General features: G+C 42.3%; 4 protein-coding genes, 2 long non-coding RNA genes and 1 other non-coding gene across 8 annotated transcripts in view; 3 read left to right on the top strand and 4 right to left on the bottom strand.

Annotated features, from left to right (window-relative positions):
* Positions 1 to 7194: 7194 nt before the first annotated feature.
* On the bottom strand, positions 7195 to 9604 carry LOC139558471 (trophoblast glycoprotein-like). Its single transcript, XM_071373628.1, has 2 exons — positions 8887 to 9604; positions 7195 to 8215 (listed from the first exon to the last, which is right to left on the bottom strand). Exons 1-2 carry the CDS (start codon positions 9147 to 9149, stop codon positions 7336 to 7338), a joined length of 1143 nt encoding a protein of 380 aa, XP_071229729.1. The 5' UTR covers positions 9150 to 9604; the 3' UTR covers positions 7195 to 7335.
* A 7207-nt stretch (positions 9605 to 16811) lies between these two features.
* LOC139558472 (transmembrane protein 222-like) lies at positions 16812 to 36152 on the bottom strand. Its single transcript, XM_071373629.1, has 6 exons — positions 35947 to 36152; positions 34163 to 34247; positions 21164 to 21195; positions 19497 to 19593; positions 19184 to 19314; positions 16812 to 17923 (listed from the first exon to the last, which is right to left on the bottom strand). The coding sequence occupies exons 1-6, from the start codon at positions 36063 to 36065 to the stop codon at positions 17836 to 17838; spliced, it is 552 nt and encodes a 183-aa protein (XP_071229730.1). The 5' UTR covers positions 36066 to 36152; the 3' UTR covers positions 16812 to 17835.
* A 5720-nt stretch (positions 36153 to 41872) lies between these two features.
* Positions 41873 to 41949, top strand: trnaa-ugc (transfer RNA alanine (anticodon UGC)). Its single transcript has one exon. It is a non-coding gene; the product is annotated as a tRNA-Ala (tRNA).
* Positions 41950 to 51389: 9440 nt separating this feature from the next.
* LOC139558473 (membrane progestin receptor alpha-B-like) lies at positions 51390 to 63023 on the top strand. 2 transcript variants are annotated; one of them, XM_071373631.1, is made up of 3 exons: positions 51390 to 51616; positions 56235 to 56485; positions 56605 to 63023. In XM_071373631.1, exons 2-3 carry the CDS (start codon positions 56298 to 56300, stop codon positions 57521 to 57523), a joined length of 1107 nt encoding a protein of 368 aa, XP_071229732.1. In that variant the 5' UTR covers positions 51390 to 51616; positions 56235 to 56297; the 3' UTR covers positions 57524 to 63023. The 2 variants fall into 2 exon arrangements, with proteins under 2 accessions (XP_071229732.1, XP_071229731.1); XM_071373630.1 differs by having other exon boundaries at positions 51393 to 51567.
* On the bottom strand, positions 61539 to 65335 carry LOC139558475 (uncharacterized). The gene is made up of 3 exons (XR_011671589.1): positions 65201 to 65335; positions 63064 to 63206; positions 61539 to 61667 (listed from the first exon to the last, which is right to left on the bottom strand). It is a non-coding gene; the product is annotated as an uncharacterized lncRNA (long non-coding RNA).
* On the top strand, positions 64555 to 68275 carry LOC139558474 (SH3 domain-binding glutamic acid-rich-like protein 3). The gene is made up of 3 exons (XM_071373633.1): positions 64555 to 64776; positions 66208 to 66375; positions 66546 to 68275. Exons 1-3 carry the CDS (start codon positions 64732 to 64734, stop codon positions 66609 to 66611), a joined length of 279 nt encoding a protein of 92 aa, XP_071229734.1. The 5' UTR covers positions 64555 to 64731; the 3' UTR covers positions 66612 to 68275.
* Positions 68276 to 70754: 2479 nt separating this feature from the next.
* Positions 70755 to 71457, bottom strand: part of LOC139559101 (uncharacterized) — a 1786-nt gene continuing 1083 nt past the window's right edge. Inside the window, exon 4 of the long non-coding RNA XR_011671688.1 lies at positions 70755 to 71457. This exon is cut by the window's right edge and continues 131 nt beyond it. This is a non-coding gene — a long non-coding RNA (uncharacterized lncRNA).

The following is a 71457-nucleotide window of genomic DNA, read 5'->3' on the forward strand; positions in this document are numbered from 1 at the left end:
GGCATTGAGATAAAAGCTGTTTTTCAGTCTCTCGGTCACAGTTTTGATGTACCTGTACTGACCTCGCCTTCTGGATGATAGCGGGGTGAACAGGCAGTGGCTCGGGTGGTTGTTGTCCTTGATAATCTTTTTGGCCTTCCTGTGACATCAGGTGCTGTAGGTGTCCTGGAGGGCAGGTAGTTTGCTCCCGGTGATGCGTTGTGCAGACCGCACCACCCTCTGGAGAGCCCTGCAGTTGCGGGCAGTGCAGTTGCCGCACCAGGCGGTGATACAGCCCGACAGGATGCTCTCAATTGTGCATCTGTAAAAGTTTGTGGGGGTTTTAGGTGCCAAGACAAATTTCTTCAGCCTCCTGAGGTTGAAGAGGCGCTGTTGCACCTTCTTCACCACACTGTATGTGTGGGTGGACTATTTCAGTTTGTCAGTAATGTGCACGCTGAGGAACTTGAAGCTTTCCACCTTCTCCACAGTGGCCCCGTCGATGTGGATAGGGGGGTGCTCCCTGTGGATAGGGGGGTGCTCCCTGTGGATAGGGAGGTGCTGTTTCCTGAAGTCCAGGATCCGCTCCTTTGTTTTTTTGAGGTTGAGTGAGAGGTTATTTTCCTGGTACCACACTCCAAGGGCACTCGCCTCCTCCCTGTAGGCTGTCTCATCATTGTTGGTAATCAGACCAACAATGGCAAGTTTTGAAGAAAAAATAAATCATTGTGAGCAAGAAAATCTGAATCTGATCTGAGCATCCAGACAGAGGTCACATATGAAGGATCAGGTTTGTATCAGGATTCATATCCACATATGGAGGTGGAATAAAGCTGAAGTCAAAAGATCAGATTCCATGTGTTTTTTTAATCAGTTAGGTTTCAGATATGCAAATATTTGGCAAAAGATCTGAATTGTTCTAACGGTGTTAACGCAGCCTTTGTGTGTGTCGATACAGCCGGCCCTTCTGAAAGTGATGAATGGGAGGCTGCTCTGCTTTAATGGGTGTATTGCTTCAGCTGTACCAACTTCTCTCCCACCTCTCCCTGCTCTTCCACCCTCTGGCAAACACTATTAGCTACCATTGATCAATTGAGCACCAGAACAATAGATGGGCCAATCCCTCTGTGGTTCTGTAGCTGTCTATTGTCTCAGGACTGTTTTGACATGCTGGACAGGAGACACTAGCCTGGTCCCACATCTGTTTGTGTGTAGAGCTTACTGTCGCTGCACCAAGCTATAGAGATACAGATACGGCTGGGTCAATATGATATGTCTATGGAGGGATGGTTAAATGAGTGAAGGGGAAGAGGAGAGCCTGCGCTTCAATTTCAATCAATTGATGGAACTATGGCCGTGGACATACTGTGATAAATAGGAGAGTCACCAAATGTGAAGGAAAGGAATCTTACAGTAACATATTGTATGTTATGTGTATGCTGATTCTAACTGATTGTGGTTCCAATGAGGTGCTGGTCATGTAAAGGGGGTTGGGATTGACTTCTGTCGCCGTTTGCTACGACGGTGTAAGACTTGGGATAATGAGTGTTGCTTTGAAACCAATTGTGCTCCACTTCAACATGTCATGGGTTCGTTCTGGACAGAGTCAGAGGCTAGAGGGGCTACAGATCTGTCACAGAAAGGAACCACCGTGGACCAAGAGAGAGAGACAGCGAGAGGAAGAGCGAGGAAGAGAGATGCTTCAATAGAGTGGAAGCAGGGGTGAAGAGAGGGGTAGAGAATGAGAAAATGTGAGGGAGGGAGGGAGAAAGAAAGGGAGAGAGGAGGAAGAGAGACAGAGAGAGAGAGGGACAGAAAGAGAGAGCGAAAGACAAAGAAAGTTGCTCCTCCTTCTCCAGAGCTCCGTCTGTCTGTTTGCCATTACATATCCTGCGGCCAAGTGGATGCCACTTTGTCTTTGTCGTCATGCCACTGACTGTTGTGGTCTCTTCTTTTTTTACATGTTCAATTTCTCACAGATGTGGGATTCACTTTTAAGCCATATTCTCTATCATAGCGATTAAACCCAGTTAATGGCGTCAAGATGTTCCCCAACAGAAAGGACTCATATAAATGGCTAATTGCCTGAGAGGAACGTTTTCAAAAGTAACTTAGAAACATAAAAATATTTTTTTCCCTTCTTTCTCTCTCTATTTAATAGCCAAACCGCATAGCAGAGATTAGTGAAAATAATAAAATATCAAAGAATGAAAGTTGCCTCTTCCAAAGCTGCCCAGTGGTCTTGCAAAACTTTTGTATCATTCAAGTCGTTAAAAAAACCCAGCTTGTTGCTTGAAGCGGAAAAGAAGAAATGAAAAGCAAATTATAAACCAGGGATTTTCTCTGTCAAACAGGAACTTCCCATGTGGGAGAAAGAGACATGGAAGTATTTTGATTGCCACATTCTAGAAGAGACAGTGCTATCATTGTGGCAATCATTTCTATGTGGGGGATGTAAACATGATTTTTCATCATCATACAACACAAAACAACAACAACAAAAAACAACAGCTAATTGGTTTAATTTGTCTTATGGTTTTAACTAGCTAGGCTGTATTCCTCTGATGTATAGAAAGCGATGGAGAGAGACATTGCCAGTTTATATTGAATCTATTTCTCTCTCTTTATCTCCCCATCTCTGTCTGTCTGTCTGTCTGTCTGTCTGTCTGTCTGTCTGTCTGTCTGTCTGTCTGTCTGTCTGTCTGTCTGTCTGTCTGTCTGTCTGTCTGTCTGTCTGTCTGTCTGTCTGTCTGTCTGTCTGTCTGTCTCTCTCTCTCTCTCTCTCTCTCTCTCTCTCTCTCTCTCTCTCTCTCTCTCTCTCTCTCTCTCTCTCTCTCTCTCTCTCTCTCTCTCTCTCTCTCTCTCTCTCTCTCTCTCTCTCTCTCTCTCTCTCTCTCTCTCTCTCTCTCTAGCTCTCTAGCTCTCTAGCTCTCTGACAATCTCTCTGCTCTTCCTTCCCTGCCGTGACAACCTTGCAGCCCAGCCTATTGAAAACTGACACCATTGATTTTTCAAGACAACAGTTGTGGCCAAAGCCAGATATCATAAGTCCGTTAATCGAACCCAGTCACAGATCCACCCAATAATAACCTGAGGGGTAAGTAATGACCAACAGTCACCAATCTCTGTCTGTCTGCATCCCAAATTACACCCTATTCTCTTTATAGTGCACTACTACATTCATTCTCATGCTTTGCTCTTGTCATGACACATTGCATAAAGGCAAATGGAAATAGGCCTACTTCTCATGGATTTCCTTCCCAGTGGCAGTTATTAGGAACGATGACACTTCACTGATAATGGCTGCTGTATCAGACTGCCAGACATAGGCTGTACCTGAAATGGCACCCTATTCCCTATATAGTGCACTACTGTCCATCATCAAATGTAGTGCACTATAGGGAATGGGCATCGAAATCAAATCAAATTCTATTTGTCATATGCACCGAATACTTACAAGCTCTTAACCAACAACGCAGTTTTAAGAAAATACCCACAAAAAAAGTAAGAGATAAGAATAACAAATCATTAAAGAGCAGCAGTAAATAACAATAGCGGGGCTATATACAGAGGGTACCGTTACAGAGTCAATGTACTGGCACCGGTGTTGAGGTAAGTGAGGTAATATGTACATGTAGGTAGAGTTATTAATGTGACTATGCATAGACAATAACAGAGAGTAGCAGCAGTGTAGAAGGGGGAGGGGGCAATGCAAATAGCCTAGGTAGCCATTTGATTAGCTGTTCAGGAGTCTTATGGCTTGGGGGTAGAAGCTGTTTAGAAGCCTCTTGGACCTAGACTTGGCGCTCCGGTACCGCTTTCCGTGCGGTAGCAGAGAGACGTCTATGACTAGGGTGGCTGGAGTAGTATACTAAAGGGAACAGGGTGCCATTTCAGACGCACCCTAGTCATGATTGTGGGAGACGGTAGCTGCTATCACATCACAAAGCATCTTAGCATGGGAGGACAATGCACAGTTCACAGAACACGCCATTAGCTAGAGGCTGTCTTTGTTTTGTTGTTGTAGTAGCCTCAATTGCTTTCTCTTCTCAGTGTAAATGGCCACATAGATTGGGTTCTGCAACTTGGGAAATGTATATTTGATACACAATTCACTTGTTTGACCTGAAGACTTGCCCAATTTCACAGTACCATCCATGAACATAAATGAATAGACAGACTTAAAAAAAAATACTGTACCTTTCAATAATACTTTATTTGGTCATTTTTAGCATGCCGCACAATTGGCTGACTCTAAGTGTGTAACCAATGCTGCATACCACCCTGCATACCACTGCTGGCTTGCTTCTGAAGCTAAGCAGGGTTGGTCCTGGTCAGTCCCTGGATGGGAGACCAGATGCTGCTGGAAGTGGTGTTGGAGGGCCAGTAGGAGGCACTCTTTCCTCTGGTCTGAACAAAGATCCCAATGCCCCAGGGCAGTGATTGGGGACACTGCTCTGTGTAGGGTGCCGTCTTTCGGATGGGATGTTAAACGGGTGTCCTGACTCTCTGAGGTCATTAAAGATCCCATGGCACTTGTCGTAAGAGTAGGGGTGTTAACCCCGGTGTCCTGGCTAAATTCCCAATCTGGCCCTCAACCATCACGGTCACCTAATAATCCCCAGTTTACAATTGGCTCATTCATCCCCCTCCTCTCCCCTGTAACTGTCCCCAGGTCGTTGCTGCAAATGAGAACGTGTTCTCAGTCAACTTACCTGGTAAAATAATGGAAAAATAAATAAATATTATTACTACCAAAGAGATTTGAATAACATTTCAATATGATAAAGGAAAGGCACAACCCCCACCCCCCCATCTCTCTCTCTCTCTTCCTCCCTCCCCCTCTCTCACAAGTTATTTTCTCTCTCTCTCGCAGCACTCCCTGCAATTAGCAGTGGAGCTTTGCTCGTAGTTCGGTCTTTCTCTGTGACACGTCCTACATCACCACGGCCACAGAGGGAGTGAGTCAGCTTTTGTGCAGGAGGATAATGAGGAACAACACTGTGATGAGAGCCAGCAGAGTCAGAAAGTAATGTCAAACTTTGTTCAATTCAACCACAGCAAAGCAGAGCACCTTCTTGTTTTATGAAGTTATTGTGTCTGTTTGAAATGGTACCCTAGTCCCAACATAGTGCGCTACTTTTGACCAGGGCTATGGCAAAACCAGGCGGACACTTATAGGCTTTTATCTGAAATATATATAAAAAAGGAAAACCTAATTCAAATATGCCTAGAGAATTTCAAGTTTGGTTAAAAGGATTCGACACAATGTGCAGGCTTTCTTATTCAACTAAAAAACATGCAATCAAAATGAAAACATCAAATGGAGTTAGAAATCAATAAGAAATGTGTTCTTTGTTGTTTAATTCTCCCTCTAGCTTCCCCACACCAGACTGAGCATTAACCTGGGACCAATTATCATGACAGAAACATTGCAGATCATGACAAAGAGCACATCTCAAAGAGACCCGGACCCCCTTCATATCTACGCCCAACCCATTTAAGTCAACTATCACTTCACAAATTAGTCAAAAACACTGTTTACAGTAGAGGAATTAAATACAATTGAAGTGTAAAACAAATAGTATATTTCTGTTGTAGGAAGACAACAGTTCCTCCACGGCACTGGTTAATAAGAGCAGAACAGGCTTTGGCCTCTCAATGAAACTACTGCTGCCTGCTCTGCTGCTGGCATTCCAGACTCATCTGTATCTTATCACTGAAAAATGTCCCTTAAACAGAAAAAGCTGCAGCTCCAGCCAGGCTTTCCTTCCTTTAAAGAGAATGGCTTGTTGTCTTCAAGGAGGAGGGATTGCTTTTGGCTTAGCCACATGCATACCCAGCTTCAGCCTCAGCCCTATAGCCCCAGCCTCAGTTACAGCCCTATAGCCCCAGCCTCGTCCTGGTTCTCATCATCTTGACAATAAAACTAGAGAACTTAAAACAAAGCACATTTTCATGAAAGAGGGTTTTGAGATTTCCGTTGCTGGATGACTTTGTCTGTGCAGTGTGAACTGAATGAACAGTCCTTTTTCTTCTCATCTTATCTTTGATAAACTCACATATCTATTAGGTGAAATACCCGTGTGACGTCACAGCAGCAATATTTGTGACCTGTTTGCCACAAGAAAAGGGCAACCAGTGTAGAGCAAACACCATTGTAAATGCAACCCATATTATTATTATTTTTTCCCTTTTTTACTTGAACTATTTACACATCGTTACAATACTGTACATAGCAATAATATGACATTTGAAATGTCTCTATTCCTTTGAAACGTTTGTGAGTGTAATGTTTACTGCTCATTTCTGATTCGTTTATTTTCACTTTTGTTTATTGTGTATTTCACTTGCTTTGGCAATGTAAACATATGTTTCCCATGTCAATACAGCCCTTTTCAATTGAGAGAGAGAGTTGCTTTTAGGAGAGCTTAGAGGAGAGGTTCTCCTCCCTTTGGAATGCTATGGAGACTAATCTGCTGGGATTCCTTTCAGGCACCCTGGGGCAGATGGATAGAAGACCAAAGAAATGCTCCTCAGTCCTGGGGTGAGCTGGCCCTCAGAGTTCAATGAGAGATTGTCTGCGTCCCAATGGCACCCTATTCCCTTTATAAGTCCACTACTTTTGACCAGGGCCCATACAGGGAATATGGTGCAATTTCAGGCATAGCCATTGTGCATAAGCTTCACAGGGGTTGGTGTCACACAACTTGCAACTCATGAGCTGATTAATTATGCTGTATGTGAGCTTGGTAGCAATAGTATATACATTTACAAGACCTCCTCTCAAAGAACAATACTTAAGTAAAATCATAGCAGGTGAAACGTATAAGAACAGTCTTCAGTTTCATTACTTCAGCTTCATGAATTAAGTATATTCATCCATATCTGTTCTGTTCCAAGAATCATAACATACATAAATGATACTGTCCAAATGTAGTTTCACTCCTTCACGTGACACTTCATTCTAGGACAGACAGAGAAGCCCCACTTTTAAGAGGGGGAAATCAATGTAGAAGAACAGTCAATCAGTCCCCCATCCATACAACAGTTCTCTTTCACTGTCAATGCCCATTTGTTAGCCATGGGTAATCCCCAGTCTCAGACAATGTGTGGACTGAAAGTGAGGACTGGTTGTGAAGGACTACAGATGAGTGGAGTGCATGCTTTAATCATGGACAAAGCTACTAGGAAAACAATAACAATACTCAGTCATATACTTACTGTATGTTTATATTTACACACAATTCACATGTACAGTTTTTACATGATCTTATCAACTTATAAATGCAATAGAAAAAACGTGTTTGATTATGAAAGAAGGATCATGGAAGCCCCTTGAGTGTCCTCCTATCATCAAATGTCTGCTGTGGTGGAGACCTGAGAGAGCCTGGGGTCGGAGTCGTGCTCGTAGCGGTAGTGGTATCCCTCCAACACCTCCGTGCACGCTTCCCGCATGTCATTGATCCTCTTCTTGATGCCCTGCCGGTTGAGGTAGAGGACCAAGAGGAAGACAAGTCCCACGAAGCCCAGGACGATCCCAAGGAACACGTAGGAAGTCTGGAGGGCCAGGTCCGCCCCCTCACCCACCATGTGGCATCCCAGGGCCACCCCGTCCCCGCCCGCCCCAGCCTGTCCAGCCGCCAGCCTCAGCAGAGAAGTGTTCCTCATGTCTGAGGGGAAGGCACACACCAGGCCCTCTGCGTCCCCCACATGCCCCTGGGAGGAGTTGAGCCAGGCAGCGAAGGGCTCCATGCCACAGATACAGGTCCAGGGGTTCTCCCCTAGAAGGAGTCTCACCCCGGGGGGCAGAGAGGCCAGCTCAGCCAGGCCCTCCTCCTGGACGGTCCGCAGAGCATTAAGGGTCAGATCTAGCTGCTCCAGAGAGTCCAGCCCAGAGAAGGTGCCATTGTGGAGGGCCACCAGGGAGTTGTTGGCCAGGATGAGCCTCCGCAGGCCCCCAAGGTAGGAGAAGGTGTGAGAGGGCAGGTAGATTAGCCTGTTCCCTGACAGGTCCAGGGTCCGGAGCTCAACCAGGGTGGACCAGCGAAGAGACATAGCCAGGTTCACGAGAGAGGAGTGGTTGTAGAGAGCTCGGCTGAGGTTGAGCTCCCTGAGAGTGTGGCCCGGAACAGTGAAGGCCTCTGGGTTGATGACAGCCAGCTGGTTGGAGCTCAGGTCCAGAGAGCGGAGGGAACGCAACCCAGAGAACGTCTGAGACTCTACCTCTGTTATCCTGCAGGGAGGGAGGGATACAGAGGAAGCAGAGGATGCATAGTCACTCATGGTCTATAATAACAGTGGCGCAGTGGTCTAAGTCATTGCATCTCAGTGCTTGAGGCGTCACTACAGACACCCTGGTTTGAATCCAGGCTCTATCACAACCGGCCGTGATTGGGAGTCCCATAGGGCAGCGCACAATTGGCCGAGCGTCGTCCGGGTATGGCCGGTGTAGGCCGTCATTGTAAATAAGAATTTGTTCTTAACTGACTTGCATAGTTAAATAAAGGTTAAATTAAATTAAAAAGGCACTGCATCTCAGTGCTAGAGGTGTCACTACAGACCCTGGTTCGATTCCAGGCTGTATCACAACCAGGGTAGGTCGTCATTCTAAATAAGAATTTGTTCTTAACTGACTTGCCTAGTTAAATAAAGAAAATAAAGAAAAATAGTAAGCACATGGTTGATTCAAGTTTACCCAACATAACAGGATGCCATTCATCAAAGGCTTCATGTTAATAAGATGCATTCAAAAGTGTGCGAAAATATATATAGACAGACAAACTATGACATTTTTGCTATAATACATTGCCACATCAAATCATGAGGCATATATAAACTTGGGCAAATAAAATTAGGCCAAACTAGAAAACAGTTTTTTTTTTTGTTAGGCAATGTTTCTCTTACCTATTGTTACTCAGTGACAGCGTTGTTATATTGTCCAGCCCTTTGAACGATTCCGGTCCAATTCTGCTGATCTGGTTTCCCGTTATGAACAGATTCCTCGTGTACCCTGGTATCCCAGAAGGGACACTCCGCAAGTCTTTGGAAACACACTTCACCGTGTGAGCAGCTTCGGAGCATTCGCAACGAAGAGGGCACCCGGATGCGCGCGCAGAAATCGAACAGAACAGCGCACAGAAAACCATCCGAAGAGCCAAATCCAGCATTTTTGAAAAACAGGCTACGCGATACCAGAACAGTGATAAATATAGTTTCTATACATTGAAAACAAAAAAGTATTCTATACAGAGCGAATTACACTTACCGAAAATGACTTGATTGCCATTTCAAAAGAATAACAAACTCAACCTTCTTGCCTACTTCTAAGCGCGACAAAAAAACTACAGCGCATTGACTGTGCACATTAGCTATATATAAATATATATATCCTACTGCCGATGAGAGTGAAACGTGGAAAGAGTCCTATCGTACACTGGTCCTCGCCATCACCTTGACCCGTTCTGTTCTGTATTACAAGTCCTGGCTGGATGTTCAACTTCTTAGCATTTCTGAAGCCCACGTGTGACTGAGAGTCAGGGTCTGATTTCCATGACAAAAGGGGATCTCTCTGTCGGGGCTGTTTGATCCCAGCAGATGCACACCGAGCGTCGCTCCTCTCAAACAATGAAATTAAAGCGCCATCGCATCGTAGGCTACAATCTGCGGGGAGGGGCTTTTCAGCTTTCCTCTCACCCCGTCCGGAGTTTTTCTGTCCTCCCACTTTAATTAACAGCATGCAGGCTATGTCTACACCGGGCGGGAAAGAGAAATGCAACTATTGAATTTGACAAAAACCTTAACAAGTGTAGAAGTTGGTACAGTGTCTTCTTAGATTTTAAACATGGATCAATGTTTGCAACCTATGCCTTCAAATGATTAGTTTGTTAGGATATATCTCATACGACCCTATTAATAGGCGATTACCGAATAATTATGAAATAAGTCATTATCTTCACGCTATTAGATAGACAGGTACTCTAGGCTTAAGATTCTACCAATATGTAATAATAACCAGAAGCGCAAAATGCAGAATTATAGGCCTAAGCTCCAAGATGATTAAGAACTGGCACATTCCCAGATCATTGTGGAATGACACTTGATTATAACTATTGGGGCACTGAATAAGCACTCATGGGGTCCACATCAGCAAGATGTAAAATGGAAAGTTCTTAATTCATTTTATATTTTGAGCCATCAAGTTGAATACATCTGAATACCCGCCAAAGTCATTGACAATGTTATAACAATGAAGAACACAGGCTATGCGTAGAACTTTTTCATGTTCCACAAGAGAAAAGTTAATGTATCTAAATCAATAAAGACGGAAGCACCTTCGAGCATTTGCAGATCAAAAGCTGAGCTACAGAAAATGCGGATACAATGGTGTGAGGTAGACGCGCCTTCCTCTCTCACTCTAGGTGATATTAGATCAACAATGCTTTTTAGAGAGAGGGGAAGCGGAGCCTCTGATGTCTGCCCACCCTTCCTCCCCCAATGCTCTCTACAGAAAAAGAGGGAAAGAGCATAGAGAGGATGTTTGCAGGATGATGACAAATGGCAATTGAATCCGAGGTTGTCCTTTTGATAGCCAAGTGTCAACTCTGAAAGACGCTACGAGTGGTTGGATCAGGTGAAATTCACTTGAAATTGAGCGTTGATTTTTTTCAATTAGCCTTTTCTCCATGACACAAATTAGTTTAACTATAATGTTAAGTGCATGTAGTAATTAATAAGCCTATGCTGTATGAGTAGGCATAAGTCATGTGATATGATCTAGAAATAGTAGCCTAATGTATGCACTATTTCTTCAGAAATGCTTCACAAACAAATAGTCTACAATAAATAAACGTCTTTATTGGTATCATAGTTACATGTCATTTAAATACATTCATAGTTCACTCAGTCCCTTGCATATTCTTTCATGGGAAAACAGAACTCCTAATCTTAGGCAGCATAGTGACATTTCAAGGGATTTAAAGAACAAAAGAAGTGTATTGGTGTTAGGATTTGTATGACTTTATATGATTATTGGCCCTCAGTCATAATAGCATCCCAACTGTCTTTTGTTAGCCGACTGAATGTGTGAAACCACAGGTGTCCACATTCCACAACCCAGCACCTAGTTACAACCGGAGGAAAGAACATCTAGTATCGATTCATCTACATTCTGAAGTGTTACTGATTCTAGAACAGATTCTTGAACAGAACAGAATTTAAGAACAAACCGGTGAACTCTGGTAGAAGTTTAAATAGGAGTGGTTCCATTGCACATTTAAAAAAAACATGCTTTCTACTGTTTTCCATTAGAGGAAAGGAGTAAGGCTTCAGAATGGAATCAAGGCCCCAATTTACATCCAATCTTGCCTCTAAATTCTCATTCTCAAATTGCCCACCTATCAGGACTAAATCAATTCCACTTAAAGATTCACTCTGGGCCTCCCGAGTGGCGCAGTGGTCTAAGGCACTGCATCACAGTGCTAGCTGTGCCACTAGAGATTCTGGGTTCGGGTCCAGGCTCTGTCACAGCCGGCCGCAACCGGGAGACCCATGGGGCAGCGCACAATTGGCTTAGTGTCGCCTGGGTTAGGGGAGGGTTTGGCCGGCAGGGATGTCCTTGTCCCATCGTGCACTAGCGACTCCTGTGGCGGGCCGGGTGCAGTGCATGCTGACACAGTTGCCAGGTGTACGGTGTTTCCTCCGACACATTGGTGCGGTTGGCTTCCGAGTTAAGTGGGCATTGTGTCAAGAAGCAGTGCGGCTTGGTTGGGTTGTGTTTCGGAGGACGCACGGTTCTCGACCTTCACCTCTCCCAAGTCCGTATGGGAGTTGCAGCAATGAGACAAGACTGTAACTACCAATTGGGGAGAAACTAGGGTAAAAATAAATAATTAGAAAATAAAGGCTCACGCTAGGATCTTAAGCAGAACAAATAGGTAACATATAGTTAAATTTGATTATTTCTCCTCCTCCATTTCGTATCATATGTTACATTTTTTGTTGTTCCAGGACATACATACATGACCAAAAGTATGTGGACACCTGCTTGTCGAACATCTCATTCCAAAATCATGGGAATTAATATGGAGTTGGTCCCCCCTTTGGGAGCATTAGTGAGGTCGGGCACTGATGTTGGGCGATTAGGCCTGGCTCGCAGTCGTCGTTCCAATTCATCCCAAAGATGTTTGATGGGGTTGAGGTCAGAGCTCTGTGCACGCCAGTCAAGTTCTTCCACACCGGTCTCAACAAACTATTTCTGTATGGACCTCGCTTTGTGCAGAGGGGGCATTGTCATGCTGAAATAGGAAAGGGCCTTCCCCAAACTGTTGCGACAAAGTTGAAAGCACAGAATCGTCTAGAACGTCATTGTAGGTTGTATCGATAAGATTTCCCTTCACTGGAACTAAGGAGCCTATCCCGAACCAGTTACATGTCATTTAAAAAGAGCCCCAGACCATTATTCCTCCTCCACCCACCAAACTTTACAGCTGGCACTATGCATTCGGGCAGGTAGCATTCTCCTGGCATCCGCCAAACCCAGATTCGTCTGTCGGACTGCCAGATGGTGAAGCGTGATTCATCACTCCAGAGAACGCGTTTCCACTGCTCCAGAGTTCAATGGCGGCAAGATTTTCACCACTCCAGCCGAAGATTGGCATTGCGCATGGTGATCTTAGGCTTGTGTGTGGCTGCTCGGCTCTGGGAACACAATTCTTGAAGCTCCCGGCAAACAGTTCTTGTGCATGGCTGACGTTGCTTCCAGAGGATGTTTGGAACTCGGTAGTGAGTGTTGCAACCAAGGACAGACAATTTTTACACGCTACGCACTTCAGCACCCGGCGGTCACGTTCTGTGAGCTTGTGTGGCCTACCACTTTATGGCTGAGCCGTTGTTGCTCCTAGATGTTTTCACTTCACAATGACAGAACTTACAGTTTACCGGTGCAGCTCTAGCAGGGCATAATTTTGACGAACTGACTTTGGCAAGGTGGCTTTGACGAACTGACTTTGGCAAGGTGGCATTCTATGACTATGCCAAGTTGAAAGACACTGAGCTCTTTTTTTATTTTTCTTATCGCTGTAACTACCCAACAGGCTCGGGAGAGGCGATGGTTGAGTCATGCGTCCTCTGAAACATGACTCGCCAAGCCACGCTTGTTAACACCCGCTCGCTTAACCCGGAAGCCAGCTGCACCAATGTGTCGGAGGAAACACCATTCAACTGACGACCGAAGTCAGCCTGCAGGCACCCGGCCCGCCACAAGGAGTCGCTAGGGATCGAACCCCAGGCTGTAGTTGTCGCCGCAACACTGCGATGCAGTTCCTTAGATGGCTGCGCCACTCGGGAGGCCGCCACTGAGTTCTTCAGTAAGGCCATTCTACTGCCAATGTTTGTCTATGGATATTGTATGGCTGTGTGCTCAATTTTATACACCTGTCAGCAATGGGTGTGGCTGAAATAGCCAAATCCACAAATTTGAAGGGGTGTCCACATACTTTTGTATACAGTGCATGCTTTGTCATTATGGGGTATTGTGTGTAGATTGACGAGGGGAGAAAAACGATTTAATCCATTTCAGAATAAGGCTGTAACGTAACAAAATGTAGAAAAAAGAAAGCGGTCTGAATACTCTTTATAGTGTATGATACAAAATGGATGACATAGTACACAATTTGATGACAGTACACAAAAAACAGGGACCACTTTGGTACTTAAGCACTGTTTTCAAGCCCCAGTCGATTTGTTAACACTGAGCAGAGCTATTCTCCTGCATCTCAGGTGATGCTCATCACTCAACGACAATATCAGTCATCAATGACGTCAGAAAGGAGATGCAATCCTTCTGCTGTTAGTTTTAATCTACCTTTCTATTACATGGCACCTCCTACACTCTTTGAAAAAGAAGAGCTACTGTAGAACCTAAAAGGGTTCTTCGGCTGTCCCCACTGGAGAACTTAATTTAAAAAAAACAATTTACACATACAAACATCAATTACATCACACCTGCCCAGACCCACTAGCACACACCCCCATCTCCAGCGCCCACATCCCTTTATGCCACACGGCCTCAAACGGCACCATTTTGTTTCTCTCTGTAGCCCACGCACTTTCAACATTTAGATAAAGCATTTGAACTTTCCATTGCGTAAATTACGGAGTATTGGTCGATTTCCAGTCTTTAAGTATAATTTTTTTAAAGATGATTGGCGAGAAATGTATGGTCCAACCCATTGGGTATCTCACTGCACCCTCATACAGTATACCATGTCTTAAAATATACAGACAGATGGATTAAAAGTACATTTATACTGTAATACTTCTGACAGTCAACTTTCACTCTGCCTATAACTTTCTGACTTTATAGCATTCCCAGAAGGCATGGATTGAGTAATTATTAGTTTTACACTTCAGACATGATTCTTGCCATTGTGCTTTAGAATTTGTGAATGTTGTCTCTTGTATAATAAATTCTATGCATACGTTTATTTTAGTTAACTGTAACCTTGTTATGATCCAACATACCCTCCATCTTGTGCCAATATCAGTTATTTTTAAGTCTTGGTTCTGATCATTTATATTTTTTCCTAAGAGATTGTCAGTTGGATAGGTAAACTATACAATACCTTGCAGAGAGCCTATCATATGAACATCCTTATCGGACTCAAATAAGATTCCCTCAAGATTGACCTGATGTCCATAGGAGAACTCTTTGAAGAATCCTTTTTGGTTCCAGGTCGAATCCTTTTGGTTCCAAGTAAAACCCCTTTGGGTTCCATGTAGAACCTTTTCCATAGAGGGTTCTACGCCGAACCAAAAAGGGTTCTCCTATGGGGACAGCTGAAGCATCCTTTTGGAACCCTTTTGTCTAAGAGTGTAGACACAAGTAATATCAAGACTGGGAAACTTGGGTCAACTATGAATCATTTAAAAAGGTTCATTACAGTCTAGTTTATTATGTACTATACCCTTATCAATTTACATCATTTTAGATAACAATTTGGGTAATAAATATCATATGCAGTTATCGTCAATTCCCCAAAAAGCCACAGGATTCAAGAAAATAGTTATGTCCACAAAGACATAGAACACGCAGCCAGGACATGCACAACCGGCCGTCATGCATGTACACGCCCACACGCTTCTTTTGACACACACTCATTCATGCATTCAGGCACAAAATTGCTTCATTGCAGAACAGTGATGAGTTTTGATATTGTATCATATGGCATTGCATGTAGAAAATGAAGGGAATTAAGGAGGATAGTTAATTTACAATATAAATTAAAAATGAAAATTAAACAGGATATTTGAGATTATAATCAAACCTAAGACAATAGCACTTGGTCTAATATTCACACATGAACATGAAAGGAAGAAGAAAGATGAGAAAGACGCCATAAGCACACCAAAGGAATGTAAATACCCTGGAAAGAATTGGCATCTCGCATAAAATCACCAACAGGTACAGAAGTAGTGTAAAACTGCCTTGACTGTGAATGTAATGGAAAGCAAAGGAGGATCTTTATAGACTTCCTATACAAATCTAAACATTGTTTTTGGGGGGGGGGGGGGTTTACATACAATTTGGGGTTATTGCAGTAGTAGATCGACATATATCACATTTACTGGAATTTCAAATAATAAAGTCCAACTAGAGAGAAAGAAGCAGGAATGTGAAAAGGGCTGCATAGAGATGCATTGGCATTTCACTATGTCCTAATCTCATCTGAGACAGGAGTGAAACTTTCTCTGGCACAGGAGACGACCACAGGATATTAAGCCAAAGACTTGTATGCTTCTAACACTAACGTGCCAACCCAAACCGAACTGTTCTGGCACAGTAATTTTTATTGTCAGCACGGTTACACATTATGCTGGATGCGTAACCAGGCCAGCTCAGTACATCGGTTCAGTCCAGCTCGGTAGTGTGACAAGGGTATGGGTGTGTAAACCTGGAGGAGCCAGCAGGCTACCTGCTGCTTCTGGCAGCTCCACAGATAAAGAGAAAAGGCTCAAGGCTCAGCGCTTTCACTCAAACAATGAGGGGATTTGAACCTGCCACCGCAGAAGAAAGCCATGTCATTAGATTTTGTGTGCCAACCATCGTCTAGGACAGGGTTTCCCAAACGCGGTGCAGAGGCCCCCCATGGGTGCACGTTTTGGTCTTTGCCCTAGAACTACACAGCTGATTCAAATAATCAACGCTTGATGATTGGTTATTTGAATCATCTGTTTAGTGCTAGGGCAAAAACCAAAACGTGCATCCAGGGGAGGCCCCGGGACCAAGTTTGGGAACCCCTGATCTAGGATTAGCCAGTGTTTGAAAGTAGGCTACTACATACAAAATCAATATAGATGGTACGGTCTAAAAATGTAGTTTGATATAAATTGAGCCATTCATGCACATACATGTTATCCAGGAAGACCCGTGTTTCTCCATGCACCAACTATATGAATTACTTTCAATTTGTCAACCCAGGCAGAGCCAGGTTTCAGAGGTACTTCTTTCTTCTGGGACACATTGGGGTTAAAGTTTGCGTGTGGAACAGATCAGAAAGCGGTGATCCCTCTCCTGTAGGGACCGGGAAGCTCTACATTTGGCACGCTCACATTCTAGAACACAAATTAACTCTGCAGCATTCCAGAACATCATGCATTTCATTCCCATCTGCAGTCCAGAGTTATGAGCCCTGGGTTCCACAGAGGTTACTATGGCAACCGTAGGAAGTATCCAAATAATCCAACACACTTAATGAGATTATCTGAAATCTATAATCCTGTTTCAAAAAGAGCCATCATTAAAACCGGTCTAAACATAATTGTCAATCGAGTTAAGAAAAATTGAAATATTTTAATAAGATGCAGATAAAAGCAGTTAAATTAGACTCAGATATTATACAAGATATGAAGCATCACTTGTTTATAGCAGAGTTTTGAGAATTATTATCCTGGATAAACTCCAATGTAGTAAATATATTCAATTAATTGTAACAACAAATCACTCTTGGTGAATCACAGGCTATTAAAAGGTGCAGAAATAGGAACTGTATCAATCCAAGTATAAAATGCCAACGCAATAACACATTCCTTGAAAGGCATTAAAAGGGAAATGTCATGTTTTCTGTTCCAAACATCAAGATGGAGTATGGGAAGCACTGAGTCATCATCAGTCCCATGTCATTAGATGGATGGTGGGTGCTCGTTTCAGCATGGCAGAGAGAGAAAGAGATGGATGCTGCTGTCGCTGTGGGAGACAAGACTACTACCCCTGAAAGAAAGAACAACCTCTGCCCCCTTCACCACTACCATCATTCCTCTAGTCTACAGAACCTGCAACATCATCCATTACCTAGAAATTATGAAGGTCTATACCCCCCATAGTAGGACTTAATTGAAAATCAAAACATTTGAAAACTGCATGGGGTTGGGATGTGTGTGGAGGGGGATTAAAACATTTATAAGTAAGCTACCGTCCATCAAGAACAATTAACATCAATGCCAAAATAAACAAAAAACTAAATTGCCATCCGCCACCATTGAAAGCCAGGTTGCCTGGTCCTAGAAACAAGCAGGCTTTGTGTTTAGTCGAGAGGAGGATGTTATTGCCCTTCTCTCATTGGTTTGTTTGTTGCTGGGATGTCACAGTTCCATGTATTTTTTTCCTCTCTGTCCTCACAAGCAGGTTAGAGTAGGTGTAGAGTGACACCTCCCACCTCAAGTTCCAACCTGCAGGGGGTCCCCCCTCCCCGTGTGTGCTCTCACCTCACTCAACCCCCATCTCACTCATCCCCCTCCTGCAAGGAGTCCCTCCCCCTTCCCACCCTGTAAGCTGTGTCCTCCCAACTGGTTGGCTGGTCACCGCAGGTTAATGGTCAGAGCCACAGTCAGGATAATACCCAGCAACATCAGGAAGGGAAGCCAGGTCTTCAAGAACCCTGCACAGCTGGAAATAGGGAGACAGAAAGACAGAGGGGAGGGCAAAGAGAGTGGGCGATACAGATGAGGAGCAGAGCAAGAGGGAGGGAGAGAGCGAGAGAGACATTGGCTTTCTGGAACAACAACAACACAAGACGTAAATCATCATATCTGAGGTCTGAGGAGTGACTGAGTCAAAATCTGATTCTTCACATAACTTCCCCCGTTGTCGTGACAGCATATGCTTGAGATCGCATGCACGTAATCAATTACGCCGAGGCTCAGGCGGTCGTCACGGCAACCGCTAAACTCCAGCCAGGCCAGGAGCTTAGTGCATAGTAGCATGCATACCACTCAGTTTGCATGAATACATGGTATGGGTTCACCTTCTAGAACACAAATGAACTCTGCAGCATTCCAGAACATCATGCATTTCATTCCCATCTGCAGTCCAGAGTTATGAGTCCAGGGTTCCACAGAGGTTACCATGGCAACTGCAGGAAGTATCCAAATAATCCAACACACTTAATGAGATTATCTGAAATCTATAATCCTGTTTCAAAAAGAGCCATCATTAAAACAGGTCTAAACATAATTGTCAATCGAGTTCTAAGAAAAATACAATTTATTTTATCTACACATAAGATGCAGATAAAAGCAGTTAAATTAGACTCATAGATATTATACAAGATATGAAGCATCACTTGTTTATAGCAGAGTTTTGAGAATTATTATCCTGGATAAACTCCAATGTAGTAAATAGATTCAATTAATTGTAACAACAAATCACTCTTGGTTAATCACAGGCTATTAAAAGTTGCAGAAATAGGAACTGTATCTAGGTAGTATGCTAGTGAGAAGACTCCTGGCCACTACCACTCTCACAGGAGGGGGCATGGGAACGAGCTGTCACATTCCTTCAACCACAACATACTACTCGTCCATCAGACTCGAGCCTAATATCTTCACAAAATCATCAGGAGGCCCTCTGTCCCTCAGGATTCCCTGTATTCAGAGGAAATTCAGTGACATCATAACCATCGGCCCATGGGACCCAGAGATTACACATCCCCAATATCTAGCCCTACCTCACATGGCTTTGTGGAGCATAAGTAAGATACAGTTCTGGCTCTACAAAAGTTCTATCACACTGTGGTAAATCTGAACAATGGAAATGCAGGAGATTCTTTTGACTTGAACCATTTCTGCAGCAGTATGTCAGTACCTGAAGTGTTTGCTGTAGCAGAGGGAGAGCAGACAAAGACAGAAACAGTCAGTATCTCAGTACCTGACGTGTTTTCCGTGGACTAGGGAGAGCAGACAGAGGTTGATCATGTTCCACGAGGTCTTGTTCTCATAGCGCATCAGGTTCAGAGCCATGGCCACATGGGAGTGACAGTTGTCACAGCAGAGGTTGTGCTGGGGAGAGAGAAGTAAAATCAACGTTAGTACGGTGCGGCGCCCCTGGAACAGTTTAGGGGTTAAGTACTTTGCTCAAATGCACAACGGCAGAAGATGGCATCTACGATACCTAGAACACCACCAGAATTTGGATTCAAACCGACAACTTTCCAGGTGCAACCTTACACCCAATTCCTTACCATTCTGTTTTTGTACTCTTCTGAGGCGTCATGCACTGCTGTGTCCCAGGCGTTGGAGCCACTAGCATACACCTTGGCTACGTCCAGCATCCAGTACCTTCAAATACATAGATCTTGTATTATAAACTAAAGCTACTGCTCTGTTGCCTGGTCCTAGATCTGAGTTGGGTATACAGCACAAATAGATCTGGGTCCAAGTTAACTGATCTGCAAAATTCTCTCTCAGAATTGTAATTAAACAGTCCACAATTGCTTTAATTCAAGATACGGTGGGGTCCGAAATTATTGACACCCTTGATAAAGATTAGCAATAATGACTGTATAAAATAACTAATTCAAATACTGAGCTACACTCAGTGTACAAAACATTAGGAACACCAGCTCTTTCCATGACACAGAGTGACCAGATGAATCCAGGTGAAAGCTACAATCCCTTTTTGATGTCTCTTGCTAAATCCACTTCAATCAGTGTAGATGAAGGGGAGGAGACAGGTTAAAGAAAGATTTTTAAGCCTTTAGACATGGATTGTGTATGTGTGCCATTCAAAGGGTGGATTTGCAAGACAAAAGATTTAAGTGCCTTTAAACAGGGTATGGTATTAGGTGCCAGAAATGCAACGCTGCTGAGTTTTTCCACGCACAACAGTTTCCTGTGTGTATCAAGAAAAGTCCACCACCCAAAGGAAATCCAGCAAACTTTACAAAATTGTGGTTAGCATTGGAGTCAACATGGGCCAGCATCCCTGTGGAACGCTTTTGACACCTTGTAGAGTCCATGTCCCAACGAATTGAAGCTGTTCTGAGGGCAAAAAGGGGGAGTGCAACTCATTATTAGGAACGTGTTCCTAATGTTTCGGACGCTCTGTATATTGTATGCAACCACAAAAAAAATTGGGAAATTATATTTTATATTACTACATTTGCTCTGAGAAATCAATTTTGTTTAACAAGTAACAAAAACACAAAAAAGGAAGGGTCCAAATTATTGACACCCCTAAAGATTCATGTAAATAAAGTAGTCGAAGGTTTAGTATTCGGTCCCATATTCCTTGCATGCAATGACTACATCAAGCGTGTGACTACAAACTTGTTGGACGCATTTGCAGTTTGTTTTGGTTGCGTTTCAGATTCTGTGCCAAATAGAAATTAATGGTAAATAATGTATTGTGTCATTTTGGAGTCACTTTTATTGTTAATAAGAATATTGCTAAACACTTCAACATTAAACAAGGATGCTACCATGATTACGGATAATCCTGAAAGAATCATGAGCAATGATTAGTGAGAAAGTTTGAGGTTCAAACATCAAACCCCCAAGACATGCTAACCTCTCACCATTACAATAACAGGGAAGGTTAGCATGTCTTAGTGATATCTTTTACCATCTGTAACTTTCTCACTGATCATAATTCACGATTCATTCAGGATTATTCTAATTGCATTAGTATAAAATAGAAGTTCACTTTTTTTGTTGCAGAATTTGATTTATTTTATACAGTCATTATTGCTCATCTTTATCATGGGTGTCAATAATTTGGGACCCCACTGTATGTTGAGAAAAGATGCTGAGGGTTTCATATCCCTCTACTGATTTGACCATGAAGAGGACAAACATTTCAGTCATCAAGATAAGAATAACACCTCCCCTGAACATTCCATTCACTTACTTTGTTGGTCTCCCAAAGGCCATGTTGTCTTCCTGCAATAAAACAAAAAGAAAACAATATGCAATATAAATGGTCATGTGTTCATTATATCAAGCCTAGTGAATGATGCAAAAACAAATGTTAAATCATCCTAAAGTGCACTTTCTGGGGTATATGAATTTTCATAAAATCAGCAGATATCAACAACAAACCATATAAGGCGTTGAAGTGATACAGGAAGCAGATAAAGACCACCCAAGAGGTAATTAGCAGTGGTGTTTGTGTGTGTATGTGTGTGCGTGCTACAGTATACCCCACTTGTTGTCCCCTGGGGCAGTTTCACTTACTGTCCTAATTTATTTATATAACCATGAAACACCCTTGAGTGTTAAAAACAGAATTACATACAGGTTCTCTGTATTTATAAACCTATTTTATTATGACTCTGCCAACCAGGCTGGCTGGGTGTGGAATACAAAACATGGACAGGGTGCAGAGGTGCGTCAGATCATGGAATTCCCACTGAGGCCATTAAAACTAGTGAACAGTTACAAAGCTTATAGCTGGGATCTTCCAAACGCCACAAAGAGAAAGTCAACGTCTAGCTACAACAGGGATGGGTAACTGACGGGGTTGGGGGCCACACAAAATACAAACTCATCAGTGGAGGCTAGAATGGAATGAATGGACCCAAACATGATTTTCATGTGTTTGATACCATTCACTCCATTCCAGCCATCCTCCCCTCAGCAGCCTCCACTGGAACTCATCACGAGGGACCGCAGTGGCTCGAGGGTCTGCATACCAACATCCATACCCACACATGCAGTCAGAGCCGGCCCTAGCCTTTTGGGGGACATAAGTGAATCAATGGGGCCACCCGGTCGGTAATTCGAGCCTGATTACTACAAGTTTAGATAGCTGGCTAGAAGAAAAAAAAGGTTTAGCTGACATGCGCAAATTGAGTGACTGTCAGTGGCTAGCATAGCAAGAGAAAAACTATAGTATTCCACTATTTTAACAGTAAGTTGAGTTCCCCCTGAAAAAAATTGAAATTGATCAGCGGACCTACAAAGGGGGGCCGCGACCCCAGTTGCCCATCCCTGAGCTAGAACAAACATTATACTCATGGTGGAGAAAGTGGTGGGGGAGGGGTGGTCTAGTTATTCTCCCTGTACACACCAGGGTAATCCTATTGGTATAGAAACTTTTTTTCAATTTAGCAATCACAAATAATGGATTCTCTTTTTGGGGCCAACAAGTGTGCTTGTAGCAGTGTGCATGTAGGGGAGCGTCAGGGAGTTAACAGAACAAATTGAACTCTATTGATCCCTGAGGGGACTTCTATGTCCCTGACATGTTCTCCCAGGAAGGACAATGTAATTGTGAGCAAACGCACACAACTTCTCTTGAAACCTATTCCCCTTTACTCAGTACTTTGTTGAAGCACCTTTGGCAGCGATTACAGCCTCAAGTCTTCTTGGGTATGACGCTACAAGCTTGGCACACCTGCATTTGGCATCAGAGTGCCAAGTCTAGGACAAAAAGGCTTCTCAACAGTTTTTACCCCCAAGCCATAAGACTCCTGAATAGGTAATCAAATGGCTACCCAGACTATTTGCATTGTGTGCTCCCCCCCCTCTTTTTACGCTGCTGCTACTCTCTGTTTATCATATATGCATAGTCACTTTAACTATACATTCACGTACATACTACCTCAATTGGGCCGACCAACCAGTGCTCCCGCACATTGGCTAACTGGGCTATCTGCATTGTGTTCCACCCACTACCCGCCAACCACTCTTTTACGCTACTGCTACTCTCTGTTCATCATATATGCATAGTCACTTTAACCATATCTACATGTACATACTACCTCAATCAGCCTGACTAACCAGTGTCTGTATGTAGCCTCGCTACTTTTATAGCCTGTCTTTTTACTGCTGTTTTATTTCTATACCTACCTATTGTTCACCTAATACCTTTTTTTGCACTATTGGTTAGTAAGCATTTCACTGTAAGGTCTACACCTGTTGTATTCAGCGCACGTGACAAATAGACTTTGATTTGGGGAGTTTCTCCCATTACTTTCCTCAGATCCTCTAAAGCTCTGTCATGTTGGATGGGGAGCGTCGCAGCACAGCTATTTTCACGTCTCCAGAGATGTTTGATCGCGTTCAAATCCGGGCTCTGGCTAGGCCACTCAAGGACATTCAGAGACTTGTCCCGAAACCACTCCTGCGTTGTCTTGGCTGTGTGCTTAGAGTTATTGTCCTGTTGGAAAGTGATCCTTCGCCCCAGTCTGAGGTCCCGAGCAGGTTTTCATCAAGGATCTCTCTGTACTTTGCGCCATTCATCTTTCCTTTGATCCTGACTAGTCTTCCAGTCCCTGCCACTGACAAACATCCCTACAGCATGATGCTGCCACCACAAGCATTTCACTATACACAAGCATTTCACTATACTCGCAATAACATCTGCTAACCACGTGTATGTGACCAATACAATACAATATGACCATGCTTCACCGTAGGGATGGTGCCAGGTTTCCTCCAGAAGTTACACCTGGCATTCAGGCCAGAGTTCAATCTTGGTTTCATCAGACCAGAGAATCTTGTTTCTAATGGTTTGAGAGTCCTTTAGGTGCCTTTTGGCAAACTCCAAGCGGGTAGTCATTTGCTTTTACTGAGGAGTGGCTTCCGTCTGGCCACTCTACCATAAAGGCCTGATTGCTGGAGTTCTGCAGAGATGGTTGCCCTTCTGGAAGATTCTCCAATCTCCACAGAGGAACTCAGGAGCTGTCAGAGTGACCATCAGGTTCTTGGTCACCTCCCTGACCAAGGCCCTTCCCACAATTGCTCAGTCGTGCACCGGGGCCTCCCACTCCTCTTTCTATTCTGGTTAAAGCCAGTTTGCGCTGTCCTGTGAAGGGAGTAGTACACAGCGTTGTACGAGATCTTCAGTTTCTTGGCAATTTCTCACATGGAAAAGCCTTCATTTCTCAAAACAAGAATAGACTGACGAGTTTCAGAAGAAAGTCCTTTGTTTCTGGCCATTTTGAGCCTGTAATCGAACCCACAAATGCTGATGCTCCAGATACTAAACTAGTCTAAAGAAGGCCAGTTTTATTGCTTCTTTAAATCAGCACAACACTTTTCATCTGTGCTAACATAATTGCAAAAGGGTTTTCTAATGATCAATTAGCCTTTTAAAATGATAACCTCGGATTAGCTAACACAACGTGCCATTGGAACACAGGAGTGATGGTTGCTGATAAGGGGCCTCTGTATGCCTCTGTAGATATTCCATAAAAAATCTGCTGTTTCCAGCTACAATAGTCATTTACAACATTAACAATGTCTACACTGTATTTCTGATCAATGTGATGTTATCTTAAAATGGACAAAAAAAGTTGCCTTTCTTTCAAAACAAGGACATTTCTTAGTGACCCCAAACTTTTGACCGGTAGTGTACATATATTATACACACAAACATACAGTTGAAGTTGGAAGTTTACATACACTTAGGTTGGAGTCATTAAAACTAGTTTTTCAACCACACCAAATTTCTTTTTAACAAACTATAGTTTTGGCAAGTCGGTTAGGACATCTACTTTGTGCATGACAAGTAATTTTTCCCACAATTGTTTACAGACAGATTATTTCACTGTATCACAATTCCAGTGGGTCAGAAGTTTACATACACTAAATTGACTGTGCCTTTAAACAGCTTGGAAAATTCCAGAAAATGATGGCATGGCTTTAGAAGCTTCTGATAGGCTAATTGACATAATTTGAGTCAATTGGAGGTATACCTGTGGATGTATTTCAAAGCCTACCTTCAAACTCAGTGCCTCTTTGCTTGACATTATGGGAAAATCAAAAGAAAATCAGCCAAGACCGCAAGTATAAACACCATGGGACCACGCAGCCGTCATACCGCTCAGGAAGGAGACGCGTTCTGTCTCCTAGAGATGAACGTACTTTGGTGCGAAAAGTGCAAATCAATCCCAGAACAACAGCAAAGGACCTTGTGAAGATGCTGGAGGAAACAGGTACAAAAGTATCTATATCCACAGTAAAATCGCCATAAAAAAGCCAGACTACGGTTTGCAACTGCACATGGGGACAAAGATCGTACTTTTTGGAGAAATGTCCCCTGGTCTGATGAAACAAAAAAATGTAGCTGTTTGGCCATAATGACCATCATTATGTTTGGAGGAAAAGGGGGAGGCTTGCAAGCTGAAGAACACCATCCCAACCGTGAAGCACGGGGGTGGCAGCATCATGTTGTGGGAGTGCTTTGCAGGAAGGACTGGTGCACTTCACAAAATAGATGGCATCATGAGGGAGGAAAATTGTGGATATATTGAAGCAACATCTCAAGACATCAGTCAGGGAGTTAAAGCTTGGTCCCAAACGGGTCTTCCAAATGGACAATGACCCCAAGCATACTTCCAAAGTTGTGGCAAAATGGCTTATACTGGCAAATACTGCCCCCTACCCAAGAGAGGTTAAGAAATTACCGTAACCAAAGTAACAAACATTGTAGATTAGGAATTAACAGTCAATGTACTACTGGTGATATGTAATGGGGAATTGATATACACTAACAATCAAACGCAAACAATTCACACAATGAAGTTAAGGAACAATGAACGTGTACAAATTGGTAGGAGAGAGCGCATTCTGGAGAGAGAAGTGCATTGCGCGTCTGGGCGCATGGTCAAACGGAAGTTTGCATTGGCCATGCAGCATTCACTGCGATATGGCTTTAGCAGAAGTCAAGGCATTCATACTTCTATGCTTTGTGGAGCAGTGCAGAGCTGTTGTCAAGGAAGTGAGTTTGTATTTTTACAGGATGTACCGCCGTCAACCAATCATGTCAATGCGGAGCTATACAGAGCCCTCCGCATTGTTACAACATTTGAGAGGCGCATGGTGATGCAGTGCTCGATTTAGCCTCTGCATGGCTCTGGAGGCTCCGCAATTGCGTCACATCCTCCATATGGAGCCTCCTACCACATTTACGGATCACGTATGAATTGGCTTTTAGTCTAGGCCTCCGCAATAGATTAGTTCACTGAGATGGGCGCAAATGTGTATACCGATCCAAAGTTTTAGAACACCTACTCATTCTTTTTTACTATTTTCTACATTGTATAATAATAGTGAAGACATTAAAACTATGAAGTAACACATATGGAATCATGTAGTAACCAAAAAAGGCTTAAACAAATCTAAATATATTTTATATTTGAGATTTTGCACTCTTGGCATTCGCTAAACCAGCTTCATGAGGTAGTCACCTGGAATGCATTTCAATTAACAGGTGTGCCTTGTTAAAACCTCTTTGGGCTAAGGACAACAAAGTCAAGGTATTGGCGTGGCCATCACAAAGCCCTGACCCTCAATCCTATAGAACATTTCTGGGCAGAACTGAAAAGGCGAGTGCGAGCAAGGAGGCCTACAAACCTGACTCAGTTACACCAGCTCTGTCAGGAGGAATGGGCCAAAATTCACCCAACTTATTGTGGGAGGCTTGTGGAAGGCTACCCAAAACGTTTGACCCAAGTTAAACAATTTAAAGGCAATGCTACCAAATACTAATTGAGTGTATGTAAACTTCTGAACCACTGGGAATGTGATGAAAGAAATAAAAGCTGAAATGAATCATGCTCTACTATTATTTTGACATTTCACATTTTTAAAATAAAAGTGATGATCCTAACTGACCTAAGACAGGGAATTTTTACAATGATTAAATGTCAGGAATTGTGAAAAACTGAGTTTAAATGCATTTGGCTAAAGTGTATGTAAACTTCCGACTTCAACTGTACACACACACACACACACACACACTCACTCTACCGGTCAAAAGTTTTAGAACACCTACTCATTCAAGGGTTTTTGTTGATTTTTACAATTTTCTACATTGTATAATAATAGTGAAGACATCAAAACTATGAGAACAAATGGAATCAAGGAGTAACCAAAAAAAGTGTTAAACAAATTAAAATATTTTAGATTTGAGATTCTTCAAATAGCCACCCTTTGTGTTGATGACAGCTTTGCACACTCTTGGCATTCTCTCAACCAGCTTCACCTGGAATGCTTTTCCAACAGTCTTGAAGGAGTTCCCACATCGGCTGAGCACTTGCTGGCTGCTTTTCCTTCACACTGCTGTCCGACTCCATCACTCTCCTTCTTGGTCAAATAGCCCTTACACAGCCTGGAGGTGTGTTGGGTCATTGTCCTGCTGAAAAACAAATGATAGTCCCACTAAACACAAACCAGATGGGATGAACGTATCGCTGCAGACTGCTGTGGTAGCCTTGCTGGTTAAGTGGGCCTTGAAATCTAAATAAATCACAGACAGTGTCACCAACAAAGCACCCTCCACACCATAACACTTTACAGTGGGAAATACATATGCGGAGATCATCCGTTCACCCACACCGCGTCTCACAAAGACACAGCGGTTGGAACCAAAAATCCCCCATTTGAACTCCAGACCAAAGGACAGATCTAGAATCTAGATCTAACCGGTCTAATATTCATTGCTCGGGTTTCTTGGCCCAAGGTAGTCTCTTCTTCTTATTATTGGTGTCTTTTAGTAGTGGTTTATTTGCAGCAATTCGACCATGAAGGTCTGATTCATTCCATGTGTAACTCTGTGTTGTTGTTTGTGTCGCACTGCTTTGCTTTATCTTGGCCAGGTCTCAGTTGTAAATCAGAGCTTGTTCTCTAACCTACCTGGTTAAATAAAGGTGAGAAAAAATAATAATAATAATGAAAATCACAGTCTCCTTTGAACAGTAGATGTTGAGATTTGTCTGTTACTTGAACTCTGTGAAGCATTTATTTGGGCTGCAATTTCTGAGGCTGGTAGCTATAATGAATTTATCCTCTGCAGCAGAGGTAACTCTGGGTCTTCCATTCCTGTGGCGGTCCTCATGAGAGCCAGTTTCATCATAGCGCTTGATGGTTTTTCCGACCGCACTTGAAGAAACTTTCAAAGTCCTTAATTTTCTATTTGATGACCTTCATATCTAAAAGAATGATGGACTGCCGTTTCTCTTTGCTTATTTGAGCTGTTCTTGCCATAATATGGACTTGGTCTTTTACCAAATAGGGCTATCTTCTGTATAACACCCCTACCTAGTCACAACACAACTGATTGGCTCAAACGCATTAAGAAGGAAAGAAATTCCACAAATTAACTTTTAACTTCTTCGAGCTAGGGGGCAGTATACTGAATTTCTGCCTGACTGAAGTGCCCAAAGTAAACCGCCTGTTACTCAGGCCCAGAGGCTAGGATATACATATAATTGGTAGAATTAGATAGAAAACACCTTGAAGTTTCTAAAACTATTAAAATAATGTCTGAGTATAACAGAACTGATATGGCAGGCGAAAACCTGAGAAAAATCCATCCGGAATTTATTTTGTGTGGAGGTCACAGGCCGTTCCAACGGAAGTCTATGGGTCTATATATCAAAAGTCCTCCCAGATTGCAGTTCCTATGGCTTCCACTAGATGTCAGTCTTTATACAGGGTTTCAGGCTTGTTTCTTGAAAAACGAACGAGTAGTTGTAGTTTGTCCAAGGTGTTGTCATCAGGAAAGGTAGGCGTTTGGCGCGCGTGAATGAGGGTGCGCTCTTCGCTATTTTCCTTTCCTATTGAACACCGTTCTTTCCATCTGAAATATTATCATTTATTTACATATTAAGGTACCTGAGGATTGAATAGAAACATTAGAAACATTGTTTCACTTGTTTGGACAAAGTTTACCTGTAGCTTTTTGGATTCCTTTGTATGCATGTTGAAGGAGTGGATTACTGAAATCAATGGCACCAACCAAACTGACCTTTTTGGATATAAAGGACTTTATCGAACAAAACAAACATTCATTGTGTAGCTGGGACCCTTGGGACTGCAAACAGAGGAAGATCTCCAAAGGTAAGCGATATATTTATTCGCTATTTGTGATTTTTGTGAAGCCGGTGCTGGTTGAAAAAGTAGTTTGATGTGGGGCGCTGTCCTCAGATAATCGCATGGTATGCTTTCGCCGTAAAGCCTTTTTGAAGTCTGACAACGCAGTTGGATTAATAAGAAGTTAAGCTTTTAAATGATGTAAGACACTTGTATATTCATCAATGTTTAATATTATGATTTTGTCATTTGAATTTGGCGCTCTCCAATTTCACCGGAAGTTGTCGGAATTATCCCGCTAGTGGGACACCTAGCCCAAAGAGGTTTTAACAAGGCACACCTGTTAATTGAAATGCATTCCAGGTGACTACCTCATGAAGCTGGTTTAGAGAATGCCAAGAGTGCAAAATCTCAAATATAAAATATATTTAGATTTGTTTAAGCCTTTTTTGGTTACTACATGATTCCATATGTGTTACTTCATAGTTTTAATGTCTTCACTATTATTATACAATGTAGAAAATAGTAAAAAAGAATGAGTAGGTGTTCTAAAACTTTGGATCGGTATACACATTTGCGCCCATCTCAGTGAACTAATCTATTGCGGAGGCCTAGACTAAAAGCCAATTCATACGTGATCCGTAAATGTGGTAGGAGGCTCCATATGGAGGATGTGACGCAATTGCGGAGCCTCCAGAGCCATGCAGAGGCTAAATCGAGCACTGCATCACCATGCGCCTCTCAAATGTTGTAACAATGTGGAGGGCTCTGTATAGCTCCGCATTGACATGATTGGTTGACGGCGGTACATCCTGTAAAAATACAAACTCACTTCCTTGACAACAGCTCTGCACTGCTCCACGAAGCCAAGAAGTATGAATGCCTTGACTTCTGCTAAAGCCATATCGCAGTGAATGCTGCATGGCCAATGCAAACTTCCGTTTGACCATGCGCCCAGACGCGCAATGCACTTCTCTCTCCAGAATGCGCTCTCTCCTACCAATTTGTACACGTTCATTGTTCCTTAACTTCATTGTGTGAATTGTTTGCGTTTGATTGTTAGTGTATATCAATTCCCCATTACATATCACCAGTAGTACATTGACTGTTAATTCCTAATCTACAATGTTTGTTACTTTGGTTACGGTAATTTCTTAACCTCTCTTGGGTAGGGGGCGAGTATTTTCACATCCGGATGAAAAGCGTGCCCAGAGTAAACTGCCTGCTACTCTGGCCCAGATGCTAGGATATGCATATTATTAGTAGATTTGGATAGAAAACTCTCTGAAGTTTCTAAAACTGTTTGAACGATGTCTGTGAGTATAACAGAACTCATATGCCAGGCAAAAACCTGGGGGGAAAAAACAACCAGGAAGCGTGAAATCTGAGGTTTGTAGTTTTTCAACTCTTTGCTTATCCAAGATACAGTGGAAATGGGATGAGAGAGTTAGCTTGTGTTCCATTGCATTTCTGAATACAAAGGAATTCTCCGGTTGGAACATTATTGAAGATTTACGTTAAAAACATCCTAAAGATTGATTCTATACATCGTTTGACATGTTTCTACGGACTGTAACGGAACTTTTTGACTTTGTCTGCACCTAGTGATCGTGCGTCATGAATTTTGATTACTTGGCTAAACGCGCTAAAAAAAGGATGTATTTGGACATAAATGATGGACTTCATCGAACAAAACAAACATTTATTGTGGAACTGGGATTCCTGGGAGTGCATTCTGATGAAGATCATCAAAGGTAAGTGAAAATTTCTAATGCTATTCTGACATCTGTTGACTACACAACATGGCGGATATCTCTTTGGGTTGTGTTGGTCTCTGAGCGCTCTACTCAGATTATTGCATGGTGTTTTTTCCATAAAGTTTTTTTGAAATCTGACACAGCGGTTGCATTAAGAAGAAGTGGATCTAAAATTCCATGCATACCAGTTGTATCTTTTAGCAAAGTTTATTATGAGTATTTCTGTAAATTGATGTGGCTCTCTGCAAAATCAACGGATGTTTTGGAACTACTGAACATAACGCGCCAATGTAAACTGAGATTTTTGGAAATAAATATGAACTTTACTGAACAAAACATACATATATTGTGTAACATGAAGTCCTGTGAGTGTCATCTGATGAAGATCATCAAAGGTTAGTGATTAATTGTATCTATATTTCTGCTTTTAGTGACTTCTCTCTTTGGCTGGAAAAATGGCTGTGTTTTTCTGTGACTTGGCTCTGACCTAACATAATCGTTTGGTGTGCTTTCGTCGTAAAGCCTTTTTGAAATCAGACACTGTGGCTGGATTTACAACAAGTGTATCTTTAAAATGGTGTAAAATACTTGTATGTTTGAGGAATGTTAATTATGGGATTTCTGTTCTTTTGAATTTGGCGCCCTGCAGTTTCACTGGCTGTTGACGAGGTGAGACGCTACAGTTCCACATACCCTAGAGAGGTTAATGCATTCAATATTATAATTCCAGTTTCTCCGTTCTCATTGTCAGAGTGGGCACATTGTTTGCAGAGCGCACAACCTATGCTACACTTGTGAGAAACAAGTTTTGGTTTATTTCATTCCATTTACGAGTTGTCAATTCAGTCAGTCTTTTGTTTGGAGCGCTCCTGTCAATGTTGAGTAAGGACGGACATGCATAGAAGTAGGCCTATAGGCTACCTTGCCTGCACGCAAATGTAGGCATTTAAAATGTGCCCATTCGGGGATCTGATAGTATTTTAGCTTAACGCATCACCACTAATGACCTGTGGAGCTTCTCAAAGTAATGTTTTGTTCACCTCAAACAGCAACCTAACAAAGTCAGTTTTTACATCCATTGAGAATGACAATAATTCCTCAATGTATTTGAAAAATCTTTACAGCTCTCTCCCTTTTGATAACCACTCAGCGTGAAAAGGAAAAATGTCAGAAAATTTGAGGTTCCGGTACTCAGCTCCAGTGAGCTCCTGCCCAGGTCAAGCACTGCTTCTTATCCCTTGCGCAAATAGCCTACAGCTGTGTCTGTACTGAGCTCACTGGCACGGGAAACTCTGATGGCCAAGAATATTTTATACAATGTTGCAAGTTTGCTAGTGCAAGCTTCAGACTGACCCAAGTTAATAAAATGTTTCAAGTTCATTGCAGACAGGCCATGTGTAGCCAATGTGATTAATAGGATATTTATTTTTAGCCTGATATTTTCTACCTGCAGGATACAACGTTGTTATTTGTTGGCTTTATGTATGCTATTTTTTGAATAGTTGGCAATAGCAATAGAAGTTACTTTTTAGGTTAAGATTTAGATAGAATTCTGATTAAGCACATGACAATGACTGAGATATGAAGATATTATAAATGAAATTAAACAGTTTCCCAAATATGCATATGAAAACCATAACTGGCAAGCAGATCGATAGAAATGGTAAGATAAATTGGCATTCCACATGAGAAATGTTGCCGACTCCTCGTGTAGCCTATTACCAGCAACTTCAGGAGAGTAATGGCAGAATCTGCTTAAGCCAGCAAGAGCAGGAGGAGAAAAGTTGGGTCAGGTTAAGTTTTTTTTTTCTGGTTATCTAGATCTCTGGTGCCCTCTTGAGGCATTTGTCATATTTCATCAAACCTTAAGCATAAGACAAGCTCAATGCATATAAACACATCAAAAAAAGAAACTTCCCTTTTCAGGACCCTGTCTTTCAAAGATAATTCATAAAAATCAAAATACCTTCACAGATCTTAATGTAAAGAGTTACACACACTGTTTCCCATGCTTGTTCAATGAACCATAAACAATTAATGAACATGCACTTGTGGAACGGTCGTTAAGACACTAACAGCTTACAGACGGTAGGCAATTAAGGTCACAGTTAAGAAAACTTAGGACACTAAAGAGGTCTTTCTACTGACTGAAAAAACCCAAAAGAAAAATGCCCAGGGTCTCTGCTCATCTGCGTGAATGTGCCTTAGGCATGCTGCAAGGAGACATGAGGACTGCAGATGTGGCCAGGGCAATAAATTGCAATGTCCGTACTGCGAGATGCCTAAGACAGCACTACAGGTAGACAGGACGTACAGCTGATCGTCCTCGCAGTAGCAGACCACACGTAACAACACCTGCACAGGATGGATACATCCGAACATCACCTGCGGGACAGGTACAGGATGGCAACAACAACTGCCCGAGTTACACCAGGAACGCACAATCCCTCCATCAGTGCTCTGACTGTCCGCAATAGGCTGAGAGAGGCTGGACTGAGGGCTTGTAGGCCTGTTGTAAGGCAGGTCCTCACCAGACATCACCGGCAACTAAGTTGCCTATGGGCACAAACCCACCGTCGCTGGACCAGACAGGACTGCAGAAAGTGCTCTTCACTGAAAATTCTAACGTTTGGTCGAAAGAACAGACGACTTTCGGTTGATGAAGATTTTTTTTTTGTCGGGGACAGCCCTAAACAGGAAGCACCTGTGCTCAATTTCGAGTCGCATAGCAAAAGGTCTGAATACTCACGTAAATAAGGTATCTGCTTTAATTTTGAATACATTTCAAATATTTTTAATATGCTTTGTCTTTATGGGGTATTGTGTGTAGATTGATAAGGAAAAACATTTAATCAATTTTAGATTAAGGCTGTAACGTAACAAAATGCAGAAAAAGTCAAGGGGTCTGAATACTTTCCGAATGCACTGTATATAAATCTATAGTTCACTCCCTCTACAGGCAGCCGAGAGATATTTCAATGTGGTTTGAAGCCAGCTCTTCCAATGTATACTTGCCGCCTGTCCCAAATTGGTTTGCCAACTCTTATGACGTCTGGGTAAAACAAGTATTGGAGACGAAGCTCAACATTCTGGAAAAGTGACGGCGGTTTCCCCCTGACCAAGATTCATCTTCAGGAGTAGGCTTAATCTGGTTCTGGGAAATGGGCCCTAAATCTATGCCAGTGTGTGTAGTGTGTCTAGGCCTATTAGGATTTCAACCAAATTGTGTCAATTTCCTTCAGCCGCTTGAGAGGAAGAACAGAAAGAAAATAAGAGAGGAGGAAAGAAAGAACCGAAGAAGAGAGGAGAGGAAGAACAGAAGTACTCACAGAGACAAAGTAGGGCCCAGCAAAGTCCCGGATGATACCAGAAGAGGTGCAGATTCCCATGTGTCCAATGAATGGAAGCAGCCATCTGAAAAATAAGAATATGATTTGAATAGACATTAAAATAATAGCCTGCCTTACACTGTCACAATAAAATAAATAAAACTATTTGTTGAGTTCTTTGGGATTTACACAACAATGTATTCACTGTGGATGACTTTCTATGGAAAGGTTCTCTCCAGTTCCAAGGTGGAATAAAGCCTAGCTGATCAAATTAACAAATAGGGCAGTGTATGTCCACAAACTCTCACGCCTTGATCAGACCAACAGCAGCATTGCTTTTTTGTACACCAGAAGTACATTCATTTCCAAAGAAATGCTGCGTTTGCCTTGCAGTATTGCGTTGCAGAAGCAGTGCATTCTGTGTGGTTCATTCGTTGGATTTACCCAACGTATGCATCAAAGTGTATGAGTAGACTTGACAGAAAAAGTAGCAAAAGGTGAATGTTGAACTTTTGTTGCACACATATCCACAAAAATTGTTTTATTACATAATGAAAAAATGTTGACTGCAGAATTTATTATGCAGCATTGATGCAATGACGCTGTCGGTCTGATCGAGGCATAACTGCATCGAGTTACTGCGATTAAGTCCCAAACTGGCACCCTATTTCTTTATAGTGCACTACATGTTGTACAGGGTGCCATTTGGACACATTCCATTCTTTCTTCTATAGAAGTGCTCATAAATCTGGCAGCCGCTTAGAGCATATTCATATGAATGGTTTATACCAATGATACCCTTATATTATGCATTCAAGAGATGTCATTTTGCAACAGTGAAATGGTGCAGGAGAGAAGGGCACAGCACAGAGGAGGCATCCCAGATAATACCTGATCCAATATTAATCTCACAGAATTCCTGGAGAGAGTGCAGTGCAGTCATGCCAACCTAAATACTAAGCAGTGAGATGTTATGTGGGGCGGGTGGGTTGTTGGGCAAAAAGCAGGTTGTGAGGACTGTATGGCACCCTATTCTCTTTAGTGTATTAACTTTGACCAGAGTCAAAATTAGTGCACTATAAAGGGAATAGGGTTCCATTAAGTACACATTCAGTATCAGTCTCCTGGTTGATCCAAAACACACTCCTTACAACACCACACCAAAATCATAGCTAACAGGTACACTAAAGAACTGGTGATTTCATAAAACACATTTATGTTTTGAAACAGCCAAACCATAGCAAATAGCCGATTTTGTTTTGGTAGCCTGAAAAAAACTTCTAATGTGCAAAATGCCAATGATATAGCAGCCTACAACCTGTGTGTGAAAATGACGTAACTTGGAACTACTACAGCAGCTCGTGGCTTTGATCAAATGTAGCGAGTTGTCTCGCTGAAACGGATAGATTGTATCAAGCCACTTTGATACAAAACCAGCTGGTTGGATTAATCCTATTGTAGCCAAGTAGCTAACGTTAATATAACATATTTAGCCTGTGTGTCTTTCTATGTCAGCAAAGGCTAACTAGCCACGGGGCTATGCTGTAAACTGTCCCTGACTGGGTCCGTCGAAAAAGGAAAGTCACCGTTTTAAATTATATATTTTTTTATCTGAACCTGTCGGCATTTCTAACCGACTGGGCTTGAGGACAGCTAATAAACTGACTGCTAGCAAATGGCTAGCCAGTTCGCTAACGTTAGCTACCGAGCTGTCACCAATAACTCGACCCATTACGATCACGCGCAAAACAAAATAGACATGCATGTTTACTCCGGGAACTCACGATAGTACGGGGATAGGTGTCCACACAATACAGTAGGGGTAACGGCTCGTATCGGAGTCTATTCTCTCAAAGGCTATGTGGTAATTCTTCATGGTGTCGATTTCGACAACACCCGCCATCACCAACTGTGAAAAATGAACTTCATCACAGATTCTCCATTATATTGACCAGATACTCTAGTGGCCGCGCTACCAATGAAAATAAATGTATTTACAAATGGAAGACAGTCGGGAAGAGGCAAGATCATGTGGGACCATTCTAGCCAATGAGAGAGCAGATACGGGAGTGAACAACAGGCACTAGTTACAATACCACAGCCACAACATGAACATTGTCTAAAACGTAAAAAATCCTGAAAATGCATATTTTGGGTTTTAATTTAAAGTTAGGCATAAAACTAGCAGTGTGGTTGGGGTTAGTTTTAAAATCCCATTTTAAGAAGATAAATTGTATAAAGACGGGGTTTATGACTTTATCGTTGTGCTTGAACTAGTGATGCCCAGGCACACCTCCGATATAAAGTGTTTTTTCTCAAAGTCGCTGTGATGTTACGTGTCCTACTTATATCAGTACACTCATAAAAACCTAATCATTACGAACCTTCTATTCGATCAAATAAGCCACACGTAGCAAATAAATAATTATATCTGTTTGCTAACAAAATTCGACACACATTGACGTCCATGCAAAAATGAATTGCTCGGTGAGCGAAAGAAAACGAAAACCCGCCACCTGCTGGAGAAGACAGATTTTAGGCCTAGTTATCCCTCTCGCTTCGCCTCTTCCTCTCTGACTTCATTCGCCCCACTTCCTGGCAAGTGACAACCACCAGCGTCTCCCTTTTGACAGCAGGCACGAGCTTCCAGGGTGTCTGCACTCTACAAGCAGCAGTATCAGTGATCAGAGAGTGATCAGAATTAGCTACAGTCTTCCCCTAAATCGTTGAGCTTCTGCAAGATATAAAAAATAAACAAGATACAATTATTTCAAGGCTATGTGAACAATATGTGAAGACAGATTAAAACCACATTGTAGAAAAATGCTACCACCTGTCCTGTTTCAAATGTCATATTATCTCAACGAAAAATCAACAATATAAAATTCTCAATCGCAAACAATATAATCACAAACACACAGAAAAAGTGAAGAGTCACTTCACTTATAAGAAGCCAATAGGCCTATACAGTGGGGAAAGAAGCCAATAGGCCTATACAGAGGGGAAAGAAGCCAATAGGCCTATACAGAGGGGAAAGGGAACAACATAAGCATTTCACAATGCTTATGTCTCTAAACCCATATCTAAACCCATATAGTCTCTAAACCCATATTTCTATTTGCAATTATACTGAACAAAAATATAATTTTACTCAGATTTTACTGAGTTACAGTTCATATAAGGAAATCAATCAATACATTCATTAGGCCCTAATCTATGGATTTCACATGACTGGGAATACTAATATGCATCTGTTGGTCACAGATACCTTTAAAAAAAAGGTAGGGGTGTGGATCAGAAAACCAGTCAAAATCTCCTTCGCATAGAGTTGATCAGGTTGTTGATTGTGGCCTCGTCATGGTATCTCTGTGCATTCCAATTGCCATCGATAAAATGCAATTTTATTCAATGTCCATAGCTTAACCCCACTCCCACCATGGGGCACTCTGTTCACAACGTTGACATCAGCAAAGCACTCGCCCACACGTCACCATACACATACACCATACACGACCCGTAGCACTCACGTCTGTAGCCATGAAATGCTTTGAAAGGATGGTCATGGCTCACATCAACATCATTATCCCAGAAACCCTTGACCCACTCCAATTTGCATACCACACCAACAGACCCACAGATGATGCAATCTCTATTACTCTCCACACTGCACTTTCCCACCTGGACAAAAGGAACACCTATGTGAGAATGCTATTCATTGACTACAGCTCAGCGTTCAACACCATAGTGCCCTCAAAGCTCATCACTAAACTAAGGACCCTGGGACTAAACACCTCCCTCTGCAACTGGATCCTGGACTTCCTGACGGGCCGCCCCCAGGTGGTAAGGGTAGGCAACAACACATCCACCACGCTGATCCTCAACACGGGTGCCTCTCAGGGGTGCGTGCTCAGTCCCCTCCTGTATTCCCTGTTCACTCGTGACTGCACAGCAAGGCACGACTCCAACACCATCATTAAGTTTGCTGATTACACAACAGTGGTAGGCCTGATCACCGACCATGAGACAGCCTATAGGGAGGAGGTCAGAGACCTGACCGTGTGGTGCAAGGACAACAACCTCTCCCTCAACGTTATCAAGACAAAGGAGATGATTGTGGACTACAGGAAAAGGAGGACCGAGCACGCCCCCATTCTTATTGACGGGGCTGTAGTGGAGCTGGTTGAGAGCTTCAAGTTCTTTGGTGTCCACATCACCAACAAACTAACATGGTCCAAGCACACCAAGACAGTTGTGAAGAGGACACAACAAAACCTATTCCCCCAAAGGATACTGAAAAGATTTGGCATGGGTCCTCAGATCCTCAAAAGGTTTTACAGCTGCACCATCGAGAGCATCCTGGCGGGTTGCATCACTGCCTGGTATGGCAACTGCTCGGCCTCCGACCGCAAGGCATTACAGAGGGTAGTGTGTATGGCCCAGTACATCAAAGGGGCCATGTTTCCTGCCATCCAGGACCTCTATAACAAGCGGTGTCAGAGGAAGGCTCTAAAAATTGTCAAAGACTTCAGCCACCCTAGTCATAGACTGTTCTCTCTGCTCCCGCACGGCAAGCGGTTCCGAAGCGCTAAGTCTAGGTCCAAGAGGCTTCTAAACAGCTTCTACCCCCCAAGCCTTAAGACTCCTGAACAGCTAATCAAATGGCTACCCAGACTATTTGCATTGCATTGCCATTATTGTAAATAATAATTTGTTCTTAACTGACTTGCCTAGTTAAATGTAAACAACATTTGAGAGAAATCAAATCAAATCAAATTTATTTATATAGCCCTTCGTACATCAGCTGATATCTCAAAGTGCTGTACAGAAACCCAGCCTAAAACCCCAAACAGCAAGCAATGCAGGTGTAGAAGCACGGTGGCTAGGAAAAACTCCCTAGAAAGGCCAAAACCTAGGAAGAAACCTAGAGAGGAACCAGGCTATGAGGGGTGGCCAGTCCTCTTCTGGCTGTGCCGGGTGGAGATTATAACAGATAACAAATGTTCATAAATGACCAGCATGGTCAAATAATAATAATCACAGTAGTTATCGAGGGTGCAGCAAGTCAGCACCTCAGGAGTAAATGTCAGTTGGCTTTTTTAGCACGTCCGGTGAACAGGTCAGGGTTCCATAGCCGCAGGCAGAACAGTTGAAACTGGAGCAGCAGCACGGCCAGGTGGACTGGGGACAGCAAGGAGTCATCATGCCAGGTAGTCCTGACGCATGGTCCTAGGGCTCAGGTCCTCCGAGAGAGAGAAAGAAAGAGAGAAGGAGAGAATTAGAGAGAGCATACTTAAATTCACACAGGACACCGGATAAGACAGGAGAAGTCCTCCAGATATAACAAACTGACCCTAGCCCCCTGACACATTAACTACTGCAGCATAAATACTGGAGGCTGAGACAGGAGGGGTCAGGAGACACTGTGGCCCCATCCGATGATACCCCCGGACAGGGCCAAACAGGAAGGATATAACCCCACCCACTTTGCCAAAGCACAGCCCCCACACCACTAGAGGGAAATCTTCAACCACCAACTTACCATCCTGAGACAAGGCCGAGTATAGCCCACAAAGATCTCCGCCACGGCACAAACCAAGGGGGGGCGCCAACCCAGACAGGAAGATCACGTCAGTGACTCAACCCACTCAAGTGACGCACCCCTCCTAGGGACGGCATGAAAGAGCACCAGTAAGCCAGTGACTCAGCCCCTGTAATAGGGTTAGTCGGAAAATCCCAGTGGAGAGAGGGGAACCGGCCAGACAGAGACAGCAAGAAATAAGCTTTTTGTGCGTATGGAACATTTCTGGGATCTTTTAGTTCAGCTCATGAAACATGGGACCAACACTTTACATGTTGCAAATATATTTTTGTTCCGTATAGATGCACTGACTAACATTCCCCCTAAAGTTCTGCTAAATCGTGGATTTCAGGTGGTTTATGGGACTTTGCTTTATATTTGTATTATATTACATAAATAGACAGTTTTGGCTTATGTTCAAGCCAGCACAGAGAGGATAAGTACTCAGAGGGGGGGGTGGGAGTGCAGGTTGCAGGCAGAAGCAGAGGAAGACACAGCTATTAAAGAAGTTATATATCTATGGCGATGCAATACTGAAACTGGAAGCAGAGAGGAACCCATGGGATGTGGCTGGGTTCAGTGTACTCCATGCAGCATCCTATTAAACATGACAGGTGATATATTGTGCGAAGGGCAAAAACAAACTACTCAGCAAAAGCAGGCAGACGTTGATAAATGAAGGAAGGAGGAAGGAACGGCGGGCTGGTCGTAGTGGAACCAGGGGAATTCTCCATCGAAATGCCACCTCAATATCCAGCGAACACTGGCCCCCAACCATCCTCTCCAATTAGGCCACAGGATGTGGAGAATAGCGCTTGCTGGAACTTCATGGCAGCTTGAGGTTCCTTTTCAAGTCAAAAGGTTTGAAATACTAAATGTCAATATGTGAACTTCTCATCCTCACAGCACTCATATTTGTGATTACCTTTTATTTTTTTATTTCACCATTATTTTGACAAGAAGTCAATGCTGAGACCAAGGTCTATTTTCCAGATGAGCCCTGTTTAGCTGGTTGGGGAAACATGAAAGGTTAGGTGAGGGTCTATTACAGGTTTTTTTAATCGCTTTGGTACTATTTTCACAAGTTGGTGGTACAATTTCACAACTCTTAGTACAAAACTCAAAACAGATAATCAAAAAAGGCTGTTTTTCAAAACGTTAAGCACATTTTCAATTGACTAAGTACAACAAATAAAATTACAATGTAACTTTTTCACCAAACCTGATCAGTGTTTCATCTAGAAATACCTTCCATGTGAAGTAATTGTCTTTCACAATGCAATGCTCACAATACTTTTCATATGATTCTCTTCTCATTTGTTTAAATACATTTGACCATCAGTTAATCCAACTGTGCTTAATTCACTTAACCATTTGGTAAACCTATAGATTTTAAACTGGTTTGTCTACTATATATGGATTTTGAACTACATAATACATAAATAAAATGTGTGTTTGCAAAGTATAAATATCTAAAGTACATGTAGGACACATGATAACCATACATAATGACTACTTGTTACTGCTAATTGATTTCACATAGTGTTCACCACAATTGGTCACCATATAAAAGGGTGTGTGTGAACACTTGCAATTTATTTCAACATGGAGCAGGATAGACAGCAAGGGAGAGGAAGAAATGAAAGAGCTTGTGGACAAGAGTGGACCGGGCACCTGTAAGCTGACTTTAGGTGTTTCATCCAACACATTGGTGCAGCTGGCTTCCGGGTTAAGCGAGCAGTGTGTCAAGAAGCAGTGTGGCTTGGCAGGGTCATGTTTCGGAGGATGCATGGCTCTCGACCTTCGCCTCTCCCGAGTCCGTATGGGAGCTGCAGCGATGGGACAAGACTGTAACTACCAATTGGATATCATGAAATTGTGGAGAAAAAATGTGGAAAAAGTAAAAAAAAAAAATGTTTTAAGTCTGCAGGATATGCACTATGCTTTACCATTACATTTACAGCAAATTACATATTGTAATGCATGTAAATTCACAAAACATGTTATAGTATGATCTATTGACAGTATACTCTGTTCTACCCTCAAGGATTGACAGAAGACCCCATGGTGATGGCCGTGGCAGTGTGCTGACTGACCAGCAGGAGTGTGTGTGGTGGAAAAGGAGTGCGTGTGGTCCCGTGTGGCTCAGTTGGTAGAGCATGGCGCTTGCAACGCCAGGGTTGTGGGTTCAATTCCCACGGGGGGACCAGGATGAATATGTATGAACTTTCCAATTTGTAAGTCGCTCTGGATAAGAGCGTCTGCTAAATGACTTAAATGTAAATGAAAAGGTGATGGAATTTAATACGGCTGTTCGAAATAAAGCAGGGCTTTGAGGATAACAATGACACCTTTGCCAACGTAGCATCCATCAGCCTACCAACAATCGCCCGCCTTTTGAAGAGGCACAACGTATCTATGAAACACATTTACTTGGTGCCTTTTGAGAGAAAAGACAACCGGGTGAAACAACAGCGAGGTGAGTATGTTCAGGTACAGCACTATATACTGTATAACTGTTTATATTTGATCCAGATGCTACTTCACAATATCGTATTGGAACTATACTTTAAAAATCACTAACCAAAATATATTTTTAGAGGGTGATGGTGCTTGATGCTGCTGTGAACCATCACAAGTATATCTTTGTTGATGAAGTGGACTTCAACCTGGCAAAAACTTGGCGCTGTGGGCAGAACCTCATCGGCCAACGGGTGACCCTCCAAGTGCCTGGACAACGTGGGGGAAACATCTCCATGTGCGCAGCTATATCTGAAGATGATGTGGTAGGATGTGGGCCATTTCTTGGATCCTACAACGCTGCACACCTCATTGTTTCTCAATTAAACAGGCCTGTCAAGGTTAAGGGGTCACCTATGTCATTGTGTGGGACAATGTCAGGTTCCACCATACAGAGGTGGTTCAGGCATGGTTTTGGACCAATCCCCGATCTGTGACCCTATACCTGCCCCATACTCTCCATTCCTCAAACCTATTGAGGATCATTTTTCTGCATGGTGGTTGAAGGTGTACGATCGCCATCCCCATGAGCGTGCCACCCTGCTTCTGGCCATAGATGAGGAATGGGACGACATCAATGCAGACCAATATCAAGCTTGGATTTGCCATGCCAAAAGGTTTTTCCTGCGGTGCATGAACAATGAGGACATCCACTGTGACTGTGCAGCAGCAGCCAATGGGGATCCTAATAAAAATACCGAATGTGGATGAGAATTTTTGGCCAAATGCTCCAGGCAGGCTTGATGCAAATTAATGTGTGCTAAATGTAATGTTTTATTTTCATTCATTGAATTTGTTTAATTTACATTGAACAAAAATATCAAACGCAACATGCAACAATTTCAAAGATTTTACTGTGTTACATTTCATATAACTTCTTCAGGTTAGGGTCTATTTTTCTCCACTTCCTGTCTGACTGACGTGCCCAAAGTAAACAAAAATATAAATACAACATGCAACAATTTCAAAGATTTTACTGAGTTACATTTCATATAAGGAAATCAGTCAATTTAAATAAATTCATTAGGCCCTAATCTATGGATTTCGCATGACTGGGAATACAGATATGCATCTGTTGGTCACAGATACCTTTAAAAAAAAGTAGGGGCGTGGATCAGAAAACCATTCAGTATCTAGTGTGACCACCATTTGCCTCATGCAGCGTGACACATCATCTTTGCATAGAGTTGATCAGGTTGTTGATTGTGGCCTCGTCATGGTACCTCTAGGCATTCAAATTGCCAATGATAAAATGCAATCGTGTTTGTTGTACATAGCTTATGCCTGCCCAGTGGCAGAATTAGGTATGGGCGACATGGGCAGCCGCTCAGGGCGGCATCTTGCCGGGGGCAGCACAAACAAATTCAAAATGGTGACATTTGCGCGATCGGTTTTCTATCGCTCATTTGCACGTCACCTCAATGATATCATGTCACGTCAATGATATCATGTCACCGTGTGGGACTGTGGGTCAATTAACCTTGTCGGAGTGGGCGCCCTGATTCTAGTTTGTGAGCTAGACAGGCTACTGCCTGAGAAGGTCTCCCACTCAGAAGTACGAGATGGGGAGGAGGGTGGGGGTAGGTTGACCTCAGGTCTCCCCATTGGAAGCCCGAAGTAGGGGGAGCGGGGGAATCTATCAAATAGTGCACCTTTAACTTTGTACAGTACTAATGCAATTAGTAAAATCAGTCACACTACGAAATGCTACCAAATAAACCACAATTCATTCATAATACTGTGAATATATAGTTTCACAGACATATTGTTGCATGTTTTTCTGGTTTGTGCGAAATCGTTAAGAATAAAATAAAACCAGTCTGCACACCACCAAGGTGAATTGGTTTAGTCTTGATTCTTGGTTGACAGTGTTGGTGGATGGGTAATGTATTGATGCCCGAGTGCCAAATCAACACAAATTTGTTTCTATTTGTCTTTGTTACTTCTTTTTGATATTTATGAGTCTTACTTTAGTATATATTTTTATATTTATTTGGTTTTAAATGTTAGGATTATTTATGTGGTGTTGTTCCAAATATCTGAATAAAAATGGGGGTCACCCAGGGAGCCATACAAGCTAGATCCGTCACTGTAGTCTGCCCATACCATAATCCCACCGCCACCATTGGGCACTCTGTTCACAAGGTTGACACCAGCAAACCACTCAGTCACACAAGGCCATACTGCCATCTGCCCAGTGCAGTTGAAACTGGGATACATCCATAAAGATTGCACTTCTCCAGCGTGCCAGTGGCCATTGAAGGTGAGAATTTGCCCACTGAAGTCGATTACGACGCCGTCAGGTCAAGACCCTGGTGAGGACGACAAGCACACAGATTAGCTTCCCTAAGATGGTTCCTGACTGTTTGTGCAGAAATTCTTTGGTTGTGCAAACCCACAGCTTCATCACCTATCCGGGTGGCTGGTCTCAGACAATCATGCAGGTGAAGAAGCTGGATGTGGAGGTCCTAGGTTGGTGTGGTTACACGTGGTCTGCGGATGTGAGGCTGGTTGGACGTAGTGCTAAATTCTCTAAAACGACATTGGAGGTGGCTTATGGTAGGGAAATTAACATTCAATTCTCTGGCAACAGCTCTGGTGGATATTCCTGCAGTCAGCATGCCAATTGACCGCTACCTCAAAACTTGAGACATCTGTGGCATTGTGTTGTGTGACTAAACTGCACATTTTAGAGTGGCCTTTTATTTTCCCCAGCACAACGTGCACCTGTGTAACGATCATGCTGTTTAATCAGCTTCTTGATATGCCACACTTGTCAGGTTGATGGATTATCTTGGCAAAAGTGAAATACTCAAAACAAAATTTGAGAGAAATAAGCTTTTTGTGCATATGGAACATTTCTGGGATCTTTGATTTCAGCTCATGAAACATGGGACCAACACTTTACATTTTATATTTTTGTTCAGTGTATTTATTTCAAAACGTTTTTCCTTTTTGATTTAAATTCAAATCACTTCCTGAATTGACTGCCTTCAATTCGAATTGACCCCAAACCTGATTTCTAAGTATTAGTTCTTCAGTAGTAAAATAGTTTGGAAAGGCATACCACCCACTAGGTTTTTTCAGATAATGACGACGATGTTATTCCTGCCGTCAGTCTCATTTGAGCAAGCAGCGCCTCTTCAACCTCAGGAGGCTGAAGAAATTCGGCTTGTCACCAAAAGCACTCACAAACTTCTACAGATGCACAATCGAGAGCATCCTGTCGGGCTGTATCACCACCTGGTACGGCAACTGCTCCGCCCACAACCGTAAGGCTCTCCAGAGGGTAGTGAGGTCTGCACAACGCATCACCGGGGGCAAACTACCTGCCCTCCAGGACACCTACACCACCCGATGTCACAGGAAGGCCATGAAGATCATCAAGGACAACAACCACCCGAGCCACTGCCTGTTCACCCCGCTATCATCCAGAAGGCGAGGTCAGTACAGGTGCATCAAAGCAGGGACCGAGACTGAAAAACAGCTTCTATCTCAAGGCCATCAGACTGTTAAACAGCCACCACTAACATTTAGTGGCCGCTGCCAACATACTGACTCAACTCCAGCCACTTTAATAATGGGAATTGATGGAAATTATGTAAAAATGTATCACTAGCCACTTTAAACAATGCCACTTAATATAATGTTTACATACCCTACATTACTCATCTCATATGTATATGTATATACTGTACTCTATATCATCTACTGCGTCTTGCCATCTTTATGTAATACATGTATCACTAGCCACTTTAACTATGCCACTTTATGTTTACATACCCTACATTACTCATCTCATATGTATAGACTGTACTCTATACCATCTACTGCATCTTGCCTATGCCGTTCTGTACCATCACTCATTCATATATCTTTATGTACATATTCTTTATCCCTTTACACTTGTGTGTATAAGGTAGTAGTTGTGGAATTGTTAGGTTAGATTACTTGTTGGTTATTACTGCATTGTCGGAACTAGAAGCACAAGCATTTCGCTACACTCGCATTAACATCTGCTAACCATGTGTATGTGACAAATAAAATTTGATTTGATTTGATTTATGGAAATTATAGATTTTCTGTCAATTTTGTTTGGTAAAGTGTATAGCCTAAAGTGAATACTGTAATGTACTGTAATTTACAGTACTGTAGCATATTACTTTCAGCACTCCTAAAGGCGATTTGAAACACGAGTCTTGCATTGTTTGCTTTTGGATTAACTGGTAGTTTAAATTAATACATTGAAAACATATCAGTATGTTGTTTTGGTGATTAAACTAATGTTCTCATTACATTTCACAATAAAATTATTTTTAATCAATGGTTGTGTGGTGAGAGATGTTACAATCCAAATGAATGCACAATGACAGGTTTTGAATGAAAGACTGGCTGCGTTGCAAGTGTGACCAGTTTTGAGTTTTGTACTAAGAGTTGCGATAATGTACCACATACTTGTGAAAAGAGTACCAAAGCAATACAAAGAAAAAAACTGTAATACACTGAAGAGAAAGAGAGAAATAAAAAGAAGACTGAGGGATGTGTTTTAAGCTAATAGCTAACATTCTGCAATATGTGAAACCCTGCAACCAAATCTCATTCAACATCCATAAATAAACCCACTCATCAATGGATTTGCTGTCTTTGTCTCAATTGAGACATCGATTATGTGTTGGAGCTTTTAACCTTTACAAGACAGTGATTGAGGTTTTTGTGAATCACAGTGTATCAATCCGTGTACTGTAGGTATCAGACACCAAACCCCTGTTACCCAACCTCTAGGTTTTGTCCACCAGCCAGCACTTGTTGACAATTAACCTGGAGACGAGGTTACCTGCCTGACACCTATAGGCTTCACAATGAAACCACCACTCATATATATCACAACGTGAAATAGGAAAATTAGGCAGTACAAAGCAATCCTTAGAGACCACAGTATCCTCACGGTTGGGTCTATGAAAATGTTAATTTCCTTTAGCGATCTGTTTGTGTTCATGCAGCAATTTAAAGGGGTCATATTGTTTAGGTTGTACAACAGATGACAGATGTTTTGTGATGATGCTGTCTATACAGACCGGCTCATTGGTTTTCAACATCATCAATAATGAGGAATATTGATTGATAAGGTCCCAAAAGTTTTGTTATAAATGTGTTTGCACGGATGGTCATTTCAGGAAGATTAATATATAGAGCAATATATTGCAAGGGGACACAGCAAGATTGCCTTGGAAGTGTATGTTAAGGTATAGAGTATTCCCATCTGAGAAGTAGATGCACAATGGATGGCCATTACCCTCATTCTAACATATTAGCTGACATTGTTGTTATTGATTGATTACCATCAGAAATAAATCCTTGACATGATTTTCAAATATAAGAAATAAGAGGCCAATATATGAAAAAAATAAGAAATAAAAAATATGTGAAAACATATATATATAAATAAAAAAGGGCCATTAAAAAAAGGGACCTAATAAATGGATTGGATAGATCTGATCATTTTCACAAGCTGCTCTATTTCACAACTCACGAGAGCAAAGCACAACCCTGCAGAAGATGCTGGAGATATTTATGCTCAATAAAAGTTGAGTACATTCTAAACATCTGGATCGTACATGTATATAAAATGATATAGAGTCAAAGGTCCATTTTTATCTCACAACCAAGAGAATGAAGAGATACAAATATGTGGGCTCTGCTCTCTCTACATTTCTGCATGTAACCTTCACTGAGTATACAAAACATTAAGAACACCTGTTTTTTCCCATGACATAAACTGACCAAGTGAAAGCTATAATCCCTTATTGAAGTCACTTGTTAAATCCACTTCAATGTAGATGAAGGGGAGGCGAAAGGTTAAAGAAGGATATTCAAGCCTTGAGACAATTGAGACAGTTTGTGTATGTGTACCATTCATAGTGTGAAAGTCCAAGACAAAATATTTAAGTGCCATTGAACAGGGTATGGTAGTAGGTGCCAGGCGCACCGGTTTGTGTCAAGAACAGCAACACTGCTGGGTTTTTCACGCTCAACAGTTTCCTGTATGCAACAAGAATTAAATCAAATCAATGGTCCACCACCCACAGGACATCCAGCCAAATTGACACAACTGAAGCATTGGAGTCAACATGGGCCAGCATCCCTGTGGAACGCTTTCGACCCTTTGAAGCGTCCATGACCCGACAAATTGAGGCTGTTCGGAGGGCAAAAAGTGTGTGTGTATGTGTGGGGGGGGGGGGGGGGGGGGTGCAACTCAATATCAGGAGGGTGTTCCTAATGTTTGGTGTACTCAGCGTACATCAATGTGAAAGGAAACAGTGCCACACGGTGGATACATTTTAAATGATTTCAAATGTTCAAATAGTTTGGCACAAAATAGCTTTTCTGAGGAAGGGTTTTCCACACGCAGATTAAGCCAACTCCTGGACAAAAACAAAACAAATTTCAATGGAAAATCTGAATCTGTGAAACCAGCCCTAAAAGTTATGTAACCTTAGAATCCGTACGGCAGCCTAGCTTTTGTGTCTGACCAGATGATTCTTTAGGTGTTTCAGATATTTTAACATAATTCTTAAATACAAGGCAGAAAAACAACTGAAAAAGCCCCAAGCAATTATCTGAACAAGAAAAGCTTGAATGCTGGCTAATGGCGACAGTAACCTACACTTATTTGTTTTCTAGGTTGCTGACAGCTGACCATTAACACATACCTTGAAAGCAGAGGATCAGTAATGGAGGGTCATTCAAGTAAACTCAGTTTACCTTGTCCATAGACTGCTTACAGGGTAAGAAAACCAATGTGTCATTTTGTCATTTGCGTTTACTATCCCTTTAACTGTATTTTGCATTTGGGGTTAACCCACCTGTTGTGCTAGATAAGTGTTTTGGGTATACCTACCTACTTACCCACAGAATTTAGGCTTCACACACCTATGTTTTTACTACTAAATCCCTCAAGGGATACTTCGGTGTATTCTCTATACCATGAAGCAAAATACACTACATGACCAAAAGTATGTGGACACCTGCTCAACTCGTTCCAAAATCACAGGCATTAATATGGAGTTGGTCTCCCTTTGCTGCTATAACAGCCTCCACTCTTCTGGGAAGGCTTTCCACTAGATGTTGGAACATTGCTGCGGGGACTTGCTTCCATTCAGCCAGAAGAGCATTAGTGAGGTCAGGCACTGATGTTGGTCAATTAGGCCTGGCTCGCAGTCGGTGTTCCAATTCGTCCCAAAGGTGTTTGATGGCCAGGTCAGGTCTCTGTGCAGGCCAGTCAAGTTCTTCCACACCGATCTCAACAAACAATTTCTGTATGGACCCCGCTTTGTGCATGGTGGCATTGTCATGCTGAAACAGGAAAGGGCCTTCCCCAAACTGTTGCCACAATGTTGGAAGCACGGAATCATCTAGAATGTCACTGTATGCTGTAGGGTTAGGAAGCGTGATTCATCACTCCAGAGAACGCGTTTCCACTGCTCCAGAGTCGAAGGCGGCGAGCTTTACACCACTCCAGCCGACACTTGGCATTGCGCATGGTGATGTTAGGCTTGTGTGCGGCTGCTCGTCCATGGAAACCCATTTCATAAATCTCCCTATGAACAGTTATTGTGCTGATGCTGCTTCCAGATGCAGTTTGGAACTCAGTGAGTGTTGCAACAGAGGACAGACAATTTTCACTCGCCCGTCCCGTTCTATGAACTTGTGTGGCCTACCACTTCGCAGCTGAGCTGTTCCTCCTCATACAGGTTTCCACTTCACAATAACAGCACTTACAGTTGACCAGGGCAACTCTTGAAAGTCACTGAGCTCTTCAGTAAGGCCATTCTACTGCCAATGTTGGTCTTTGGAGATTGTATTGTTGTGTGCTCGATTTTATACACCTGTCAGCAACGGGTGTGAGTGAAATAGCCAAATCCACTAATTTGAAGGGGTGTCTACATACTTTTGTATATATAGTGTAGTACACCCAGAGAACCCTAGGGAAAAGGTAACACTCAACCAAATTCTAAGAACTAGCTTGGAGCTGCCAAGAACACCCCCTTTATCTTTTGTTATAGTTCAAAAATAGCTAAAGTGGGTCAGCAGAGGCAGCAGAGGAAAATGTCCCCCCCACATTTTTTGGGGAACAACCCCATGAGTAGGGCACTGCCAGTGAGGCACTGCCAACATATTACATAATTGTCTGCACCATTTGAAGGGAGCTTCCAGGCTACAAAGCAGACCTTTGTTGATTATCTGAAGCAGTTCATTCTTAGTTTGTTTTGTACGTATATGCTCTGGCAAACATCCGTGGTATGGTTTCCAATCAGGTTTAATATGCAGGCAATACTGAGTGACCGAACTGCAGACACAAATAGGATATGTTTTTAAAAACCTGATTGTGTAGCCCACATCAAATGCTTTTGCTGATAATACAGAATATTAAATATTTGAAATGAAAGGCACCAAGACCCATAGACATATAACCCCTCAAGCATTTGAATAATGCTGTCAGTGCTATGCCATTGACACAGCTTCTCATTGTTTGAAACAGGTTAAACACACAGGCAGGAAAGTTTTCGTTCCATGACACCACGTTCTGGACACATCCATGCCAAAGAATGTCCCTGATAAGCCCATGTTCTGGAGGTTTTGTTGTTTTTGCGGTGTTTTATACCATTGGGACTTAAATGACATTTTACATTTAGACTCCACGTAGACGCTATAAAGCGGGCTAAAATCTAGGCTACTTCGTTTTTGATGTATTTAAACTGGAGTTCTCATTTTTTCTTTTTCCGGCTTAAGAGGGTGTGGTTTTCAGAAAGTAATTTCAGTATTTTGTGCCTCGGTATTCTTCTCTCGAAACCAACAGGTTATAGGCTTCTACTGTGATAACCTATTGATACAATTTCACCGGCATGTGAAACAACAGAGAGAAATCTAAACTTGACTAGAAACAGTTACATGGTGACTCTTCTGAAATGCATGAGGGACAGTTCGCAGTCAATCAGACGTCCAACCCAAAGTTTCCCGTAGCCAAGATAAATACCATATTTCTTCTCTCTGTCCTCTGCTGGTAACCACCGCCTACTTACTTGCCATTGGACACCTCCTGTTCATATTGGACACGTATTTGTTGCATTCCAGTATATGAGTGGTTGACAAGGCTGACACCGGTCCGGGAGGCATGACCGACCGATGACTGTCGGAGGGGCACAGGGACTGAGACAGTCGGACGATCATCACATCTTGAAGGTGAAATAACCTGCCGACTGTCCTGCTGCGCTGCGTCTCCAGGAGCCGTCTGGTGTAGTCTAATAAAGTAGGTCTACAGTAGCAGCCTTGAAGAGGAAGAAGAACCACATGCATTGGTATTTCCTCCCTCTTGTCTTGCGCAATATTTTCTAACTTTTTACTTCTCAGGTTAAACAGTGTACGCAAGAAAGAGCATAAATTATTTTAGTGTAGCCTATACCAAATGAAACTGAATGTATGTCAACGGTCCCTCAATTTTTTTGGCAAATTTCAGGTCAGCTGAGCGCAAACTTGAACGTTGTGAAAATTCTGTGCAGCTTCCAGCACGCGTTTACTGTGAACACTGGGCGTACCTGCTTCAAGTTACAGTTTTAACAGTGGCCAAGTAGTCTTCTGTTGTTATTTGATCACGATGTAGTGGCCTACTGTCAAACAATGGAGAAAATGCATCCCTTAACATTTTAACATGGAAATAGCTGTTATATCATTCAGCCTAAAGTAGCAGCTAATGTGCGGTGTTCAACGTAGGCCTACATTCCATTATACTTATGAAAAAAACCATGCAGGGCTTGACATTAACCGGTTTATCCACTTTATCCATTTATCCACTACTTCAGACAAGGAGGTGACTGAAAATGTTGTGGTGTTTGATGCAAGAAACCACTTTACAAAATAAAATGCATTATAATTCCCATACCATTATTAGAGAGAATCAGACAAATTATGCTACGCTCTACCTATTGGCTACTTCGTTTATTAAAGCTTGTGTCAAAATACAACACTGTCCCTTTAAGACCCGAAAAACTCTTTACCTGACTCGCTTTTCAAAGATGTCTAGATATGTACACGTTTTGTGCTCTTGTAAGAAGTAATCACTCCCCTATTGCTGACTACACATTTTCTATAACTGAGCTAATAACTCACTAACTAGCACAGGATATGAACAAAATGTGGCTACATGCAGCTATTGCTTTGATCTCAAAACAAGTGCATCTACTCATGGCCACAGCTGTAAACACAGTCCAGTTCAAAGTAAATGGCACAGATCCATATAGCAATGGTCTATTTGCATATAGGCCTACTGCAGCTCTGATTGGCTATGCCACACCTGTCTGTGTAGAGTATGGGCTGAGTTGTGCACAATAGAATCCTACTCCTATGCCTACAACAAAATATCTTGCTTGTTTCGGTATGTTGCATTGAAATGGCTAATATTGCTTTGATTCGATCACTATTGCCACAGTAAAGGGAAACGTTTATTGTGTTATTTAACAGGGAAAACTATAGAAAGGTCAGTGAAATTCTTCTCTTCTTCTTCTCTCTCGGGGCTACTGCAGCTTAGAGGGAACATTGGTCAACATTTTAAGTTATAGTATTTGATGGGGTGAAATGTGTTTTTCTGATTTGTGGAAGAGAGCAGTCAGAAAGGATATTTCTCACTGATTGGTCTGCCTGCCTCTCCTTTTGTCACATACTAAAACATGGGAGATGCTGAAGGGAGAGATGTATACTGTAGGTTTATGTGAGGTCTTGAATTAGTTATTATTGGGTGTCAACCAGTTGCTGTCAGTGACGTTTAAGATGAGGGAGGATGATCGTTCTTTTTATGAGCATTGCCTTGTTTCTATTACAGCATATTGGATGACTTTCATTAATATTTCATTGACCCAGCTCAATGTAATATCAATATGTTTAGGCTACTACATGATATTAACATTTTCCCTATACCCATCATGAGGTTGCTACAACCTAGACTCTGAATGAAAGTTTACAACAGGTGCACAGGTCAAGAGAGAAATTTGAGTAATCAAGGTGACAAACAGTGATTACATTCAATACCGCCTTGCACACTTTTGCCTGCATCTAGCTGATATAGGGTGTAATCATTAGTCCAACAGTTGCAAACAATAATTTATTTTAGACAAATTCTTGAATTAGTTTAAAAAAAACTTTTACCCCTTTTTCTCCCCAATTTCGTGATATCCAATTGGTAGTTAGTCTTTTCCCATTTCTGCAATTCCTGACTCGGCAAAGGCGAAGGTCGAGTGCCATGCGTCCTGAGAAACACGAACCTGCCAAGCCGCACTGCTTCTTGACCCACTGCTTGCTTAACCCGGAAGCCAGCCGCACCAATGTGTTGGAGGAAACACCGTACCACTGGCGACCGAAGTCAGCGTGCATGCGGCCGGCAGTCGCTAGAGCGCGATGGGACAAGGACATCCCGGCCGGACAAACCCTCCCCTAACCCAGACAACGCGGGGACAATTGTGCGCCGCCTCATGGTTCTCCCGGTCGTGGACAGCTGCGACACAACCTAGGATCAAACCCGGGTCTGTAGTGACGCCTCCAGCACTGCGATGCAGAGCCTTAGACTGCTGCACCCCTCGGGTTTTAATAAACGTTGTTCAACAGAATCGGCGGAATGAATAATACATCCCTGATCACACGCAAACGCAGTTCACAATCATAGCAGCCGCATACAAACAGCATGAGCATTTTGTTTGTTGCATTATTCCTTCTCTCATCTACATGCTCTCCTCCTCTCACCTTTTCCCTTCGCTTGTGGACTTCAGTGCACAACACATCAGCAGTCTGTAAACAGGTGAAAAAACCTTTTCAAGCCAAACCTTAATTTCATAACTGCTACACACAGCCTAAGTCATTGTCACCATATTAGCTAATCAACCTAGCTACTAGAACTAATGCATTAGTAAATCATGCAGTAGAGTGTACAGTCAGCAAGCAGTTTTGCAGTTACACCGGCTGGCCCCGGTGGGAATAAATTTATAAAACCAAAAGCTTACCTTTACTTGGAAGAGGTCCCGTTTTGCATCGCCATAGCCAGCTAGCTAACATAGCATCCCTCTCTGTTTGAATAGGCTAAACTAGCAGCTGCATTCGCTAGCTAAATTAAAGTGAAAAAAAAAATATCTCTCTCTCTCTTGCTTCTCCTTAATTATTTAATAAAAAAAAATATTAAAAACTGTTCCAATATTTTCTTTCTCTCTCTTTGAGTCAACTACTCACCACATCGTATGCTCTGCAGTGCTAGTTAGCTAGCTGTAGCTTATACTTTCAGTACTAGATTAATTCACTGATTCTTTAATTGGGTGAACAACATGCCAGTTCATGCTGCAAGAGCTCTGATAGGTTGGAGGACGTCCTCTGGAAGTTGTCATAACTACTGTGTAAGTCTATGGAAGGGGGTGAGAACCATGAGCCTCCTAGGTTTTGTATTGAAGTCAATGTATCTAGAGGAGGACAGACGCTAACTGTCCTCCGGCTACACCATGGTGCTACCCTACAGAGTGCTGCTGAGGCTACTGTAGAACTTCATTGCAAAACTGTGTTTTTATTAAATTATTTGGTGACGTGAATATATTTATTATAGTTTAATCTAAATATGATAACTTCTTTAATGTTTCACTTTTTATTTATATGAAATTCACTGAGGAGGAGCCTCCACGGGTGTCAACAATATTTTTCGGCCACGGGTGCCACAGTGTAAATCCCTCAGTCGCATAAGCCATGGCAAATACTTGACAGGGTTGAAAATAGGAAATGGGTGTTGATTAAATTATATTACTTGACTGCATATGCCTTGTTATCATGTCATCTTTTTTTAAGGATCCCGTTTTTGAAAGTGTTGCAACTAAGTTGCTGTTCATAAGCAACTCTGTTTTATCAGATGTGGGCATGTGGCCAATATCTGCTAAAAAAGTTAGTTACTGTGTAAACATGTCTCTGATAGTGATTTGTGGTTGGATGACATACATATGCTGTATGCTTCTGAAAATACATTCTTTCACCAGTTCAGGAAATTAAAACTTGATTGCTTGATTAAAAACAGATTTGCGTGTTTAGTTGGTAAGCTCCCATGACATTTTACGTTCTAGTCATTTATCAGTCGCTCTCATCCAGAATGATTTACTGGAGCAGTTAGAGTTCAGTTTATACATGGCACTGCTCAGGAAGATATCTGACCTCTGTTCATCTTCAAGGTTGAAGAGTTCATGTTGTTCCTCTCCCTGTTCCTCTCCCTGTTCCTCCCCCTCCAATGTTAACTGCAGATTAACTGCAGATTAAGGCTAACTACTGTTAATAAATTGTCAGGTCTGCTGCAGGAATCGAAACATGTCTGGTGTATTCTGGCCTCCTGTCCCAGGCCTTGGTGTCCTAGCCAGGTAGGGCCAGCATAAAGGGTGTCCTCTGTTTGCCTGGTTAAACCAAACTGAACATGAACTCACCAGGCTAGTCCTCTCTACTGAGGTGGCAGCATTTTACAGAGGGGCTGTGAAGGGACCTTCACTTGGACTAGAGACTCATTTTAAAGTAATTGAACTGCTGGAGCAAGTAGTGTGATGTGTTGATTATTTTTTTAAATAATAATTTTCATTGCCATTTCATTCAACATTCAAAGTTTTCATAGCCTGCGCTGATTGCCAAATGCACACACCCCAAATGCTTATTGTCTTGTTCATTGTTTCCGTTTTTTCATAATTGCACCTAATTGAAGGAACTTTTTTAACCTGTGTGTCAGTTATGTTTGGGGAGTCCTCCAGCAAAGGTGATGTTTTCACTGCCAATAGTTTTACTTGCACTGCCGTTTTCAAATAAATTGTCATTTTGAACCTATTTTTGTTCTTAGTTATTGTTTTGAAGCCTTTTAAGTGTCAGCATTCAGAGCTGGCCTAGTCTAAATGTTTTTCTAATGGTGTTGCCCTCCTCTTTCAGTTGCCAGTCTCCTGAAGCTGTCCAGTCATCAACAATAACAGTCCATCCGTCAAACCATCCCTCATGGCAACGATCGTCATGGAGCGGATTGGGCGTCTGTTCATCAACCTCCAGCAGGTAAGGGCGGTACCCCAGATGCTGACAGAGGCCGCCCCCTCCATGCCAGGCACGCTACGGGACACCGAAGTTCCCGGGTTCTTCAGAGAGCGCTACATCCACGCCGGCTACCGACCGCTCCACCAGGGCTGGAGGTACTGTAACATGTACTACAATACCCATAATTCTATGTACATCATATCCGGTTTTATCATAGTAAAGACGTCTCTTAAAGAAGCGAACATAATGGTGTCCCGTCTCTTGATCAATACAGGTACTACTGCCTGTCGCTGTTCCAGCGTCACAATGAGACCATCAACGTGTGGACCCACCTGCTAGGGTCTTTCCTGGTCCTGGTCAAGTTCCTACAGCTAGCTGAGACGGTGGACTTCATCGATGACACCCACGCCTGGCCCCTCCTCATTCTCCTGCTGTCCTCCCTGGCCTACATGGCCTGCAGCACTGTAGCCCACCTCCTGGCTGCCAAATCAGAGTTCTACCACTACTGCTTCTTCTTCCTGGATTATGTAGGAGTGGCTCAGTATCAGTACGGAAGCGCCGTGGCTCACTTCTACTATGCTGTGGAACCAAACTACCACCAGTGGGTCTCCCCAGTCTTCATGCCCACTGCCACCTTCCTCTGCTGCTTGTCCTGCCTGGGCTGCTGCTATGGGAAGTATCGCAACTACAGCCTGCGGGTCTGGGTCCGGAAGGTGGGGCAGGTGATTCCCTCGGCTATGGCCTATGCCTGGGATACTAGTCCGGTGTTCCACCGCCTCCTCCGGTACCTCTGGACCACGTCGCACAGTGATGACATCGCTGCCCCGGCCAGTGGCATAGTCGGCGACCCGGCTATATCCTTCCATGGGAGCCAGGTAGCCTTCTTCCTGTCCAGTGCGTTCTTCTTCACCAACCCCTTCCCAGAGCGTTTGTTCCCAGGCCACTGTGACTTCCTGGGGCAGGGCCACCAGCTGTTCCACGTCTTCCTGGTTATCTGTACTCTCTGTCAGATCCAGGCCTCTCACCTGGACTACCTGGGCCGAAGGCCGCTCTACACACAGCTACACGGAGAGGGAGCAGCCACTGTCTATCTGGTGCAGTATGGAGCCACGCTGGTGGCCTGTGTCTGCATAGCAGTCTTCATTGCAAGGAAAGTAAAACGGTTGCTTAACTGCAGAGACAAGTCCAAATGAACTGGGTAGGTCACTGTGTAGGAGACTTACAATCACTTCCCAGTGGGAAAAACTGGTTGAAATCGGTTGACGTTATTACAGCCAAAAACGTTTGCCCAGTTTTGCCCGCTGGGTTGGTACCAAAGTTATCAATGTGGCCTTGTTCGACTCGACACACACTGCCTTCCTTAGCCTGCTCGAGTTTGTTTCTATAATATTATGTTTCTCTACAGCACCTGTGTCCTTGACGATAGCAGTATGTCTAATCATGTCTCAATGCTTCTGTTACACTTGTGCTAGTTTTGTTCCATGATGGTTTCTTTTTTTTTTTACAACAATGTATGTCTAACTACTGCCAAGAAACATTGTGATATGAGTCCTTGTCAGCACTCAAAAAATGAAATGAATTTATCTTAAAGGGATAGTTTATTCACTTTCAAAGTAGTATTATGTTGTTGGAAAAGGAAGCATACTGTGTAGTGGGTGTGATTCTGAATATCAACAATACTGTTAACTATTCTTTTTATAGGAGCTCCACATTTTAATGCCGATCAATCTATCCACATTTAGAGCACTTTTATAGGCAGACAAATTGACTTACCCACATTGCACTTTTTCACCTATGAGAGTATAAACTGGGTATTTCTCATGTGGGGTCACAAACCAAGGCTGTACTGGACCAACTGCTGAGAAAGTGTATTAATTAATCTGTCAATGTAAACCTTATGTCTAATCTGACATACTTTTCTTGCCACTGTACATGTATGTGAACCCATTGGAATTACCTGGATTTCAATTTGATCTTCACCTAAGTCACAACAATAGACAAACACAGTCTGCTTAAACTAATAACACACCATTTCTGGTATTTTTCTTGTCTATATTGAACACATAGTTTAAACATTCAGAGTGTAGGTTGGAAAAAGTATGTTAATTCTTAGGCTAATGACTTCTCCAAAAGCTAATTGGAGTCAGGAGTCAGCTAACCTGGAGTCCAATCAATGAGATGAGATTGGAGATGTTTGTTAGAGCTGCCTAGCCCTATAAAAAAACTCACAAAATTTGAGTCTGCTGTTCACAAGAACCATTGCCTGATGTGAACCATGCCTTGTTACCAACGTATCTTTAAAAGCCTTGATGTTCATCAGTCCACAGTAAGACAAATTGTCTATAAATGGAGAAAGTTCAGAACTGTTGCTACTCTCCCTAGGAGTGGCCGTAAGGGAAAGATGACTGCAAGAGCACAGCGCAGAATGCTCAATGACTTTAAGAAGAATCCTAGAGTGTCAGCTAAAGACTTACAGGAATCTCTGGAACATGATAACATCTCTGTTGACGAGTCTACGATACGTAAAACACTAAACAAGAATGGTGTTCATGGGAGGACACCACAGAAGAAGCCACTGCTGTCCAAAAAAAACATTGCTGCACGTCTGAAGTTTGCAAATGTGCACCTGGATTTTCCACAACACTACTGGCAAAATATTCTGTGGACAGATACATCTAAAGTTGAGTTGTTTGCAAGGAACACACAACACTATGTGTGGAGAAACAAAGGCACAGCACACCAACATCAAAAACTTAGCCCAACTGTAAAGTATGGTGGAGGGAGCATCATGGTTTGGTGGCTGCTTAGCTGCCTCAGGACCTGGACAGCTTGCTATCATTGACGGAAAAACGATTTTGTTTTTCAGGAGAATGTAAGGCTATCTGCCAATTGAAGCTCAACAGAAGTTGAGTGATGCAACAGGACAATGAAGAAAATACGCCTTCTGGAGTGGCCCAGTCAGAGTCCTGACCTCAACCCAATTGAGATGCTGAGGCTTGACCTCAAGAGAGTGGTTCACACCAGACATCCCAAGAATATTGCTGAACTGAAACAGTTGTGTAAAGAGGAATGGTCCAAAATTCCTCCTGACCGTTGTGCAGGTCTGATCCGCAACTACAGAAAACGTTCAGTTGAGGTTATTGCTGCCGAAGGAGGGTCAACCAGTTAATAAATCCAAGGGTTCACTTACTTTTTCCACCCTGCACTGTGAATGTTTACACTGTGTGTTCAATAAAGACATGAAAACGTATAATTATTTGTGTGTTATTAGTTTCAACAGACTGTCTATTGTTGTGACTTAGATGAAGATCAGATAAAACTTGACATTTTATGCAGAAATCCAGGTAATTCCAAAGGGTTCACATACTTTTCTTGCCACTGTATACACAGTATATTTTTATAGTAAGCACCTTGTGTAGTCACTGTATTATGTCAACATGCTGTATTATGTCAACATGTTCTTGTTGTGCCTTGAGAGTATTTATCTTTTACATAACGGGAGATGACGAAGCCTATCACTAGCCTGGTCCCAGATCTGTTTGTGCGGTCTTGCCAACTCTTATTGTCATAGCGCAAACCAATCTGGAACCGGGCTAGCCTATCACTTAACAAAGCCTTAACAAAGCGAATTAGAATAATGTAAACTTTTCTAGTCTTTTCTATATTGGGGGGCGGGTGAATCTAACAGTGCTTTTTTTTCTTTATGTATTTGTCACTTTGCTGTAACAGTTGTTTTTACTTGCTCACTTTAATCCTAGAATATATTTGTTTAGTTGTTCTCTGGTCTGGAAAAGTCCTGACCTTCTGTTGACTGAGTTTTGAAAGCTACTGTGTCATATTGAACATTTTCAATTGACATGGTGTCAAATGATGTATGTAATGGTCGTGATCGTACAGTAATACATGATTAGTTCATAATCTGTAAATTGTTGGTGCGTTTACGTGTTCCATTGCTACCTTTTTCTTTTGAGTGACCATGAGGGGGAAAAGGAAAATGTGTTCCCTCTTTCTCTCTCGCTCTCCACAGTGCTGTGATGCAACCCGGCTTTGTTAATGTTTACCCTTTGTCCATTACTCTCTGATTTCCAATTGTTTTGAACGCGGCAGAAGTCATGCTGGATTGACAGCATGGTCAATGTACTCAACCTATTCTAGCCCATGGTGTTGAATGTTTATCTTTGAAAAGAGACCTTTAAACCCTGACTTGGAACACACACCCACTCCACTGAATAGCAGGATGGTGATTGCTTTGCAACACTTGCAGTTAGCCACTGCTTCCTTCCAAAACACAACTTGTGTAATGTTTATGTCCAATGGCCGATGAGCACCGATACGTTTTATCTATAGTTTATCTTCATAGGATTGAAAAGGATTTGCAAGTAGACTGTCGACGTGATTCATTATGAAGACTGCTTGCTAGCTAAGATTTAGAAAGTATGACGTTGACATGATCAGTTCAATCAAAGATAGGATAGATATAACGTCATTTTATCTGTGGCCAATGACCATGAGCCTTCTTGGATGGGCACTTCTATTGTAACTCTATGGCAGCACCCAAGGGGCTTGCATTTTTGAGCTCTGCCCATAGATTTTGCGGCGTAGTATCCCCATGAGTGACAGAACACTGAGCCAATCACGGCGTAACTAGAGAACATTACCAACCCCTAAGCTCTGTATTTTCCGCTGTCTGCCCCACCACCACAGAAAGCACTGAGCTAGGCTTAAACACCTGCATTTTGGAGCTTACTCAAGCAAGCAAAACAAGAGCATGTTTGTATGTCTTTATTAACTCAATAATTGTTAGTTTATACATTGTTTGCAAACTGATATGTGACATATTAATACCCCCAAAAATATTTTATATATAAAATGTGTGTGTACCAGTCAAAAGTTTGGACACACCTACTCATTCAAGGGTTTTTCTTTATTTTTACTATTTTCTACATTGTAGAATAATAGTGTAGACATCCAAACTATGAAATAACACACATGGAATCATGTAGTGACCAGAAAAGTGTTAAACCAATCAAAATATAATTTATATTTGAGATTTTTCAAAGTAGCCACCCTTTGCCTTGATGACAGCTTTGCACACTTTTGGCATTCTCTCAACCAGCTTCACCTGGAATGGTTTTCCAACAGTCTTGAAGGAGTTCCTACATATGCTGAGCACTTGTTGGCTGCTTTTCCTTTACTCTGTGGTCCAACTCATCCCAAACCATCTCAATTGGGTTGAGGTTGGGTAATTGCGGCGGCCAGGTCATCTGACGCAGCACTCCATCACTCTCCTTGGTCAAATAGCCCTTACACAGCCTGGAGGTGTGTTGGGTCATTGTCCTGTTGAAAAACAAATGATAGTCCCACTAAGCGCAAACCAGATGAGATGGCGTATCGCTGCAGAATGCTGTGTTAGCCATGCTGGTTAAGTGTGCCATCAATTCTAAATAAATCAGTGTCACCAGCAAAACACTATCACACCTCCTCCTCAATGCTTCACGGTGGGATCCACACATGCATATATCATCTGTTCACCTGCTCTGCATCTCACAAAGACACAGCGTTGGAACCAAAAATCTCAAATTTGGACTCAAGGACAGATTTCCACCGGTCTAATGTCCATTGCTTGTGATTCTTGATGCTGGCCTTCTAGGCAGGGTTCCTCTGTCCAGTGTCTGTGTTCTTTTGCCCATCTTAATCTTTTCTTTTTTTTGGCCAAGATTAAGATGGGCAAAAGAACAGAGGAACTCTGCCTAGAAGGCCAGCATCCCAGAGTCGCCTCTTCACTGTTGACTGTTGACGCTGGTGTTTTTCGGGTACTATTTAATGAAGCTGCCAGTTGAGGACTTGTGAGATGTCTGTTTCTCAAACTAGACACTAATGCACTTGTCCTCTTGCTCAGTTGTGCACTGGGGCCTCCCACTCCTCTTTCTAATTTGGTTAGGGCCAGTTTGCGCATTTCTGGGAAGGGAGTAGTATACAGCAATGTACGAGATCTTCAGTTTCTTGGCAATTTCTCTCATGGAATAGCCTTCATTTCTCAGAGCAAGAATGACAAGTTTCAGAAGTAAGTTCTTTGTTTCTGGCTATTTTGAGCCTGTAATCGAAACCACAAATGCTGATGCTCCAGATATTCAACTAGTCTAAAGAAGGCCAGTTTTATTGCTTCTTTAAGCAGAACAACAGTTTAACTGTGCTAACATAATTGCAAAAGGGTTTTCTAATGATCAATTAGCCTTTTCTAATGATAAACTTGGATTAGCTAACACAACGTGCCATTGGAACACAGGAGTGATGGTTGCTGATATTGGGCCTCTGTAGGTCTATGTAGATATTCCATTAAAAATCTGCCGTTTCCAGCTACAAAAGTAATTTACAACATTAACAATGTCTACACTGTATTTCTGATCAATTTTATGTTATTTTAATGGACAATTTTTTTTGTGCTTTACTTTCAAAAACAAGGACATTTCTAAGTGGCCCCAAACTTTTGAACAGTATATATATATATATATATATATATATATATATATTTTAGCTAAACACGTGAAGCACAAAACAACTAGAGAACATGACAGGTGGCCACTGCTCTAAGACAAGTCAGAAATCCTAACAATTTGCAGGGCATTCACATTCCAATACTTTGTTAACTTCATGGCATTTGTAAAAAATAAATAAAAAACGACTTGAAGCCCACACCCTTTTCCTTTCGTTATTACTGCAACCTCAAACTCACCTCGCCCAATGAAATTGCAAGGAAGGATGTAACCGTTACGTTGCTGTCATTTCTGTCTCCAAGCATTTCACGCAGCTCAGCAGAGGGGCAGTGTTGAACTCTAGGCGACTGCTTCCTCCATGTGGAGAGGCAAAGCGTCTGATCTGAAACACAAATGATATGTATTGGTATGCCACGAATCCATGTGAATAGTGGGTATCCATCCATTGTCTCCATATTGTATAGTGTTCCCGTTATATCCCTTGAAATAATGTAACATTTGGAGCCTATTTTAGTAACCCTAGGATTTGGTTTGATTGATGTAACATTGACACATTACAGCCTACTACCGTTCTATGCTCCATCACAGTGCTGAAATTATCATTGTATTTGTCCTCTGCTTGTGCTCTTCATTAATGACTGAAACTGATCCACAGTGTGATTGGTAAATTCTGAAATGGGATTGTTAGCCTAAGGGCGTTAAGTGCGCAAATTATAATCTTGACACCAGTATACCAATGGGCATTTTAGGCTTAGTATCTGTTTTACATGTCAGCCTCTCTGTCCAGACAGATCTGTTTGTCTGAACACAGTTTCATCTCTCCATATTCTTTGACTTTCAGATCACAATGCTTCCCTTCAACGATCACAAGCAGTCCCATCCTGATGTAGACACTGATCAATAAATGGTTGTTGAATTATGCTTATTGATCAGGCTTGCCAGGACACAGTTTGGGGGTCTGATTCCAGTCTTGGCCCTCTTCCTGGTTTGTTCAGTGCATTTAGCTACTGCTGCCTGCCAAGCCACCCAGCTCAGCTCCTCTTTATCCCATGTAGGAAAAACCTGAATCAGCAGACAAAGCTGGAGCTAACCCTACGCTTGGACTCTGTCCACATTACCCCTGCTGCCTGGCTCACTGCCCTGCCAGTGATCAATGTCTATATCACCATGCCAAGCTCAACTAGTTTCATTAGCCTACTGTTCACCGTTACATCAGTTACCCAGAGACCATAGTAGTCTTGATTTAGATTTACAAAGATCTGTTATTTGCTTTCAGTCCCAACAGGAGGTCTTATCATAATCCATTATTGCACCTGAGTTTACCCAATTTACTTGGACAGTGTTGATCACAATAACAAAATGATTGCCTTGAAATAGCCTAGGTGGGGTTGGATTGTTTATGCTTAGTGACAGTCAGTGGAACGGGGACTTTGAGGAGGATTTGTAATCAAGGCACATTGGCTCAGTTGATTGTTGAGTAAAAGTTGTCAAAAATATAAATAGTAAAGTACAGATACTCTATAAAACTACTTGAGTAAAAATACTTTAAAGTACTACTTAAGTACTTTAGACCACTGCCCTTCATGTTCATATAGTCTCAAACAAAAAAGCTGAAAAAAGTCTTTATAAATTGGATATGGGTAATCATTTTATTCCAGGCTGTTTAACTTTACTACACACTGGACTATATGCCAATAACAGGCTAGATTTACATGTCACAGTCCCATCAAATAGCCTACTAGTAGAACATCAATCTACACACAAAGGACTAAAGAGTTGCACTGGCCCTTTAAACCACACAGCAAATAGAAGCCTTTCAGCGGCGGGAGGCGATTGATCGTAGTCTTCGGCAAGAGAGCTATTCGCGGTTCGTGTGACAACACAAAGGGATATCGAGAATCGCAATCATGGGCGTCAAATTGTATTATACCACCGTTACTGCATCCAGAGAGGTGAGATGAAACGGAAATTCATTGATATATTATATTCTTGCAGGTGGATACATTTCTAATGGACCCTTTATGGACCAGTCTGAAAGACACACCCAACGCCCTGTCAACGATCCATCCCAGGATCTGATCAGCATATATACAATGCGAATGTTCCATGTTTTAGATCAAGAATGTAATTGTTTGCATGTGTGGCATAATTTATAATTCAGTCCACCATACAATCGCAACGTTTTTGAAGAACGACTTTATTTAGAGATTAACAAAACAGACCAGGAAATGCAAACTCACCCCGAAAATGGGGACGGAAGTAATATAGTTCTGCTTAATTTCCTCTGTCTGCGTTTGGCGGTAGATCTCACGAACATATTCGAATAATGAGGACATGTTACCGGTAATTGCATATTTTTCGCATTCTGCAACTTACCTGATATAATCGCTGCATGTCTTGACAAGTGCAACTAGGTTAGCATACTTGTCAGCAATGGCTACCGCATACCTGTCTGCACTGTGGATGTGAACTATTTGTGCAGTCTAGAAGCATTATAAACAGACAGGATTTCGCTTTTAGTGGAATTTCTGAAATTGATACAGATGTTGCAGCGTACTTCCCAAGAGTTTGCATTCGCTCAAGCGTGAACTCAATGTATCAAGTTATGCAAAACATCTGGTGTCAATTACAGGGGGATTTGTTTTTCGGTGGCCTCTGCATTGTACTGCCAATTTATCCATAGCCTATAACAATCGGGTCATGATTCACGATCTTTTTTAATCGAAGACTTTGAAAATGTTTAGCCATAAATTATGTAATTTCACCTCCTCTACAAAAAAGTAAGGGATTCGGTTTGGCCCAAGCTTTCCTCTTGTTTTCTCATGGTAATTTTAATCGGCTTTCAGTAGTGCGTGGTGTGTCTTTCTGCCTTGCCCATTGAATGCCAGGCTGCATGTAGTTGGTGGGTGAAGTAGACATGGTTACACATAGCAAACACCCCCCACCCCCCAACTTCCTCAATCCGGCCCAACAAGATAGCGTTGCACAATTAATCATCAACCACACATTAGCTAAACCCTTTTAGCTTTTAAAGGCAAAGCAGACTACTTAGATCTACTTAGCCGTTTCGTGTCTCTCTGTCAGGATAATCATAGAAGTGCTAATGCTACCCATCTATCTCCCTTCTTAACAGCAGACATTAACAAAACAGATCTCTGACCGTTTGGTGCCTGGTACTACAAGTAAAGCTTGCACCCTTTTCACACTATCTTACCAAACTGTACCGTGCTGGCACTGATATGTATTTTCACATTGTCCTTTTCAGCGCTATGTTAAATGTATAATCAGGCCAGTACTGCTAAACTCAGTTTAGCTAGGCTCAGTAGTGTGAAAAGTGCAATGGATCCCTGATCCTGAACTGACCCTTTCCTCTCCCCCTCCAGGTGAAGTCTCAGCAGGCGGAGGTGATGAGGATCCTGGACAGTAAGAGCATCCAGTACGAGCTGATTGACATCTCAGTGGGCGGGGAGGTCAGGGACGAGATGAGAAGCAAGGCAGGGAACCCCACGGCTGTCCCGCCACAGATCTTCAATGAGGACCAGTACTGTGGGGTAAGGAAGGGAGAATTAATATTTGTTCGATATGATAGGGTTGAGTGTTTATCTAACGGTATGAGGACATAAGTATAGATGAAAAGGTGGGTAACTGTTTTCTTAGATGGCATAAGCATGTTATGACCCCTTTATAATACCTTATACTCTGTTTGGTCTCTTTCCTCCAGAACTATGAGATGTTTTCTGACGCAGTGGAGGAGGACAAAGTGGAGCAGTTTCTGAAGATGGCGTGATGAGGAAGAGTCGTGTGTCGTTGTCGTCCCGTCCCCCCCAGGGAGGCTCGTTGACTACCCCTCTGCCGCACTGGCGGTGCCCGCCCTCTTTCTCAATGCCATGATGAATGCCAAATACAACCAACCAATCAAAAGGCACACGCACCCCTTCCCACCCCACCCCGCTGGACTTACCTAACCACTGTTGAAATGATTGTGTATGTTTTATACGGCACTTATTATGTTCTCCCTGTTTCTTTCGTCACTGTTTCCCTTTTTGGTCCTTTCTGGTCAAGATCTGGGTTCAAATACTTTCAAATCATTTTAAATGCTTAAGTGGTACTTTTTTGAAGCTTTCCTGTAGCAATTGAACCAATAGAAATGTCCAAAAAAGGCAAACACCACCCACCTGGCACTCCATGCAGACAAAAGCAAATGCTTAAATATTTGTATTTGGAATAGTATTTGAACCCAGGCTTGCCTGGTCCAATGTGTTCATGTCACTAATCAGTCCGAGTTTGGTCTGTGGGATCAATGGAGCTGCCTAATCTAGATGTGTGGTAATTAGGTCAAATAATCTGGGCTGTACATGTTACCAATGTAGGTCCACTAATCAAGAGGCTAACATTCACCAGGAATCGATCTTGGCATGAAATGACCCTTTTATTCCCTATATTGACCTGGTCAAATGTAGTGCACTACGGCTGCGTTTACATAGGCAGCCCAATTCTGATATTTTTTTTCACTCATTCTATTTTTGACCAATCACGTCAGATCTTTCCACACAGATCATTTTCAGAGCTGATCTGAAAAAATATATATCAGAATTGGGCTGTCTGTCTAAACACAGCCTATGTAGGGAATAGGGGCCATTTCATACCCAGACCAAACAAACAGAAAACAGAATACTTGGTTACCATGACTTAGATTTAACGGTGTTTGTCTTTTCCTTACCTGTCCCACTTGACTTCCATGTTGTTCATATCGACAGACAAGTCATTTTCAAAATGTACTTGGGCCTACTGTAGACATCAACATGGATAGGAGAACGTAGCATGGAGAACGTAGACGCCAACAATCACAGAACCTTAAAGAAATGTGAATTGTGGTAGAAACAGAATAAGTGAACTGAATTCTACTTTGGTCCAAAACATTTCAATGCTTAGCATGCTAATGGTGTCAAAGGTCCATGCTGGAAAGGTGAGTCCATTGTGGAGAGTTACAGAATATGGTAAAAACAGACAGACAGCATTTCATAGTGTTAAACTTGGTGCCAATAAATATGTGAGAACGTGCTTTACAGCTAGATACAGTCACTTTTGACCTCAATATAGTCTTACTTTACTCTCTGTTACTGCATTCCAAAGACTGCTGTTTTTTTTTAAGAGACCACTTGCATTTGCTGGGAATTACCTGATCGTCAATCATTGGTCTTACATAGATATAAAATAGACATATTTATAGGACATTGTCGCAAAAATACATAACACTGTTACTGGTACTACAGCTGTACATCCTTACTGTAAGAGAACTGAGTTTGAGTATTATAATCCCCTGAATTTATAAGCCCCAATGACTGTTTAGGACTTGTTACTGTTCTATCTGTGGTAATGTGTAATTCAATCTTGAATCAGCTTGAAGATGCAGTAAAGACAACTATGCATATTAAACTCTGCCTCACATTCCCACTGTTTTACTGATCTTTGGATCCTGAGTGGATAAAGAAAGTGTTTCAGATTGAACTGACACAATCTCATTCTTAGATAAAACTAACTCACCACATGGGGAAAGTTGAAGGCCTCACTTTTAATGCTTCAAGTGTGTACTCCTCTTTCTTCCAACTGGTTTCTCTTCCAAGGGATGTTGTAAAAAACGTATGTGCCGTTTCATGTGTAGAGTCCCACATCTTTTACCCAGTATGTCATCCTCGCTTAAAAAAATATACATATTGCGCCCAATGTAATCTTTGTGCTAGAGCATACCTATCATTATAACCCCTGGTTCCACACATAGGAACCTTGATTTTCATCTATCTCAGACAAAAGTCTGGCAATGCACCACCACACGCATAGTATATCTGGGTATGTAGTTGTGGCACCTCTATTCTGTAATGGCAGCCTTCACAGACAATGTTTGTCATTTGATGCTGGTTGATGTGTTATTGGTCAATGATGTGTAGCTATTCTCTATCAACTATATGTTCAACATTCCATGTCTCTCTCTTCGAACTATTGCTTTGCTTTTGGACCAAAGCCCCTTTGGCCAAAAAAAAATAAAAAATTAAATATAGGGAATGAGATGCTGTTGTCTTCCAAGAAGATTGGGAAAAAGGGTCAAATAAGTATTATGGTTCAAATAAAAAGGAATTATGGCCAATAGGTCTATTTGTGTTTTAAAATGTGAATCAAGGACTCAGTTGTCACTTCAAAAACTGTAGTTGATTAATTTGGTCTTGAGTGTGTTATATTCTTCATTGTACAATAAATAGTATTACAAATACGATTGCAAAGCTGTCAAAACAGAGAGAAGGAAAAACATATTGTAAAAAGGACACAGTACATATATACATACAGTATATTCATCAGATACTATATTGATTCAGTGGTATTTTTCTTACGGCTCTCTGATATCTTGATTATGGCAGCCTTTCCATTTGCGGTTCACGTCATCTCATTGAGGAATGTTACAAGGCCCTGTGCCCCTTCAAATTACGCCTCTTCAAATTAGTTGATTCGGCTATTTCAGCCACATCCGTTACTGACAGGTGTATAAAATCGAGCACACAGCCATGCAATCTCCATAGACAAACATTGGCAGTAGAATGGCCTTACTGAATAGCTCAGTGACTTTCAACGTGGAACCTTAATAGTATGCCACCTTACAACAAGTCAGTTCATTTAATTTCTGCCCTGCTAGAGCTGTCCCAGTCAACTGTAAATGCTGTAATTGTGAAGTGGACACATCTAACGGCTCAGCCGCAAAGTTTTAGGCCACACAAGCTCACAGAACGGGACCACCGAGTGCTGAAGCGCATAGTGTGTAAAAATCGTCTGTCCTCGGTTGCAACACTCACTACTGAGTTCCAAACTGCACCATGCGCAATGCCAAGCGTCGGCTGGAGTGGTGTAAAGCTCGTCGCCTTTGGAAATGCGTTCTCTGGAAGGATGAATCACGCTTCACCATCTACCAGCCCAACGGACGAATCTGGGTTTGACGGATGGCCGGAGTACGCTACTTGCCCCAATGCATAGTGCTAACTGTAAAGTTTGGTGGAGGAGGAATATTGGCATGGGGTTGTTTTTCATGGTTTGGGATAGGCCCCTTAGTTCTAGTGAAGGGAAATGTTAATGCTACAGCATACAATGACATTCTAGACTCTTCTGTGCTTCCAACTTTGTGGCAACAGTTTGGGGAAAGCCCTTTCTTGTTTCAGCATGACAATGCCCTTGTGCACAAAGTGAGGTCCATACAGAAATGTTTTGTTGAGATCGGTGTGGAAGAACTTGACTGGCCTGCACAGAGCCCTGACCTCAACCCCTTCGAACACCTTCGGGGTGAAATGGAACGCCGACTGCGAGCCAGGCCTAATCACCCGACATCAGTGCCCGACCTCACTAATCCCCGCAGCAATGTCCCAATATCTAGTGGAAAGCCTTCCCAGAAGAGTAGAGGCTGTTGTAGCAGCAACGGGAGGACCAACTAATGTCTATGATTTTGGAATTAGATGTTTGATGAGCAGGTGTCCACTGAATTTGCTCACACGATCAAAGTTGTTTTCTCACGTGTTGTGATCACGGGTGTGACATGAGAATAAAAGCTGTAAGAACATCATTATACTGCTGGCTGCTTGGAATCGTTCAGTGTACAGGTCCTGACATTGACACATGGTCGGGCACAGGAAGTTAAAACGCCCACTCAGCGTTTCCTGTTCAAGTTGTCCTCTATGTTGATGAGAACTGAGCGGTGACTGTGTATACAGCATGGCTCTGGATGGGAACCGGCTGTAAACCTTATCTGATGCTGCACGTATATCCATCCATCTGATGGTGAAATAGCAACAGTAGTAAGATCCAAGATTAACCATGTTTGTGAAAGTGTTCATTTATTTACTATTTATGTATTCATCATGTTGGTAGATCAAATAAGATGTATAATGACCAGGTATAAGTTGATAAAGAACAATTTATTTAGAAACAGAGTGAAATGTACCTCCATCAAGACATGCATTTAATGCATTTCACTGCTGTGCAATTCTGTTCACACAAGCACTTCATAGAAATGTGTATTGGTTTCAAGTAGGCCCAAAGAATTACAAATATTTGTTGTATGATACGCATCAAACTCATTCCATGCAGGGTCAAGTATTTGCAGGTTTTCACTCCTCCCTTGTACTTAATTGATTAATTAAGGTCACTAATTAGTAAAGAAGTCCACGCACCTGGTTGTCTTAATTGAAAGGAAAAACCATTAACACGTAGACACTAGGAATGGAATGAATTTCACAGCCCTGTTGTACGAGAACAAAAACAAACAATGGAGTATGTGTCTTTAGTACGAATCTCGTCAAGGTATTTAGATCAAAAACTCTTCCAAATCAAAGGGTAAATCTTACAGATTGGCTCTAAAGTATTATATATGCTTCACATATGTTGTATAGGTTGATAATTATGACAAATAGCAGATATCCAACTAAGGAAATTAATCTAATTATTCTGTCAATGATAAATTGTTTGTTTGTATTGTGTGACAAGTGTTTCTTCCATGAGCGCAGAGAAAAGGGGAGGCAAAGAAAACATGAACAAAACTCACAATCTTAGGTCACAATCTTAGGTCTTAAATATGTAACAAACCGAACAACCACCACATT

This window comes from Salvelinus alpinus, chromosome 29 (genome assembly GCF_045679555.1).
Source record: "Salvelinus alpinus chromosome 29, SLU_Salpinus.1, whole genome shotgun sequence".
In the NCBI taxonomy this organism is placed as follows: domain Eukaryota; kingdom Metazoa; phylum Chordata; class Actinopteri; order Salmoniformes; family Salmonidae; genus Salvelinus; species Salvelinus alpinus.

Bases quoted from the DNA above. Each gene is read 5' to 3' on its own strand.
- LOC139558473 (XM_071373631.1), top strand. From the start codon at position 56,298: ATGGCAACGATCGTCATGGAGCGGATTGGGCGTCTGTTCATCAACCTC. The intron at 56,486-56,604 runs GTACTGTAACAT...TGATCAATACAG, and splicing joins CCGCTCCACCAGGGCTGGAG to GTACTACTGCCTGTCGCTGT.
- LOC139558471 (XM_071373628.1), bottom strand. From the start codon at position 9,149: ATGCTGGATTTGGCTCTTCGGATGGTTTTCTGTGCGCTGTTCTGTTCG. The intron at 8,216-8,886 runs GTAAGAGAAACA...CCCTCCCTGCAG, and splicing joins CTGTCACTGAGTAACAATAG to GATAACAGAGGTAGAGTCTC.
- LOC139558472 (XM_071373629.1), bottom strand. From the start codon at position 36,065: ATGGCGGGTGTTGTCGAAATCGACACCATGAAGAATTACCACATAGCC. The intron at 34,248-35,946 runs GTGAGTTCCCGG...CTTATTTTTCAG, and splicing joins ACACCTATCCCCGTACTATC to ATGGCTGCTTCCATTCATTG. The intron at 19,315-19,496 runs GTAAGGAATTGG...CTCTCTCCCCAG, and splicing joins AAGAGTACAAAAACAGAATG to CACAACCTCTGCTGTGACAA.
- LOC139558474 (XM_071373633.1), top strand. From the start codon at position 64,732: ATGGGCGTCAAATTGTATTATACCACCGTTACTGCATCCAGAGAG. The intron at 64,777-66,207 runs GTGAGATGAAAC...CTCCCCCTCCAG, and splicing joins CCGTTACTGCATCCAGAGAG to GTGAAGTCTCAGCAGGCGGA. The intron at 66,376-66,545 runs GTAAGGAAGGGA...TCTTTCCTCCAG, and splicing joins ATGAGGACCAGTACTGTGGG to AACTATGAGATGTTTTCTGA.